Genomic DNA, 72,089 nt, shown 5'->3' with positions numbered 1-72,089 from the left:
GTGTGTGTTTCCTATGATATAGAGAAGAGGTAGGCAATCGTTTCTGTAAAGGTCTAGATAGTATTTTAGGCTTTGTGGGCCACATATGGTCTCTGCTGCACAGTCTTAAAAAAACACTCTTAGCAAATGCAAATAGCTCATGGGTTTTACAAGAATACAAAATTCAGGACAAGTCTGAATTTCGCCCTTGAACAATAGTTTACCAACCTTTGATACACGTGATATACGGGAACAAAGGAAGAGACACTAAAAGAAAACAGTTATCAGTGATAAAATGAAAGCTGTTCAAACCTAGGGATGGCACGGCCAGACGAACTAAATCTATACGGAACTGAACGAGTACTGTGAATCTTAAAAGCTTAAAGATTTAAAAGACGCTAACTAATACCTATTTCATAAAATCCAAACGTCCTAAGTGCTCATATTGTCTTTAGTGGATGTCTTCATACAGGGTCAGCTATGGCTGTGCACGTGGGTCCAAGCCCCCAACGCTGGAGATTCTTTCAGTGGGTCTAGGGGAGGAATTAATAAACTTTTCCTATAAAAGGTTGGAAAGTAAATATTTTAGGCTCTAGGCCACATAATAATTTGTCATGAAGGAAACTAGAATATGTCACTCCAAAACTGGTCTCTTTGACATAAAAAAAAAAAAATACTATGAGCTGAAGGCAACAAACAGAGGAAAAGTCTCCATACTCTCTCCCTTTTCTGCCTAAAAGCGAGTTATAAATTTTCCATTCACTGGAGACAGACGTCTTCAGCCCAGGATGGTACCAGAGGAGTCTGCAAACAAACCTTCTTTCACTAGTTTTCTCCCATATATTGACCTTACCTCAGTTTGCTGCCATTGGAGGCCTGAAACAGCTTTTCTGGGTCCTCGGTCAGGTACCCATGAATGCATCGTTCTGTGTTGAAGATGCCGGATAAGCTGGAAGACTAAGCTGCCATCGGAGTCACTCTTCGCTTAGCTTCCTCCCTCATGACACCTGCCCCATGTGTTCATAAGAGATTTGTCTTTCTCTTGTTAATCTGCCTTTCTGTTAATGAGTCCCAGCTGAAATCCTTAGATGGGGCAGAGGTGAAGTTTTCCTTATCAACAATCACAACTACTTAACGGGGCCATTCCCGTGCAAGACCAGCCGGAGACAGTATGTTAGAAAGTGAGCACTACTTCATTTACAGGGTGGATTGGATCCACACGCCTATTTTTTTGCCCATCTCTGATGCAGTCTTTGGCCCAAGTATACTGTATTCGGAAAAGCACGATGTTTTTTATACAGTGCTCATAAAAATTTGTAAAAAAAAAAAAAAAATACCCCCAACCCAATAGAAAACTGGCAAAAATTTAGAATAGGTAGTTAAAAAGGAGAAAAAGAAATAAAATGATTTTATAAAGAAAGGAAAAAAGCAATATAATTAAAGAAATGCAAAATGAAACAGAACACCACCTTTTCCCCTGCTAAATTAGCAAAGACTAAAAGATCAGAAAAGATGCACTTCTGTCAGGCTGTGGGAGAGCAGGAGGGTAAATTAGTCCGTCTTCACAAGGCAGCTGAACAATAGCTATCAAAATTATATATAAAGAAGTTTTACAATAGCAATAAATTGAGAACCATTTAAAAACCCACCAAGAAGGACATGGCTGAAAAATTCTGTTGTTTGTTCTTTTTTTTTTTTTTTAAGATTTTATTTATTAGAGAGAGAGCATGCACAGGAGTGGGGAGAGGGGCAGAGGGAGACAGAGAAGCAGACTCCCCACTGAGCAGGGAGCCCGAAACGGGGCTCCATCCCAGGACCCTGAGATCAGGACCTGAGCTGGAGGCAGACGCTTAAACAACCGAGCCACTCTTGTCTGTTCCGTCTTATACTATAAAAACATTATGAAGAATAAGGTACAGCAGTATGCTGGCCATGGCAGGCTGTTGATTATCCTTCCAATTCATTCTCTCCCTTTATACTGAAGGGGGCCACCCTCTTTGAGACATTCCTCCAACTCCCTTGCAACCGGGTGTAGCCATGTGCCTAATTCCTCACTAATGGGGACTTCAACTGATGTGTATAATTGCCAGTTCATTTTCTTAAAGATGTTTCTTCTGAATCACTCTTCCTTTTTCTATTTCTGTGGCAGCCTTAGAAAGCTTTATGTTAGAGGTTACCCATCCCCCTTCTTTCCAGTGGGTCCCTGATTTCATTCCAAAGATTCAAATCATTTCAATGATTTCCTGGAGCAGAACCCATTTTTCAACCCTGCCCTGTAATGTGAGAAAGAAATTAAGAGCTATCATACTTCAGTGAGGATGTTTTGGATTCTCTTTACAGCACTTTAGCCCTTGCCCTAACACAGAAATGGGAAATGGTGCTGTCATAGCTAAAACAAAAAACGTGGCATTGGTATAATGGGACAATGGCAGGGATTGTGTTCCTATGGCATTTCAGGCTCAAAGGCTGATGACTTTTGTTCCAGTTGACACATTCATTTAGAAAAATAATCATCTACAGTAATGGAGAAAGCAGACCCCTTCAGAGGAAGCTCTTAGAAAAAGCCAGGAAGCTCTTGGTGATTGCTGGCAATCCTAAGCATTCCTTGTATTGTGGCTTCATAACTCCAAACTCTGCTTCCAGCTTCACATGGCTGCCTTTCCTGTGTCTGTGTCTGAATTTCCCTAGTTTTATAAGAACATCAGTCACAAAGTTACTTCTGGATGAGTTAAGTTTTCTTGCAATTTTGTTACCTTTTGCTATGTTGATTTTTAAATGCTATCTGATCACTCTTACCAATAGGTAGCCAGAATACCTACTATGGTCATTTTCTGACCACTGATCACTAGCACTTACATGATGGAGCCAAGTGAGCTCCTTCTGTGTTAATTCTATTGGTTTTGTCTTTCCAAGGTCAGATCTTGGATGCATAAAAAGATTTTTTCAAGATTTTTACAAATAACCTATTACAAACTGCAGTTCCCTGGAGGTCCTCCAGGCAAAAGATGTTCAGTGTGTATGTATGTATGTATGTATGTATGTATGTATGTATTTAACTTTATTAAAAGAAGGATGCTAAAAATAATTAGCTTTGGTGTGGCCCATATTTTTTTAGTTAGTTCAACACTGTTATAAGAGCTGTGTGGGAAAAGTTGTCAAATAAAGGGAGGCTCAGCCTTTTTCGTAGGTTAATTCTGTATTGGTAAAATATTACTGATAGATGTGTTTCAGAGCATGGACAACATTACAGGATAGGTTGGAAGGTCCTGGAATGCCTTGGCTATTCACAGGCCATTCTTGCCTTCAGGGGAAATATGGATCAAATCCTCTTAAAGTAAATATGTACTATACCCTGATAGAAAATTTCAGTTTCCTCCATTCTGATATTGGTGGCAATTATAACAAATTAACTGCAGCTCATCTGTCTTCTCATAGACAAATGGTTTCAGTCTTCCTCCCATATTTGCCTGAGGTTCTGCCACAAGCTACAACTACAAAAATGGATCTTTAACAGAAAAAGATGGTTTCAGGGGTGCCTGGGTGGCTCAGTCATTGAGTGCCTGCCTTCAGCTCAGGTCATGATTCCAGGGTACTGGGATTGAGTCTTGCATCAGGCTCCCTGCTCAGCAGGAAGCCTGCTTCTCCCTCTCACACTCCCTGTGCTTGTGTTCCCTCTCTTGCTGTCTCTCTCTCTGTCAGATAAATAAATAAAATCTTTAAAAAAAGAAAGAAAGAAAAACATGGTTTCAGAGACTTAGTGGAAAGGACTCTACCAGATACATCTGCATCTATTGTTACTTGAAAGACCAGACTCAGAATAGCATAGTTTCTGAGTGAATAGTGTTTAGATGGCTGTCAGATTATACCATGGGTCTTTGTCAGGATTTCCAGAACTCTCTTCAGTCCAGAAACAGATGAACTCATGAGCACAGACTACCTACCCCCAAATCTAGGGATGCAAGAATTCATCAAATAAAACACAATGAACTGAGGAGAAATATCTAATTGATTTTTATTGAAATAATGTATAGTTGTAATATTGTATTTTGATAGATATGTGATAGATATTGCTACTTAATCTATCTCAACCTCTTCCATCTCTAATCTTAATTAAGTAGAACGTTTTTGAAAGGTTATCATTCCCACTGAGTCCTTGGAATTCAGAAACAATTATTATTATTTTTTTTAAGATTTTTTATTTATTTTTTTGAGAGAGAGAGAGAATGAGAGAGAGAGCATGAGAGGAGAGAGGTCAGCGGGAGAAACAGACTCCCCATGGAGCTGGGAACCTGATGTGGGACTCGATCCCGGGACTCCAGGATCATGACCTGAGCCGAAGGCAGTTGCCCAACCAACTGAGCCACCCAGGCGCCCCAGAAACAATTATTGCTAGTGAAGCTTTCCCCCTTTAGTGACAATGAGGTTACTTGTATAGAGTCAATAGTAGCCCTTTAAGCCAGAATATGATTTGAAGAACTCATTGCACAACCTAACTGATTTTTTAAAGAGTCAATAAATTTTAAAAAAGATTTTACTTACCTACTCAGAGAGAGAATGAGAATGAACACATGAGCAGGGAGAGGGGTAGGAGGAGAGGAAAAGAGAGAATCTCAAGCAGACACCACACTGAGCATGGAGCCCTACACAAGTCTTGATCCCATACCTCCCAGATCATGGTCCAAGCTGAAATCAAGAGTCAGACCCTCAACTGAGACACACAGGGACCCCAGAGTCAATAAATAAAAAAAAATAAATAAATTGACACACCCACCATTATGGAATAAGGGTTGTACTTTACATATGGAACCAATGGCTAAAAAGCCTCCTAGTAAAGGGTCTAGTACCTGCTTTGATTTGCAGAGATCCGTCCTTTCATACTAAGGAGGGTCAATTCCTCATGGGCTTAGTGTTTGTTTCCTTGTTTGTTTCAGTAGGCTTTACACCCAATGTGGGGCTTGAACTCACAATCCCAAATTCAAAAGTTGCATATTCTACCGCTGAGCCAGCCAGGAGCCCCAGGCTTGGTGTTTTAAAAGATTTTGAGGACTTTGAAGAGAGAGGAACTCACCCACACTTATAATGACTACAGGTAAAATCTGGTGGAATGAATTTCTTGGGTTTAGTTTTCTAAACTTGGAATAGAACAATTGAAAATACATCTTTGGAGAGATGGAGACTATTGAAAATACAATTTCTGCAAGATTTTGAGACGGAAGTTAATCTTCTGGTCTTAGCAAATGCTTAAGTAGGCACAGCTCTAGACCTGCTGATTATACAACTTGGCTTCTATATGTTAAGTAACAGTTCTTTGTTGTATCTATGTAAACGTACCAGGCTGAAATACAGTTATTGATGATAGCAATGAAAGAACCATTAATAAAGGATAAAAGGGATTTTATCTTACTTTTTCTTCCTTTAGAGATGTATGTGATTTTCAGAAGATAACCTTAAAGTTCATAGTTTCATTGACCTCTAGGACATTAACCAAGTTTGTGTCCAACATTCTTTCTTTCAATGACTATTAATACTTCTCTGTCTCTTACATTCCTTTGAATAAGATTTACCATTCTTCTGGTACTCTCATTCATGAGTGAAATCTCTAATACACACTCATTTAAAGACACACACACACACACACACACCACTGAAATATGACTAAACACCCACCAGTAGGACAAAAATTTAAAATATTAACAATACCAATTATTTACAAGGATATGAAACAACTCAGATTCTCATGTATTGCTGATGAGAATACAAATTAAAATACTTTGAAAAAATTGGTTTGTTAATATCCACTAAAGCTAAACATACTTACACTTAATGATATACTCCTGGGTATATATCCAACAGAAATCCGTGAGTATGTCTGCCAGAAACATACATAAGAAAATTTGTAGAAACTTTGTGATAACACCAAACTAGAAGCAACACAATGTCCAGGAATGGGAAAGATAAACTGTGTTTTAAATATACAATGGAAATTTACCTGTTAATTTAAAGAGATGAACAATTGATACATGCTACAACATGAATGGAGTTTACATAGCTGACATTAAATGAAAGCAGATGCAGAATACCACATACCGTATGATTTTATTTATATGAAGTGCAAAAACAGAAAAAGTTTTCCTCTGAGACAGAAATCAGGATGTGGTATCCCCTGGGCATACTAAGTGGGAGGGCTATGCAAAGAAGCCTTTGGTTGTTGGAAGTATTCTATATCTTGGTCTGAAATACATACAGAATATCTATGTAAGAATTACTGACCTATATCCTTAACACTTGTGGGGGTTTTTTGGCATATAAATTATAACTTAATTTTAGTAGAAAGAAATAAATGTACTTGGAATACCTCACAGGCTCTGGGGGGGTGGGAGTAGGCCGGGGAAGAGAATGTCATTTGGAGGCTGCACAGCCAGGAACAATGTCCAAGTTGTGTTGCAGACTGGCCCATTTAAATCTCCTGTGCTGCAGTGGGCATGCGGGTGCCATTTATACCACTTAAAGCTCAAACACCAGCATCAGGTGCTGCCACCAAACTGCAGCCACGGCTATCTCTATGCCACTCTCTCACCACTCTGGCCGACATGGCTTCTGCACAAGACTGCTCATTTGAAACCTGTTTTGGGATTCAAAGCCTGGGCAGGGCTGTCAGATTAGGAGAGCTGCGGTACGACGTGCAGGGGAAATATGGAGAGAAAGCACCTGCTGTTATTTCATAAACTGGGGGGTTGGGGGGAATTCCTGAACATAAGACAGTAGTTCCAATATGAAGCAGCCTGAAAAAATAACAAATGTCTGTACAGGGTATGTAATTCAATTAATCAACAAGCTCTTAAAGTGTGCCTTTGTTGTACAAGCTGTTGTGCTAGTGAAGGGAATTCTTAGGCTGCTTCCTGTTAGATTATTTTTCCTCACTTATTTGCAGAAAAGGACAGGAATTGGCACCCATTCAGGGTGAAGGTGCTGAGAGATTAAGTTCAGATCTTAATAGTAGATCTTTTCCTTCCAGAACAACGTGAGCTCACTTTCTTTTTATACGTTTATGAAAAAAGTAATGATCTCAACTACCTTTTCCTTAAAAGAATGAGATTTATTACTTTTAATAGTGAACTTGAATGATTGGAGCACTATATATTGATGGCAGTGGGTCCCAGCCTGTGGCTTGGCAGACTGTCGGTGTCTTTTTTTTTTTAAATTTATTTGACAGACAGAGATCACAAGTAGGCAGAGAGGGAGGCAGAGAGAGAGACTGAGGGAAGCAGGATCCCTGCTGAGCAGAGAGTCCAACACAGGGCTCAATCCCAGGATGGAGATCATGACCTGAGCCGAAGGCAGAGGCTTTAATCTACTGAGCCACCCAGGCGCCCCAGACTGTCAGTGTCCTATCTCCATAGGTCCATTCTTGCCACTGTGGCAAAACCATCAATACCTAGGATTGTGCCCTGGGGTGCCATACAACATCAAAACTAAGAACAAAAATACACTTGTAAGCTGGAGTTCTGTTAAGGAGTTGACAAACAATGTTTCCGGAAACATTCTTCTTTGCTAAAGTTATTTTGAGAAAACAAAAAATAGATTAATTTTAAATACCCCCAAATATTGTTCTCTATGTAAATATGGAAGATAGTGGTAAAGTCAGGTCTTGGCTAGAATTTAGACAGAGTAACAAAGCTCTGTTCTCAAACCAGTAGAGATGACATGCTATAATGGCAAGTGCTGTGTGTGTGTGTGTGTGTGTGTGTGTAAGACAGAGAGCAAGAGAACTGTAAGCATTTAAAACAAGTACTGAAGACATTGTAGGTGTGGTACATGGAACAGAGTCACTAGTACTGAGAGGGACATTTACTAAGACATCAACAAATACTTGTGGCCTGAATGTGGAGCATTCTAAAAGGACCTTTTGACCTTGAAGATTATATTAATAGATCAAGAGGGAAATATTGGCCCTTCGGTTATAGTATTCATACAGCCATATGATTTCTGAAGAATGTCACATGGGACCTTGCTTTGCTGTTATAAAAATGAGTAGAAATGAAAATCACTTGTATTGAGTGCCAAGGTAGTGGCAAATTGAACCGAGTGGTATAACCAAGTTAAGAATTTGCTGAACAATAAGGCTGTGGCTGACCCCATCTTCGATAAAGCCCTGACAAGAATAATACACATTTGTAGGGCTTCCCCAAGCCCAAGCTGCATTAATTTTATTATCTGTAGAAAGACACACTTTCTAGCAATGTTCCTCTCAGCATTTAAAGGTTAGAGCAGACACAGAGAAAGTTTACTGATAGCACACAATTCACGCCATACACAACTTGTTTTATTCTACTAGTCAAGGATCTCTGGGTTGAAAGAAATAGAAATTTAGTGAAAGTAAAGTAAGTGGGGGGAGAAAGCAAATTATTTGCTTCCTCAAGTCAAAGTTCAGCCAGATTTCCCTGAAGAGCATCAGGAGTCTTTCTCTCCATCTCTGCTCTGCTTTCCTTTGTGTTTGCTTCAGTCTCTAATGGGCTTATTGGGTGGGAAATTTGGCCGGTGGCAGCTCCACAATCAGCTGATCCTCACAGTGTGTGATCCCAGAGGAAAGAGCAGGGTTCTCTCCTCTGCTCTCAATATTTGAGAAGAACCCTAATTGACATACCTAAGTCAGATCCCAGCAGGTGAGGTGCTGTGGATGTAGGTGGTGAGGAAAACCCCTTGATAAGATGACAAACCAGAGCAAAAACGAAGAGCAGAGCTATGGGGGCCATTGTGTGGCAATCTTGGAGTTGGTGGATGACATGAGGGTGACTGGGAAGAAAGGATGAGCTCTGCAGTGATCGACCTAGCTGCTGTGCTGCCTTTTCCAACCATCTCCCACCTTCCTGGCCTCGAACAGGATTAAACAGACCCATCTCCAGGATCATCAGCCTTGGTATGATTTCAAAGGCAGGGAACAAGTCCTTTCTACCTAAAATACATATTTCTAGTTGCACAGTATGTCTAGAATTAGTTTTACTCAAGGCATAGTATATTGTTCCAGATTAATCTTTGATAGATAAAAGGCTCCAATGCAAATATCTGGCAGAACTGGCTCATGGTTGCTTTCTGTCACCAACTGGGGGTCAAAGAGGAGGAAGGCCTAGACAGGGGAAAGAATGCCCAAAGGACCAGCTCCTGCCCACAGCAGGCCCAGGAGGTAAGTGAAGAGAGGCTAGCTATCATTGAAGTGCTGAAAGGGATTGAGGTCTTAGCTTAAAAAAAAAAAAATTGAGATCTTTGGGGCATTGGAGTCAAGGTTCCTCTCTTAGGATCACTCCTCTTCTATAGAGATCAATTTTTGTTGTTCAGTCTGGACAACACCAAGCACTGGGCTTTGTAGTGAGTTTTATTATTGTTAAAACACAGAAGTCCACTTTTCTTTCTGGAGAATGTGGTCCCAAAAGTATGATAAAATAAACAAAAGAAAATCCACTGAAACAATAAAAAAAGTTCTATTCTCCAATTTCACTTTTGTCTCTGAGTAAATGGCATATAGTTAAAGGGAATCATACAGTTTGATGTAAGAATTTTTATGGTTATAATTTTAAAAGGCTTGTCTAGAGTTCATTCTAAATCAGCTTTTCAACTCATCAGGTTGTTTGGTTGCTATTGCTGTTGATTTTGGCTTTTGATTTTTTAGATTTGTTTTTTTTGCCTTGAAAACATTGAGTCTTCAGTTATAAAATAAATTTCTGAACTTCTTGAAAATCAAGATACCGTAGAAATTATTGGCACTAGCCTTCAAGGCAACTTGGAGATGGATTTTGCCAACTAGGGAACATTTGCTAATAACTGCATAGACTTAAGAGATCTTTCTAATACACACTTTCCAACCATTCAAGACAAACAGGAACTACTGGTGCTGCTCTGTTTGTCCCTGAAAGCAGATGGCTACCCACCAGCTGCCCAGCTGTCCCATCGGATCTTCCTGCCCCTACTGCTCTCTTGTCCTCAAAGTCAACACTGTCCTTTAAGATAGCAGCTAATATTAAAGAAAAAAATGAAACCAACATATAAAAAAGGAATTTTGAGGGCACCTAGGTGGCTCAATTGGCTAAGCATCCAACTGTTGGTTGAGGCTTAGGTCATGATCTCATGGGTCATGGGATCAAGCCCCAGTTTAGGCTAGGCACTCAGCAGGGAGTCTGCTTGAAGATTCTCTCCCTCTGCCCATTCCCCTGGAACTTTCTCTTTTTCTCAAATAACCTTTTTTTTTTTCTTTTTGTAAAGAAAAGGAATTTTAACTAGGAAATTAAGGGGATATCTGTATGTACAAAATCCCAGAGTAAGTTCTAGAGAGTCTGATAAAAGTGCTTAAGCTGTGGAGCGGATAGGTGTGGTCTTGGCCCTTGTCAAATCACAACCTCTCAGATGCTCCCCTGTAAAGTAAGTGACCATCTATTTCAGGATAATCATGACTGCCTTGTGGCAGATGTGAGGGTTAAAGATATAATGTATATGCAAATGGACACTTGTACAGACTGAAGCCTAGACCTGTTGAGAGATGTACCTGGAGAAATGGCCACCCCTTCCTCCATTTTTATGGTTAGTTCTCCATATTGGGTTGAGATTATCTCTGGAGTTACGCTCAAATTCATTTTTTCTGGTCATATCGGAAAGCAATGAAACTAATTCTCTAGCTCTTGCTTTGTTTCTTACTCTCTCCCTCCATGAAATTCTGGGTAATTTTTAGTCTATCTATTATCGTGTGTAGTTGTATATAACAAGAAGCATTTACTATATTTTTATTACATGTTGGAGCAGTTTTAATGAGGAACTATACAAATATTCTCTGATATATAGCTCTTCACAAGAAAGACAACCTTAAACACATATACAAGATTAAGCCCAAAGTGGAGAAAGCAGCTTTTTGTTCCCTCACTGAGCCTTAAACCACAGACCTTTGTTCAGGGGACAGCAGAGCTGTGGGAGGGTCTCTGGTGGGCTTTCTCTGGCTCTATAATCCCTGCTTACTCCAGTCCCTCTCCCAAATAAACCTACCACCCATTGTGTGCTTTCAGCTCCAAGCCTACTTCTGTACTGGTTCCCAGCCATCATCCACGTCCCCCAGTCAAAATGTCATTCATAACATCCTTGAATATAGAGAATATGAAAGTGCCACCAGCAAGATACCCTTTGCCCAGGATGATTGAGTAGTGAGTATGGTATAAATTGGAGTCAGATTTCTTTTTACTTTGCTGCTGAAAGATATTTACTCGATTTTGAGAATAAGGATAAGTTATTTTAGGGCAATATCAAGAAACAAAGCCAACACAGAAAAGAAAACCTTAATCTGAGTATATATTAAATGAAAGAAATTATATTGCATAGGATTCCTTTGGTGTTTAGATGTTATTGTCAATGTTAATCTAGGTATTAATCCAGAGATCATGAGAAGTTTTTAATTTCAAATACTGTTTTTATTTACATAGAATTTAAAAGAAAATATTCGTTCATTAAGGAGAAATATTTTATAATAGAAATGTATGAAAAAGAATATTCATATGAAATAGGAAATGTATGGGAAAATATTCATTCATGTAAAAGTTCCATTTATGTAAAAATTGGCCTATTTATGTCAAGTTAACCGTCTCAGTAGAGAGTGAAGAAGAATTGCTTCAGAATTGTTTTTGCCTGTAACGTTACCTTAAAAAAATTAGTCCAACAATATTTTATTAAATGTCTGCTCTTACTTTGGCCCTTGAGTGTTTATTTAGCTGTCTTAGAGTAATGCAGATTGTTGTTAGGATGTTACATTGAGAAATAAAGTTCTGTATTTCAGAGAGCCCTTTATTCCCTGTCTCCTCTTTTAATTCCAGTGTTTTGAGTGGTGTTGCCTAAATCAGTTTATAGTAAAATGTAAAGGAAGAAAAAATGGACAAGCAAAGCACTCCCCAAGGTGTAATGGTGAACACCGCATCAAGAAAATATAAACACAGCTTTCAGTGAGATGCTTCAGAATGAGCCATCCCACTCTCAGAGAGCTTTTGATTGCCATGTTGTGGAGCACTCCATACCCCTTCAAGGAAGTTCCACACATCTTTCTTCACTTCTCTGACTTCTTCGGTCTAGCATGGGTCGATAAATTTCAGCCACCACACAGTAAGCAGAGCCAGGTGCCAGAGCTCCAATTTCAACAACTCTGCCAGCTCCTTCATATACCTTTTGCTCCTATACATAAAGGGGCAAAATAAGATGACAAATAGTTTTTGGTTAGTCACTGATTCGCTCTATTTTTGATAAAATTAGTAAGTTGTCCATGGTCTTGGCAGCAGCTAGATTATAGGGTTTCTTCCCAGACACATACTCCTCCAGAGTCCTCATTCAGAGCCTGATAAAGGGACAGGTCATGGTTGTGTACATGCAACATGAGGGCTGCTGACTGGCTGACCCAGTGGCCAGGGTCTCTTCTCCAAGAATTTGGACTGTGAAGAGAATGGGGGAGACATGGAGACCACCGGAGACACACAACATGTGGCCAGAGGGATGAACTCAGATCCTTTAAGACCCACTTCTCCATTTGTCCTTCCCAGACTTCCAAGCGTGGAAGCACTTTCTTTTTTGCATCTGCCTGTCCCTAAGTTCACTTGTTACCTCCTAATAACTCCCCCGCCCCGAGCTGAACCAGTTCAAATAGGTTTCTGTTGCTTAGAACTAAAGGAACCCTGCCTTAAATGGGTACTGAAAAGGAACATTCAGTTAATCATCAAACAAGATAAAGGCACTGAAGGTGGATTAAAACATTATAGCAAAATTGGCATAAAGACATAATTCTATGATGCAAAAGTCACTTAAAACGTGTGCCCCGATGTTCATAGCAGCAATGTCCATGATAGCCAAACTGTGGAAGGAGTTTAGATGCCCTTCAATAGACGAATGGATAAAGAAGATGTGGTCCATATACACAATGGAATATTACTCAGCCATCAGAAAGGATGAATACCTACCATTTGCAACGACATGGATGGAACTGGAGGGGATTATGCTGAGTGAAATAAGTCAAGCAGAGAAGTACAAATATATGGTTTCACTGATATGTGGACCATAAGGAATAGCTTGGAGGACCACAGGGGAAAGGAGGGAAAACTGAATGGGAATAAATCAGAGAGGGAGGCAAACCATGAGAGACTCTGGACTTTGGGAAACAAACTGAGGGTTATAGAAGGGAGGGAGGTGGGAGGATGGGGTAACTGGGTCATAGGTATTAAGGAGGGCACGTGTTGGGATGAGCACTGTTATACACAACTAATGAATCATTGAGCATTAAAAATGAAAAAAAAAACCAGTTTGTGTAAAATCCATAAAAATGAGTATGTATGGTCATCAAATGAAATTAAATATAATTAACACTAATCATTAGATATGCAAGCAAGTTTAAGTGGACACAAGCTGAACAAAGGCACAAACACAGATAGACATACACAAGAGTTGTAAAGGTGATGCCAAGAGCTAATTATTTATCAGTGATGGTGGAAGTGAGAAGGAACTTAAAAAAAGGTTAAGAAAAGTAAGAGGGGAGGGGCGCCTGGGTGGCTCAGCGGGTTAAAGCCTCTGCCTTCGGCTCAGGTCATGATCCTAGGGTCTTGGGATCAAGCCCCGCATCGGGCTCTCTGCTCAGCAGGGAGCCTGCTTCCTCCTCTCTCTCTGCCTGCCTCTCTGCCTACTTGTGATTTCTGTCTGTCAAATAAATAAAAGAAAATAAAATCTTAAAAAAAAAAAAAAAAAAAGAAAAGTAAGAGGGGATTGAGTGGCAAAAGAGAAGACATACTTTAAAGCTAAAATGTTACTTAAGTGAACAAAAGAAAAATACCAAACTTATTTATTCACCTGAACTTACCTTTTCCAGTGAATTATTAATTATAAAAACTCGGTATACTAGCTCATAATAATCTTCTATTGATACATTTTTTCCTTTTTGGTCTCTATATGGTAAATCTGGAGCACGGAGAATCACCAACAAAGATCCATTAACTTGGGTTATATTCATGACTGGAGGATCTATTCTTGCTGGAGAAAGAATAGGAAAACTTGACAAATCATTCAAAAAATATAATATTTCACATGACACATTATAGATAATAAGTCACGATTAAATTCAGAGATCTGGCTGAAATAATTATGAAGAGATACTGCTGAAACCTAAAATAGGAATGTCTGAGAAGTTTCTTTAAAGATAATTTTTTCTTTGCAAAGACTCATACCTTCTGGTTCAGCTTTAAGGAGAAATTTATCAGTCATTTCCCCAGCCCACAGTGATTGTTTTAGGAAATGAAGTGTAAAAAGTTATTTGGGTGGAGATCTTAGAGTAGGGCAAATATTTTGTAGGTTCTTTTCTTTTTCTTTAACGATTTTATTTATTTATTTGACAGAGAGAGGCACAGCGAGAGAGGGAACACAAGCAGGGGGACTGGGAGAGGGAGAAGTCCCCGATGTGGGGCTCTATCCCAGGACCCTGGGATCATGACCTGAGCTGAAGGCAATTAACAACTGAGCCACCCAGGTGCCCTGATATTTTGTAGGTTCTTAAAAGATGCAAAATTTCATAGTAGCTTTAAAACTGTTTGAACATGTTGCTATAAAATTCATTCAACAGGATTATGTTATATGCTATGGAATAGCATGGGAATGATCCAGAGAGAGAATTTTTGGTCCTTTTATCTTGATATCATTAACTAGATCATTATGAATTAGGAAAGAATATTGGATAAATTAATGGTCACTTTAGTTTTCCTCAGATTAACTATAATAATCCTACATGGAATTAATTATTTGATGGATATTGTTGTTGTACTCTCCTTTGCTATTCATTACATATTTTTAGCTTATAGATTCATATCCTTTATAATTCTTAAAAATTAACCATTCTTGATAGATAAGAAAGATAATATTAGACAGATAGACAGGTGAATAGAGAGACATATATGCTCATCTTCTGGAATTTCAATTCAACTTCTGTTAGAATTTCTTATTTCCAGACCTGTTTTCCAGTCCACCAATTTACTATTCAGCCATGTCTAAACTGACTTTTAAATCCCCATATTACATTTTCTTTTAGTTCAATGATTTTTTTTTCATTTTAATGAGCTCTATTTGGGTCTTTTTCAATCTGGTCCTTAAAAAAAATTTTGTTCTTTGATTATGCTTTTATTTCCTCTGCTATGTCTTTATTTACTTTGCTATCTGCTTCCACTATTATATATACCTGAAAGGGTAGTCCACTAGGCGACTGTTTGTTCCAAATTTGCTTATACTGATACGCTCCCTTATGTTTTTATTGTGAGCACATATCTAAAGTTGATACTTTCTTTTTTGTTGCTTTTGTTTGAATTTTTTAAATTTAATTTAAAAAAATTTTTTTAAATCAGAGGAAAGCCTGAACACAGCCCCCTACCAACAGAAATTGTGCAGCCAAGTTCCCTATGCTTGGGGAAGTTGCAGGGGTCAGAATGACCTGGGTACATCCACCTTCATGATCATGCTATCTTCCCCAACCAGGAAGTATGAATTTTTAAAATTTTAAATAAACTTTTATTGACCTATAAGATAGATATTGACAAATAAATACATCCTATATAAGTAAATCATATGGCTCAACAAATCTTTACAAATAAACACTCCTGAATAGCTATTATCCAGATTAAAAACAGGACATTATTAGCACTCCAGAAACTTCCTTCATGTTCTCTCCCATTACTTAACCCCAGATGATGATCACAATAATCCTGACTTCTATCACCATATACATTAGTTGTTTCTTTCTTTCTTTTTTTTAAAATATTTTATTCATTCATTGAGAGAGAAAGAGAAAGCATGCATACCTGAGCAGGGGAGAGACAGAGAGAGAGAGAGAGAGAATCTCAAGGAGACTCCACACTGAGTATGGAGCTTTCTGTGGGGCTCAATCCCATGGCCCCAAGATGATGACCTGAGTCAAAATCTAGAGTTGGACCCTTAACAGACTGAGTCACCTAGGTGCCCCCATATACATTAGTTTTTGAAATCATGCAATACATACTATTTTTGTGTCTGGCTTCTTTCACTATACATATATACATGAAATTTCATATATACATATATGTATACATGAAATTATGCGCTGAATTTTATCCCCTGAGAATTCATAGGATGAAGCTCTAATCCCTCATACCTCAGAATATGACTGTATTTGGAGATAGGCCCTTTAAAGAGGTAATTAATGTAAAATGAAGTCAGACTGACTTCATGGGTGGTATGGGTGGGCTCTAATCCAATATGGCTGGTGTCCATAGAAGACATGGGCATGCATGAGCTCAGAGAGCTGGCTATGTGAGGACACAGAGAGAAAGCCAAGGAGAGAGGCCTTGAAAGAAACCAAACCTGCTGGCATTCTGGCCCTGGACTTCTAGCCTCAGAACTGTGGGAAAGTAAATTTCTGTTGTTTAAGCAGGCAGTCTGTGGCATTCTGTGCTATCCCGTGTCAGCCCTAGCAAACTAATATATATACATGAATATATATGATATATACATATTATACATATTATATATATAGGAATCTATATAGATGATATATATATAGGAATATATATAGATATTCATCCATGTTGCATGTATTAAGAGTTTGTTCTTTTGGTTGCTATGTAGTATTTAAATGTATGACTATTGCAATTTATTCACAGGCTTAGGTTGTTTTATATAGGTTTAGCTCGTATAGATATTTCCATGTTTCAGTGGACTCACCAATTTATATTCCCTTAAGTGGTATATGAAAGTTCCTATTTTTCACATTATAACACTTGACAATATTATTTTTTACAAGTTTTAATTTTGGCCATTCTGGTAAGTGTATAATACCAATTCATTGTGTTTCTGAGTTGCATTTTCCTGAGGACTAATGGAATTTCATGTGTCTATTGGCCATTTGGATGCCCTTTTTTGCAAAGAGCTATTCAAGTGTTTTGCTCATTTTTTAATTGGTTGTCTGGTCTTCTTCTTATTGATTCTTTGTACATTCCAAACATAATCCTTTATCAGGGACATCGTAAATATCTTCTGTGACTTGCATTTTCTTTATTTTAATGGTATATTTTGATAAATAGAAATTCTTAACTTTAGTGTAGTCCAATTTATCAGTCATTTCCTTCAGCATTAGTACTTTTGGGAATCTGCCTATCCCAAAGTCATGAAAATATTCTCCTATGTTGTCTTATGGAATAGTAGTCAGCAGACATTTTCTGTAAAAGGCCAGGTGATAAATACTTCAGGCTTTCGGGCAGTATATGTGTCTGTTGTAATTACTTCACTTTGCCATGGCTTTTGTAGCATGGAAGCAGTTACAGGCAAAATGTAAATGAATGGGTGTGATTATGCTACATCAGAATTTTCTTGACAAAAATAGAAGCAGGCACTTTGGCCTACATGCTACAGCTGCTGAGTTTTATAGTTTTTCAGCCAGCCAAACTTGATTTTGTAAATGGACAATGTAGGGGGACAAGATTTATTGTCTTATTTAGTCTCAATTAGACCATAGTTAACTTCACTGAACTACACTGTGGACACAGATCAAATGATCTGTTGCGTTCCCTCTGAACTCTGGCATTTGGATTTGTGTCTGCATGCTGTCTTGTGGCCACATCAACCTGGTTCAACCTCAAGTTGGTGTTTTCTGAATCACAAAGTTGGATTATATTTAAATCTCAAGGCTTTATGAATTTAGGAAATACCTAATTGGTAACAGAGTCAATACTGAAACATATGCCCTCCTTTGTTTCCTCTTTCTTGGACGGGCTTTTCCTAGTCTGCTCTTTTATTTATAGGAGCCCTCCAAGTGTCCAAGATTTTGTGAGGGTACTAGTTGTAACTCTCCACCTTGTGCTGACCTACAACCTGGTCCTCTGCCCCAGGGATTGGCTATGACCACTCAGGGTCTAGTTCCCCAAACTAGGAAAATACTCTCAGAACAATAAGGTTTCACTTTGTTTATCCTCTGGTTTTCCTTCTGGTTTCCAGCTACTTTGTTTTGGCCCCTGGAGATTTCCTTTCCTTTCTCTCATGTTCTTCTATAAGAGAATGTGTAATGTTTTATCCAGACTTTGAAAGCATTTTAGAAGAAGACAGTTTCTACCCACAAAAACTCCCACCCCATTTAATCTGAAACCAAAAGTTGTTAATCCACTTGTCAAATGTCAGAAATTTTGCCAAATTGCTTAGTGAAGGATTTCCCCTTTGTTTACACTTTGATTTTGTGAAGTGGTTGGTATTTAATCCTCTTTGTGATTTCCATGCTACAAATTCTAGTGACCACAGACCCTTTGTCTATTCCTTGCAAGCTGAGAAGGAGTTATTGCTTAGTTTTGTAGGCTAGTTTGATGTATGTTTAATTTTCTCCTAGATAAAAAACATATTTCTAACATTCTTGTCACATATCTAGCAACAAAAAACCAAAAACCAAAAATCCAGTCCTTTTTTGCTAACATGTCTCAGAGTTTAGACATACTTCAATTGGCAGTCATTTGTTAAAGATGAATACTGGTAAGATTATATTATCTTTTTTTCACTAAAATATTTTTGTGTAAGCTGACCAGTCTTTGCCCCTTCTGGCCCAAGTTATTATTACTGAAGAATTTTCTTTTAATCATATGCATGTAGAACCTGTCCTTTGAATGTATACCCTCATCATCTTAGATTTGGTTGCTCAATGTGATACTTCATCTTAAATACAGGTGAAGTATGTACTTTAAGTATTGACCTAGGATGCCAGTGAGCCTGGCTGCAGATATCACAGGAGCTCCTGGAGTGTCATCTAGGATGCTGAGCTTTGTAACTGAGTGACCATTCTTGACCTTTGCACTCAATTGTGATTGTGTTACAATGGACAGTTTAAGATTATTTGACCTTACAAGGCCATTTTACTCCAGTACTCTCTCCTTGAAACACTTCTTCCCAGAGGATATATCAGTCCTCTGGTTTCCTCCTACCTTGTTGGCTATTTCTCCTTGTGAGATATAGCTTCCCTACTCAGGCGTCCTTTGTTGAGATTCTTTCAATACCTGACCTTACCAACATTCCTTCTCAATACTTCTTCCTGCCTAGGCAGTCCTACCCATGCCCATTGTATTATATGCAAATGTGTGTCTTAGAGAGTTGGGGATCTGCATAGATATTTCCCTTGGATATCTGAAAAACATGTTAAACTCAACGTATTCAAAATTGACCTATGATCTCCAATACTTTGTACCCCATCAAACTGGTATTTTTCCATCAAACCTCACCAAAAAAAATCTCAGGGATTCATCCAATTATACAAGCCAGAAGCTTGGAAGTCATCTTTGACATGTCCTTCTTCCTTATTTCTACATGCAACCCATCACCAAGCCCTACCAATTTTTCCTACCAAATGTCTCTTCAATGATAAATTTTCTATAGTCCTTTCCATTATTCTAATTCAAGCCAAATCCTGACTCTTACAGTCTATTACAAGAACTCACTAACTCAATTGCTCTTCTTTTTCTGACCTGTACTTCCAAATATAGCTGAAGTCATCTTTTCAATACACAAATCTGATCATGTAATCCCTGATTAAAATTACCTTATATTTTTCCAGGGATGCCTGAGTGGCTCAGTCAATTAAGTGTCTGACTCTTGATTTTGGCTCAGGTCATGATCTCCAGGTGGTGAGATCCAGGCCCATGTCAGTCTCCATGCTCAGTGGGGAGTCTGCTTGAGAGTCTCTCCCTCAACCCCTCCCTGCCTCATGTATGCTCTCTCTCTCTCTAATATAAATAAATCTTTATTTTTTTAAATGATTTTATTTATTTATTTGATAGAGAGAGAGAGAGAGCAAGAGCTAGAGAGAGCACAAGTGGGGTGAAGGGCAGAGGGAGAATCAGACTCCCTGCTGATCAGGGAACCTGATGCGAGACTCAATCCTGGGACTTGGAGATCATGACCTGAGCCAAAGATGGATGATTAACTGACTGAGCCACTCAGGCACCCAAATAAATACATCTTAAAAAAAAATCACTTTACATTTTTATGGAAGAAGTCATAACTCCTTAATAGAAAATTTTCATTCTCGGTGTCTCTCTCCAGTCCCCTCTTTTTTCACATCCCTCCTGCCCGCTCTTCTTCACCATGTGTCTGTCTTTCAGACTCATACTTGGCCTGCTTCCTCCTGCCAGAGGAACTTTGCCAATGTTATTCCCTTGGCTTGGAAATCCTCCAACTTTTTTTTTTTTCTAGTTAACCTCTATTCATCTTTAGATATCAGTTCAAGTGTCATTTCTCCAGAGATGCTTTTTCTAACATCCCTGATCAGGTCCCTCCTCAACAAGGCTCTGATACGACTGCGGATCTCCTTTGTACCACCTGCCATTAGTATCATGTTATGTTTGTTTGTATTACTATTTTATTAAAGTCTGTCTTCTCCATTAAACAGAAATCTCTACGAAGAAAGAAACTTCTTTGTGTCTGCTGTGCTTGCTATTTTCTCCCCAAGACCTAGTATAATGCCCAGAACATAGTGAGTGCTTCATAAATACTTGCAGAATGAATGGAGCCAAGGTGATTATTTAATCTGACTTTAAGTCACTCCATTAGAAAATCAGGCCTATTCCAAAACTCCACAGCTCTTTCTAATTCAAGAAAATATGGTTTTAAAAAATACTGAAATCATACTGAGCCTCAAATGCTGCTATAACTTAAGAATTTTTTTAATGTTGCTTTGTCCCTAGATAGATACCAGGAGCCAGAACCCCTTAACCTAAAACCACACCCCAATGCTCAGAAACAGATCTCAGGTGAGTCAATGCAGCTAGTTGATTCATTAGGCCTGTATCACAGACTCTAGGAACATGCTGTCCTTATAGCCTAGCAACATGTTTTTCAAAACACTATTTTCAGAAAGTCTCAGGACCGGTGGCAAGAGAGGCAAAGCTGGAGGTAAGGAAACAGGCAAGTGAGCAAGGCTCTCATTATCTCTTCCACAAGAGTAGCTCCAGTTTTGACTGTGCTACACATTGCTTTCCTATTCTTCTTAAGAAGTCCTGAAAGAAGGCTTTTTTAGTTTTGGGGCTTTAATCCTTCATAGGAGATTCATATAGAAAGAACACAAACCCTTCTCAACGCAACACTATTTAAATTAAAAGATAATTGAGTTGATGCTCATCTCAGCCAATGTCTTTGGCTAATCTTATCAACTAACCTAATGGCTCACACTCAAGAAAGCTTTTTATGAGGAAAAAATTTGAACTTGACCCCTTTTCTAGGCTTGAATATAGCAATTAAACTATGTTGTAAACTCCCTCTTTGTCATATACCAGCTTGGTCATAAAGTCTCTTTTTCCTCAACCAAAGAATTGGTGGAGTGTATTGGGCTTGAATCTCGCGTTATTCCAAGAAATACTGTGCTGGATGCCATGGATAGTTTGCTCAAATTCCCATTCCACTCTTCTACTAGTTGAAAATTTGCCAAACTAAAGATGTCTTTTTTCTAAATTCCAATGCATCTAACATTCTGAACATGATCTAATTAGTTTGGATTTAATTGGACATTGCACTAGTTAGATCACTAGGGTGAGATTTGGAAGGCCGAAGAAGTAATAATGCTACCAGTTTTATGATAAATCTTTCATCTTTCCCTAGAGAATAATTGTGAATTGGAGAAAGGTAAGTACAGACTCTGGCCAGAAATGGGACCTGATTCTGAGTTGATGATTATCTCTGCAGACTCAGAATGCCTCTTATAGTGTGTTCTTATAGTGGTCAGGTAATAAAAGTAAATTTAATGAGATAATACACAACAACTGACAGATATAATTTCCATTCCGGTTCCCTGATCCATGGAAGTTATTATGGGATGGAAGGTCAAGTGAAAGTCAATGGAATTTCTCTTTTGAACAAAATTTGTGCATCAAAACACCTTGAAAAGTGCAGAGGTAATGACATGTATCACTTCCCCACTTGACTCATTTATTTTAATTATACCCTCTTCTTCCAAAAAAGATGGATCTTGAATGATAAAAGGGAAACTTGCAAACCTATTCAGGTGGTGACCATGGTGTAATTGCTATTCAGCTGCAGTATCTCTGTTCTGGAGCCAATCAATATAGCTGGAGAATTTTTTCCTGCATTTGTTCAATAATTAGAAAGCACCAGAACAATTTCCTTTCACTTGGCTTTCATTGTCATCTGGATCTCTCTCACATATAATCAATCTACAGGGTCTTTGATCTTTGTACCACAGGATATCATGTTGGTCCACTAAACTGCTCATACGATACTGATTGAACTTGGTATCCTAATGTCCTACGCACTATAGATGCTTAAGGAAGATACACTGAACTGGAGTGTTGGAGTTAAATTTCCTCTGGGGTTTGTTGAGACATTTCCTCTCCAGTGAAAGGCAAGTTGCTTCACTTTGCGCCCTCTACTGCAAAGAAAGTTTCACTGGGCTTGTTGGGCCTGTATGCATTTTGTAGGAGACACATACCACATTTAGTTGTGTTACCCATTTGCAAAGTAACCCATAAGATTTTCAGCTTTGAGAAGGACCCAGACTAAATGACAGACTTCTCAACTAGTTCATGTTACAAACAAGCAGCTCTGCTACTTTTATGATCCGGGAAATCTAACAATCTTCAAATTATCTGTGGCAGATCAGGATGCTATTTAGAGACTGTGGCAGTTCTGAGTCCTGAGATTTTTGGCACAAAGTCATTCCCTCTTTAGAAAATAACTATTTTCCTTTTGAGAAAAATTTCCAGACTTCCTGAGCTCTGATAAAAATGGAACACTTGAATCAAGTGATATCAAGGAAACATGTGACCTGAATTTCCTATCATGAACTGGGTGTCTTCTGATGTAGAACATCATAAAGTGCCAACATTAAGTGGAAATGGATTCTAGGAGTCCAGCTTTTAGCAGGTCTTACCATCAAATTAGTTTGTGAAAGTAGGTAGTTCAGTGCAACTACATCTACTGCTTTATTACTTTTTCTTCCTCTGTAGTTATGGCATCTTGAGGAGTCCTGCATGACCACTTAACTTAAGTAAGGGAGGAAAAAAGAGAAAACTGGTTCCGAGAAGGTTCTGCATGACATGAGGGTACTGGCCAGAAGTGGACTGCTATAGCACTATACACACTCAGTTGGTGGCAGGAGGTCTGGATAAGAAGTATGTGGATGGACCTCTGAGCAAATATTTCTGTGTCCATGTGAATGCAAAGCAAAATACACTTACCAAAAGGAAGTTTTCAAAAATCTAGGTGGATATAGAATTGCAAAAGACCAGAATAGCCAAAACCATCTTGGAAAAGAAGAACAAAGTAGGAGAGCTCACATTTTCCAATTTCAAAATCTGCCACAAAGCAGCAGTAATCAAGACAGTGTGGGGTTACCTGGGTGGCTCAGTCAGTTAAGTGTCTGCCTTCAGTTCAAGTCCTCATCCCAGGGTCCTGGGATCAAGCCCAGCATTGGACTCCCAGCTCAGAGGGAGTCTCTCCCTCTCCCTTTGCCACTCCCTCCCACTTGTTCTCTCTCACTCTCAAATGAATAGATAAAATCTTAAGAAAAAAAAAAAAAAGACAGTGTGGTACTGGCATGAGGAAAGACTTATTGATCATTGGAAACAAATTAAAAGTTTAGAAGTAAACACACAGGTCTGTGATTAACATATTTTCACCAAGAGCACCAAGATCATTCAAGGGTAAAAGAATAGCCTTTTCAACAAATGACACTAGACAACTGGATGGTCATTTATGAAAGAATGAAGGTATACACTTACCTCACACCATACACAAAAATGAACCAAAATGGATCAAAGACCTAAATATAAGAGCTAAAACTGTAAGCCTCATTTTAAGAAAACTTAAGATAAATCTCTATAGCCTTAGATTTGACAAAAGATTTTTGGATATACCAAAAGCATGAGCAACAGGGAAAAACAGATTGGATTTCATCAAAATTAAAAGCTTTTGTGCTTCAAATCACTCCATCAAGAAAATGAAAGGACAAACCAAACAATGGGAGAAAATGTTTGAAAATCATATATCTGACTAAGGTCTGGTATCATAATATATCAAGAACTCTTATAACTTAATAATAAAAAGACAAATAATCCAACTTAAAAATGGGCAAAGGAGTTAAATAGATAATTCTCCAAGAGAGATACACAAATGGCCAATAAACACATGAAAAGATATCCTTAATCAGGGAAATGAAAATCAAAACCATATGAGAGGGGTGCCTAGTTGGCCCACTCCATTAAGTGTCTGCCTTCAGCTCAGGTCATGATCCCGGAGTCCAGGGGTCCAGGCCTGTGTCAGGCTCCCTGCTCAGTGGAGAGTCTGCTTCTCATTCTCCCTCCCTCCCTGCTCTCATGCTCTCTCTCTCTCTCTCTCTCTTTTTCAAACAAACAAACAAACAAAACAAAAAACATGAGATACCTACCACTTCATACCAACTAAGATGCTATAATCAAAAAGTCAGGGAGGTATTGTTAAGGATGTGGAAAAATAGGAAACCTCATACACAGCTAAAGAGAATGTACAATGGTGCAGTGGCTTTGGAAAAGAGTCTGGCAGTTCCTCAAATGATTAAACATAGGGTTACCATGAGACCTAGGGATTTCACTTCTATGTATATACCTAAGAGAAATAAAAACATTTGTTTACACAAAACTTGTACATGAATGTTTATAGGAACACTATTTATAATAGCCAAAATGTAAAAACAATTCAAATGTCCCTCAACTGAGGAATGGATAAACAAAATCTGATACATTCATGTACTGAAATATTATTTAGTCACAGAAAGAAGTACTGATACATGCTGAGTGAACCTTGAAAACACTATGCTAAATGAAATGGCCAGTCACAAAAGACCACATATTACATGATTCCATTCATGTGAAATGTCAAGAATGTTCGAGTTCCCTAACTCTGTACATACAGAAAGTAGATTAGTGGTTGCTTTGGGCTAAGGGGCTGCAAAAACGAGAGAATAAGAAGGTGATAGTTGGGGCGTCTGGGTGGCTCAGTGGGTTAAGCCTCTGCCTTCGGCTCAGGTCATGATCTCAGGGTCCTGGGATCAAGCCCCGCATCAGGCTCTCTGCTCAGCAGAGCTGCTCAGCCTGCTTCCCCCGTTCTTTCTGCCTGCCCCTATGTCTACTTGTGATCTCTCTCTCTCTCACTGTCAAATAAATAAATAAATAAATAAATAAAGAAAGAAAGAAAGAAAGAAGGTGATAGTCAAGGAGTATGGTGTTTCTTTTTGAGGTAATGAAAATGTTCTAAAATTGACTGTAAGTGATGGTGGTAATATCTATTAATATACTAAAAACTGCATAATTGTACCCATTATACAGGTAATTGAAAAGGGTGTCAATTATATTTCAATAAAGTTGTTTTAAAAACTCTACATGGAGGCAGTGAAAGCTTATTTCTCCAGTGTCTCATACTTGCTTCTCAGGCCCAGGAACAAAATGGCAGTGTGAGAGGGATGGAGACTATATAGAGACTCAACATATGGACTTCCTTTGGGCAAAGTTAGGCTGACACTACTGAGAGTCTAACTTCCCTGTAAGGAGGACCAATGCTGAACCCCTAGTATAGTTCACTGTATAGAGTAGATTTTTTTTTATCCCTTCTAAAGGTGAAGGGACAAGAGACAGTGGAATGGACACTTTCCTGATGCTAGACTTGTCTTCTCTGCTTCAGGGCTTTTATCAGCATTCCTGCTGACCACCCTACAATGAATGTAGTGATATTTTATTCATGAGCATAATATTTGAGGATATATTGCTTATGAGAGAAGAACCAAGTTAACGTGGAAGAGGTGAAGTCAGTCTCATACCCAAAGGAATATTTGGCCTTCTGATATATCCCATCACTTAGAAACCCCCACTTCACAGAAAGATAAAGTGGCTAATTGAAAACTCGGTTTGAGAGACAGGACCTTGGGAGCTGGTATATGCTCGAATCTTGTGACCAATATAAGGCTCTCTTTCTTTCATAGACATTCACTGGCCTAGGATATAAGAAGTAGAAGTGGGAGGGCTGATTCTCACTATTAAATATGGTGAACGACTCATGAAGTGATTTGTTTCCCATACACTTGATTATAACAACAGTGGTTTCAAAGAATTGGAAGTCGAAGCTGCCTCCTGACTATGAGGAGCTTTTCATGCCATTTAACCAACAAGGAGAAAATGAGGTCCTTGTGTGTTGTCTGGGCCCCTGGTTCTGAGTATCAAGGAGAAGCAGAGTTGCTATTTATACAACAGGGGCCAGGTAGAAGTATGCTTGGTATCCTCTGTGGTGTGTCTTAGAGCTCCTATATTCAATGACAAAAATTAATGTAAGGTTATGTTAAACTAACACAGGAAAAGACCAACAGGACCCCAGCTCCATTAGAGTGAGGAGCTGAGGTACTGGTTGGAATGAAAATGAACACTGAGTTAATAGTGAGAAAAGTTGGGGCACGTGGGTGGCTCAGTTGGTTAAGCAACTGCCTTCAGCTCAGGTCACGATCCTGGAGTCTCGGGATCAATTTCTGCGTCAGGCTCCCTGCTTGGCAGGGAGTTTGCTTCCCCCTGTGACCCTCCTCCTTCTCATGCTCTCTCTCTCTCTCTTTCAAAAAAATAAATAAAATCTTTTAAAAAATTTTAAAAATACTGTAAAAAGTTATGAATATTAACTACCTTCATGGCTAATGGTGATTATGAGGACTGCAGTAAATACCCATATTTTCTTTCTTGCTTTGGTATGCATGCCTTTTTATATATATATACATTAAACACTTTTCTTTTTCTCTTGCCCTTTTGTCTACTCTTACATGGTAATGGTTTATTTTATAATTTACATTTTAGATTATATTATTCTAGGATTATGACTAAATTAGAAAAAGAATATATGTCATTGAGGAATGGATATAAGAGCAAACTTCTGGTCTCCCGTTTGGGGGGAATGGCAAGAAGTCTTAATTTCCTCAACAGAAAATCCTTCTGAATTTGAAAATCCTTCTGTACTTCACTCCCATGCTTGGGAAAAGACTCGATCATTAGGATTCCTTTTCCGCTGTGTGAAACTACTTCTCCTCATAGGAGCTGGCAGTCTGGCAGCAGACTAGACTGTGGCCCTGCAGTCAGATGCAGCGAAATGGGAATCCTGACTTGGGTGGTACAAGCCATGAGACCGGCCAACCACTGGACCCTCGGTGCCTTGATTTCATGGGCTATAAAATAAGGTTAGTCAAAGCCATCTTCTAGGGATGTTCTGAGAATTAGGTCAAATGACATGATGCATAGAGTTCAGCAAAGCACAGAGCCTGCTCCGTGGGGCTACTCGGGGGCAGGAAGAGCAAATGCAAAGAAACTCCACGGAACTCACTTTCCCACCAGGGAGTGAAGCGCTGTGTCATGGTCCAGCCCGAGTGGATCCCAGCCGAGGTGGTCCTCACCCGCCCGTAGTAAGGTTCCTGTATATCTGATGTTTCATTGGTAAGGTCGCAAAAGAATTCTAGAATACCCCAACAGTCCTCTTTATTTTTCCACTGTCTCTGTCCGTACCTACAGAAGGGAAAAGAGAAAGATCTGAGGGTTGATGTTGTTGTTGTTGTAGTTGTTTTTCCAACTGAAGGAGTTTTCTATTTTTTCAGTCTATTGATTTTTTAGACCGGTTGGAATTTGTCCTCCAAGGTCAGTACCCCTATGAAATCTTCCGGCTGTTCTCAAGTATCTTTAAAAAAGTTTTTATTCTTGTTAATCAAAGCGTTATCTTGCTGAAAGATAAACTCAAGCCTGACATCTTCTATATTGTAGCAAAAGGGTTTTGGGGTTTTTAAAACTTAGTGAAGTTTTTTTCTGGTATATGAACCAGCTTCCACTTTTGAGTACTAGCTTCCCACATCCTTAATGCTTCTGAGGTTTCAACCCTGTGGTTTTCTTCACTTCTCATCGGCCTGCTGTTGAGTAATGTGGCTGATTCTAAGAAGTTGCTACCAATTTTCATCTCAGGTATTGCTTACCCAACACATCTGGTCAATCTTTTCCTTGAAAATGGAGTGGGGGAGCCCTGAAATCAGGAACTAACTAGGAGTGAGGGAAGGGAGCCCATGAAAAAAGCCCAAAAGATACAGATAGGTTGACTCAGCCCAAGAGTATGAGATGGCATAACGGCAGAAGGGACGATGAATGGTTCCCTTCTTTTTCCATCACAAATCAGAGGACACAATAAATGACGGTGGGAACAGAGTGGAAATGAGAAGCTGGGGCAGAAGTCTTCCCAAAATATTTGTGGAAAGACCTGAAATCTAGCTTTCCAGCCATATAATGAGGAATACTTCCGGTGTCTGTACTTTGTAAATTCTATGGTGGCAGCAGCGGCATTTTATCAAAAGATACCGTGAGAGCAAAACCAGTTACATATATTGGGCACAATTTGATGTTTTTAATTGTTATTTATTGTTGAGATATGGTCTTTGCTAGCTGAATTTAACTATAGTGGCTGGTTTCTCTTGGTAATGTGATACCTCATTTTTTGTCCTATCCCAGGTGGGAGAGATATTAACAGTAGACCCCCATGAAAGGAATAGAATAAAGTGAAAGGTTTCAAAAATATAAATCCACATTGTGCTCTTGAAAATATCATATAGAGAGGAACAGATCCAAGTAATCTGAATCTCACAAAGTTTGGGAGCCCTCTTTAAGAAGAAGAATTACAAGTATAAAATTCTCCCACAGGGTCCTAAAGTTTAATCTTCATTAAACAACTTCTAATCCACTGTCAACACTGGACCACCAATAGACCCCCTATTTATACTACCTAAGGGGAAAAAGTATAAAAAAGACCCACCAAGCCTTACATTCTATATGCTGGAATAGCTCCCACTATGCACAGATCTATTTTTAGAACAGAGAAAGCTTTATTGTAAAGATGCATACATTTTACAGTTGCTATGCAAAATATGTTGAGAAAAGCAGCAACAGTTAAAGACTAAAAGACTTCTGGAAATGGTTCTTGTGACATTAACAGGAGGTTAATTAATGGGAAAATCTGACCTTGAACCTACTCCCGTCTAGAGAGACATGGATGAGGGTATGGAATAAAAACTATTTCGGTCCACAGCTACATCTGATTTCTGAGCTTTGAATGAAAAATCATGAATGTGGAACTGTAATATCTGCTGTCTCAGGATCTCTCAGCCAGCATCTCAAACTATGGAAGAGAAGGAGGAGCCCCAGTAACCCCCAGAAATGGATGAGTGGGAAAACCCGCCACTAGCAAATAAGGAGCTTCTATCTCCTGGCCTCAATCCTGGAAGGGAACTGATATCTGAGTTTTGGCAATGATCCCCCAGAAGCAGCCCACAGAGCACAGGGTGGAGCATGCCACAGCACGTTCTAGGAGCCACTTGTTTTTGAAAGGAATTTTCTAAGTTTTCAAAAGTGACTGTTGAATTAAAAATCTCTTTTGTATACTCATCCCCGTGTGTCCTGCAGCGGCTTCTTCAACTGTCAATAGCGTCAGCTTGGTTGAGTACCTACTATGTGCTAAGCACTTTGTGCCCAACATTCACTAGATAAATATGTAGAGAGCCCACCATGTTCCAGGCTCCACTGGGAAGTCAGAGGCACAGCTCGTAAGGTGTCAGTGCTACGTCTCTGAGGGGTGAAGCGCGTCCCCAACAGACTGCTCATCATCGAGACTTTTGTGTCCCAAGGCAGCCTTTAAGGAGACAAGACGCTCCTGTCCCTACCTCTGCTTCTTCTTAACCCCTCTGAAGCTGAAAAAAAGCTCCTAACACTCCACTGCCTTCTAGAGCGTATATTCCCCGTGGCCATCTTGATCCCAGCTGGAGGAAGCTCAAATTACTTACCTTTTATACTGCACAAAGTAGATACTGCCGTTGCTGGTGCAAGCCCTCCCAGGCTGCCAGCGCAAAATGTTGTGGAAATTTCGAGACTGGAAATGTACTCTCTGAGGTTTCAGAGACTCATGGGCTGACTGAGTTTCTAAAATAAAAGGAGAAAGAAAAACTTTGAACATGAACACGGGCACGGTTGTTCTTAGCAATACTTTGCAGTGTGATGCCTGCATCAGGATTTCCTAAAGGAGTTGCTGGAAGTGCAGATGGGAGAGGTGGAGCCCAGAAGTCAACTCCTGAATCTGGAGTGTGAGGATTTTGATGCACGCTCAAGTTCTAGAACAACTGTGTTCCCGACTGTAAAAACTCAAGCGATACCCTCCCATCCCATTGCCGAGCTCCAGAGGGAGCAAATGACAGTGAGAGAATAGCATCCTCAGTCCCTTCCATGATGGTGATGGAATGTAATGACCAAGATGAAAAGCCCACACCAAGGCCACTCACCCGCCTTCCCAGGAGCCATTATATGACTGCTACACTGAGATGAAATTTTGCCTGGGATCCATTTTGGTTCCAGGCCCTCAGCCCAGCCCTAGGTTTCTCCTTTCTCAGGATATGAAGCTTCTCGAGTGTCTTCCCTTTAGTAGCTACTTATTAAGTCCACCTGGAGTTACGCAGGCTGCAGAGAGAGACTGACTCCATGTCTGTTCTGACCATTTCATGCCAGAAGAAAGCTGAAAATTTGACAAAGCCAGGAAACGTAGAGCCATTTTCGACAGTCCCTTGAGCAGACTCGGATAACAAAGTCGTGAGTAGTTAAAAAGAAGTGAAGCACTTACCTACGACACCAGTCGGGAAGAAACAGATGAGGAAGCCTAGAAAGCACTGTTTGGGCGACATGGTTGGAGAGCGACCGGTCAGGCAACCAATGGCCCCTCACTGAGAGTGCAGCTCTGGACGGAAGAGGAAACTGAAGAATCCTCAGGCTGGACATCCCCTCGTGGGTTTAACCATGGTTCCTTGAAGCCACTATGATTTCACTTTGTTGAGACACTATGTTGTTTATTATTTTAGGGTTATTGTAAAAGTATAAAAATCACTTCAAAAACTATTTGCCGTAAGTCACTTCAACGTGGAAGCTTGTTTTTGTCGGGACTGGGACTTTGTTAGCTCTGAAAAGGCAGAACACAGAGGATTGGCAGACCGCAGGGCAAGGTAGGGCAGGAATTGTGCAAGGTACTAGAAGGCGAGGGAGTAAAACAGCTCCGGAGGCCCTCAGGGAATGTAGCCCTGGGAGGCCGAGGTGCTGGCTGGCAGAGTGATTCTGAGAGATGTACTGGAAGTTACAGCTACCCGGGCTCCTGGCTGTGGTTCAAGCTGGTAAGGTGTCTGATTGATTCTTCCTTTTCCTCCCTTCTTGGAAGCTCTCTGACTAACTTCCTGGGTATACCTCGTACCCTCCACACCCTCTGGCTCTCCACAGGGCTTCCGGGCCCTACTCATCCCTCTTCCCAGTCCATGGTGGCCCGGGGCCCCACTCAACCGATGTTCTTCCTTTCCCATTCCCCACCTTCGTTTCCAGCCATCTGAGACAGATTTTGAGCTGTCAAACTGCAGGAGTCCTTAAAACGTTGAATGGTGGAGGGCAATCATGTGGAGCTACATTCTCTCTTTTTCATATCTTCTTTGAAATCTGATCGAACTAGGTCATCTGTTCTTTGCCTATGATTCATTATATTCATTTTTCTTACCAAATTTTTTAACCACATGTTTGTAGAGGCACTCAAATTGTACATTAGAGCACAAGAAGAAAGTCATAATTCTTTTTAAAGATTTTATTTATTTATTTGACAGACAGAGATGACAAGTAGGCAGAGAGGCAGGCCCAGAGAGAGGGAGGAAGCAGGCTCCCCACTGAGCAGAGACATAATTTTTTTAAGTGAGGATTTTTAGGTCAAAAAGGGAAATACCTGCAGTCTCTTTTAAGTCCTTGGTAGAACGACCTCTGTATTAAGTACTAGGTAGGGCTGCTAAGCAGTTCTCATTCATTCCTTCATTCAGGAGCATGCACCAGACATTTGCTGCCTGGTTATTCTCAGTGGCAAGGGTCCAGCAGCGGTTGAGACAGACATTGCCCCTGCCCCCAAAGCCTACTTGTACGGGGAAGTAGCCATAACTGCCAGAGCAGTACGGAGGGGTCTGTGAAGATAATGCCAGGCTTTCCAGTGCCTCCGTGCTGTGTCCAGCTTCGGAACCAGACCCCGCATCTCCTCCAGGTGGGATTTCCACTGCTTAGAAGCAAACCAAGGCTTCCAAGGAAGAAACATGCAACAGATCTTAGGCTCCCTTTGTACCCTCTCGGTGCTCCTTGTCCTCTAGGCTTCTCAGCAGCACGTACTTACTCACTGATATTACCCGGGGAGCTGTAGACTTTGCATTCACCTTGGTTTTTTTGGTTTTGTTTATTTATTTATTCATTTATTTATTTATTTTTAAGTAGACTCCATGCCCAGCATGGAGCCCAATGCAGGGCCTGAATTCTCAACTCTGAGATCAAGATTTGAACTGAGATCAAGAGTCAGACACCCAACTGACTGAGCCACCCAGGTGCCCCACATCAACCTTGGCTTATAAGTGGGGGGAGGGAGTGATAACCTGTGCTTGAACTACTGATGTTCCCTATCTTCCACACAAATAGTTCTTGTTTCAAAGCAACCCAATTATCCCAAATTCCAGTTAAGAAAGAAAGAAAAATATTTTAATTCAAAGTTTAATAAGTAGTGCAGCAGAAAATGAAATCCATGTTTCCATTGGATTACTGATTTTTGTAGAGCAAATTGTTATGCCCGAGTTTTCACGCCTGAGAGACCACCAAGGAGCCAACACCGATGTAAACACATGAGGGTTTATTTGGCAAGCTTAAGCTTGGGCCCAAGTGTACCCGACGCAGAGAAGTAGGGACTTGGACCCCGAAGCAGATTACAGTCAGATTTTTTAAAGGCATAGTAGGGGTGGACTCGGTGGTGGGTGAGGACAAAGGGGATATTCAGAAGGGCTATCAGGGTAAAAGAAGACTGTCAGGATATTAGAGGCCTGGTTATTATCAAGCCAAGGCCGTTTTTCCCTTTAATGAGGCACTAACATGAAGACAGTTGGGAGTTTCCTGGTGGAATGCCACATTTCTCCTATCAAGCATCCTTGTTAGTTAGATTTAGCACTGGGACATCTGTAAACCGAGGGAGACTCCTGTCTTGCAGGATTGTGATTTCTACAAGTTAACTATTTGTTCACATATACTACCGAGGGGAGGGGAGTGGGTGGAGAGGGGGTGCAAGGTGCCAGCTTTTGCTTTGTCATGATGGCTGTACTTATTTCAGGGCTAGACTCGAGGTGGGTACAGCCTTGTTTTTCTTGGCCTCCACACAAATAAGGGACAATTAGAGGGGAAAGGAGATCACAGAATATACTAAGTACTGAATTCTCTCAAAGATGTGTGAACTTTTGTGCTATGTCAAATTGCAGAAAACAAACCAGTCCTGTAAGCATTCAATGAGCTCTCTAGTAGTGTGATATCATAATCTGCCTAAAAGCCAGTTCTGCCACAACATCTCAGGTAGATGAGAAGGTCAAGTTAAATTCAAAATCCTACTAATTTGAAGCAGAAGAATTTGTACAGAAATATTTCCAACGAAAAATACATTTGCTTTGGGAAGTAAGAAAATTACAGATAACAGGAGATGTCTGCTCTACCTTGCTTCAAGCATGGAATGTTGACTTCCAACTCCTTATTACCCATATTTCCCCTGTACCCTCCTCCCCTCTAACTCATGGGCAGGAAGAGTCCACCTTGACAGTGACAAGTGTACCTCCATTATGCCGGGTCTGGAGAGAACTTGCCTAAGCCCCTGCCTTGGACAGACCTAATTCTCTTCTTTTTCCCTGTCGCTTTCCACAAACCAAAAATTTACCTAATTAAGAAAATATTAATTATTTTTAAGTGTGATATGGGATTTTGGTTATCATTATTATTATTGTTAGAAATATATATTGAAGTATTACAGATAACATGACATGATGTCTGGGATTTGTTTCAAGATAATCCAAGAGATCAGGAAGAGGGTGACCAGCTGGCCACAAGCTGATAGTTATTGAAACTGGGTTTCAATATACTTTTCATTATACTTTTTACTTGTATATGTATTTGAACTTTTTCATAACAATAGGAAAATGACTTTAAAAGTTTATCTACAAGATGCCATCTTTATAAAACTTTTGGTAATTTGAGTGCCATTTTAGTGTCGGTAACAGGACCTAATAACTATGGAAGACTGTGTTAAATTCTTTTCATGCATTATTTTAGTTAATTTTCAGGACAAGCCCAGGAGGTATTACGATCCTGATATTACAGATGAAGAAAACAAGACATAAGCTCAAAGAACCTAATCAGCTTCATCACATGTAGTGACAAGGCAAGGAGTGAAGTCAGGTCTGGCTGACCTAAAGGGTCTATTACAAAATCACTCTGTGTTATTCTTCACCTGTAGCATTTATTCCATAAAGGGATAGAATGATGTCAATGAAGATTTGGCCATTCATTCCTTTAATTGTTGATTCACTCAACTGAATATTTACTGAGCATGTGCCGTTTCCCGAGGCGCTGTGCTAGGCATGCGGTGCTGAACAAGAGGGCAGAGCCAGTCCTGATGGCGCAGCTTCATTTTCTTCAGCCACATCTTATAGTAAAAGGCCACATATTCCTCATGCTCCTTCACAAAAGTGTTTAAAAACTGCCTCAGTGGTATATATCCAAGATGGACTGGGTTTCTGCTCCAGGTTCTTTTCCTCATTCTACGATTTGGTAAGCAGCAGGGCCTCTTTCTAAAGTTAATTTAACAGAGCACAATGGTAGCTTGCAATCCACTCTTCTCTTCCTCGGACCTAGAGAGAACCATATACTTGTAATATCGGTATCTGGGAAACGATTTGTTCTCTCTTTTGCACCCTGCCCTCAATAACTCTGAATAATCATGACCTTTAAGCACTTCTGCATTCTGGAAATAATTGGCATGCATTTCAAAACAGTTTATGGACTAGAATCCAGAAAAAAAAAAAAAAGAACTTCGTTGTTCAAGTACATGCAATCAACACATGACCAATCTGATTAAGTTTAGTTCTGACTAATTTTTGGACCACGAACACTGATACATTATTTAAAATCTCCATTCATACGACTAAGGGCTTCCTTAGGGTAACTTTCTGCTCTTCATGCCTGTTACTGATTTGGTTTTGACTATTCTTGACCAAGGTCTTTTACTGACCCTGAGCACCCTATTAGATATAACCAGTCATTATGCCAATTCCCCTAACATGTGCCTGGGCATTGTTCCAACTCTGGAAGGATTTCCATGGCATAACCAGAATCCACCCCGTTGCCACTCCTTCCACTGCAATCACTTGGGTCCCCCCCACTATCATCTGTTGCTCGGGTTGTGGCTGTTGCCTCCTGTCCATTCTCCCTGCTGTTGACACTGTCCTCTGAATCGGCAGGACTGTTTTCTTTAAAAATATTCGATCCGAGCCTTTGCGTAGAACCTTCTAATGTCTTCACGTCTCTTTCAAAATAAAAGTCAATATTTTTATACTCACCTATAAGACTGTGGGCAATCTGGCCCCATTACCTCTAACTTCACCTTCTACACTTCTCCTAACCCACAGTGCTCTGGCCCTAATGGGGGCATGCCAGTCTTATCCCCTCACAAAGGTCTTTAACTCACTGTCCTCTCTGCTTGGCACGCTTTCTGAGATGTTGAGACACGCCTGTCGCTTTCTTTCTGTGTCTACTCAGATATTACCTTACCAGTGAATTCTTCCATGACCACCCAACATGGGTGCACTTCTCCCCGCCCAGCCCACCATCTGTCTGCATCTCCTTTGTCTGCTTAATTTTCCTGCATAAATTTTATCATCATCTGATAGACTGTTTATCTTTTCTCTTGCTGTCTATCTTCCCCACTGGAACAGAAACTCTAGGAGTGACCTCCTGACGTTCATGTGTTGTTCGCTGTTTCACTACGGGCCATGCAGGGCACATAGTTAAGTACAAAGGCATAGCTAGTGAACCAGTGAAAAGGAATGTATATTAGCAGCTGAAAGGAATTTACAAGATTTAAGCCAGAAGAACATGAAGATGCTTCTCTGCTTCTTATAGTTGAGGGTGGGAGTCCTGATGAGATGGGACTGAGATTGTTGGATCTGCGAGGTCACTGTGTTTCCTTCAGACACATACAGACAACTCAGGCTCTGTAACACCAGGTGGCACCACTGACAACTCTCCAGCCGGACCACGTAATCTGTGTGACCTGAGATGTAGCTGCTTCTTGAGGGTTGGAGACATTTCCGTGAAGAATGGTTGTGTGTGTGTGTGTGTGTGTGTGCGCGCGCGCGCGCAATTCTTTGGCAATTTTCTAATTCGAATTCTCCTCATTAGTATGTTCAGATGTTTTATCTCTTTAAGGTTCGGTTTCAACAAATTATATTTTCTTTAGAAGAATGTTCATTTCATTCACGCTTTTGAATTTATTTGCATGGAGTTATACAAATTATTCGCTAATGATATCCATATTTGATTTCCCTCGTTTCTGCCATTTCTTTTATAATTTCCATTTTGAGAAATGATATTTTCTCCCTTTTCTAAAATTTTATTCTTAGTTAAGTCAGCTAGTTATTTATCTTTAAAAATTTTTCAAGGAACCAGATTTTGTGATTAGTTGTACCTCCTACTTTTTAAAAAAATTTCATGTTTCGTTTGTATCTCCTTTTGCCTTTTAAAATTCCTTCCTACTGTCTTCTACTTCATTTGTTGCTTATTTTTATAAGAACTCCTGGAGTCAGATGTTTGTTTCATTTGTTTTATTCTTTTTTTTTGAAAGACCCAAAACTTCAATAACAAAACACCTCACTTTTGAATGGGGTTATAAAGGTTTCAGGGAACAATTATGCATGCAATCACTTATTCTGCTTTAAAAGAAAATTTATTATTGAAGTACAATTATATTTGTTTCATTCTTTATTTTACATCAATACAAGTAATTTACACTAGAAATTTACTCTGAACTACATCCCAGGGGTTTTTTGCTGTGAAGTGGGATATTTTCCTCTTGAACAATTCTGCAATTCAGATCGCTTTTTCTGACTCATGGATAAAACTTTTTAATTCTCATTGTCTTTTCATGATTCCCAGAGAAGAAAATGTTGACTTACGCAACTATGTGCAGTTTGGAAATCCCCTCTTATTGTTTTGTTTTCTGGGAGTTGAAGGGCAGGAAGATGGATTAGTATTCATTCATTATTTACGAACAAAGATAAAATAGGCCACACAACTGCTTAGGTGTAATGTCCCTTCAACAAGATGCACACTGAGCTCCTAAACAAAATTTAGAAATCCTCCCGAACCTCAGAGTAAGTAAAGTAACTTTTGCATTTTAAAGTAATGACTTTTTGTCTTATTTTACTGTAGCACTGTAACCAACATAAGTAGCTTATTAGTTTTAGAGTGTATTTCCAGCTGCACCTAAGGCTATTTCTGGAGGGAGCCGCCTGGTTATCAAAGTTAAAGCAGGACTTATATTCAAAGACAAATGGAAGGAGCCTGCACTTTGGAGACAGATAAAGCTTGAGTTCGAATCCCTCAAAATAGATCTCTCTCAGTTTCATACACTTGCGATGGGTTTCCCATCCTGGTACTCAAAGGCCTGGGACTTATCCCCCCAAATGCCCAAACATAAAGGACAGACTAAGTTCATTTGATTTCTGGGATTTCTAGATTCTTTCCTGAACCCATTTAAACATCCCATATTCAAAAGATATAAACTTAGGGTTATAAGTCCGGGGGATGTCACCTGAAGCATGGTGACTAGAGTTCACGATACTATACTGTATAAGTGAAAGTTGCTAGGAGAATAGATCTTAAACGTCCTTAGGACAAGAAAAAAAAATATGTAACTATGTGCGGTGACGAATGTTAACTAGACTTTTGTAGTGATTATTATATAACATGAACAAACATTGAATCATTCTGTTGCATACTTGAAACTGATACAATGTTAAATGTCAATTACATTTCAATTTTCTAAAATCTTATATTCCCCCAAGGCAGGGGGCTCCTGCAGAGGGTGCTTACTTTCTCTTCACCTGTGCTCTTCTGTCAGCCAAACATGACTCGAGCAGAGGTTTCTGGGCAAGGTTGCAGACTCCAGATTCCCATGTCACAGCTCCTGGCTGACTCCTTAGCCTTGAGGTGCACCTTTTCCTGGGCTCTGTGGCGCCTCCCCCAACTTCCCTGGCTCCCCAATGCCCCAGTCCTGCCATCCTCCATGTTGTATGTACATTCTGAGTTCTTACTACGTTGTATTCCCAAGATACACCTCTTTGGTTTCTCGTTTACCAAAAAACAACTACTTTCCTGTGGCCTTGTTTCCTCACTTGGAAAAAATGTATAATATCTGTCTCACCAGACAGCAAGGAGGCTCAATTAGAGAAATTTGCCAAACATCTGCCTATAGTGGAGCCATGATAAATATTCATCTTCCTTCCAGGTTTGGTGAGTTGGGACAGCTGCCGTAATGTTCCCCAAACACTCAGGCAGGAGTCAAGCGGGAATCCTGCTATGCGAAAGAGAGGATTGGCCACAGGTCTAGAGAGGGAGGGGGTCAGATCGGTTTCCATGCTGGCCCTACCTGAGCGTTACAGAAATGATGGCAGCAAACAGTTCTATAGATGGTATAACATGGGTAGACTCATTGAGGTAAAAACAGTTCACTGAATTTGGGAAGCTGTTACAGGACAGGGAGGTTAATACCCTTCAAAATCAAAGAGCTGGGTTTGGGAGGATTTTGCAGCTTGTCGAATTTTTATCATCCGACTATAATCCCACACCTTTATTTCATTTACTCCATAGATTTGATTGAGTCAGTTCTGGTTTGCAAGAATTTCTGCAATTCTGTACAAGTTTTCAAATTTTCTGGAATGTCAGAAACAGACATATTCTCTATCTCTACACACACACTGTTGCAAAAAAGAATAACACTGATATGGGCATGACGATAAGCCAGATAGGAGTGGCTGCATAGAGAATTAGACAATTCTGTGAGTCAGCAAATGTTACTGAGAACTTGCTCCGCGTCAGGCACTGTCATAAATTCTGGAAATATACGATGGGTTAGGCAAGCTCTGGTTCACATACAGCCCACATTCCAGCATGTGTGTTGGGGGAGGCAGACAGTGAGTAGTTGCAGGACTATTTTGTCAGTGGCGATCAGTGCTGTGGAGACAACACAGGGTGCTGGGACCAAGAAAGCCAGGCGGATGTCTCTGCAGAGGGCGGGTGAGAGAAGGCTTCGCTGACCAGGTGCTGTGTAGACGGAGGTCCGGGTTGGGGAGGCAGGGAGCCATGCAGACCTCAGAGAAGCACAGTCAGAGAGGGAGCCACAAAGTCCAGATGAAAGAGTGAGAGGCCACATGGTTGGAGGGGAGGGAGCAAGGGGCAGAGTATTTGCGATGCGGTCAGGAACACCCAGCGGGGCCAAAGGCCTTAGGAGCCATGGCAAGGATTCTGGATGCTTTCTGAGAGAAGGGGAAGCCATTGGGACATTTTAGCACAAAACATCTGAAATGAGACTAACAATAAAATGTCAATGTTGAAGTAGTGGATCCGGAACACGAGATAAGGGAGCTCTGACACCCCTATTCTTGTTCCTTGTCAGGGTCAGTGCAACACAAAGCCATTTGTCTTTTGCCTCTGAGTGGCAACACTTCCTGGGGAGAGTCCTGGTTCTGCTAGACAGCACTGCTCAGCTATGAGAATGAGAGGACATTTTGAAATGGGCAAGAAGCTGAATTAAAATACTATCCTTATGTACGTTTAAATATGAAAAAAAAAATTTGCAACTCAGGATGCTATATTGTTTCTTAGATGTGGAAGATTCTTCTCAACTAGTTCCCTCTACATCCACCACCCAATTTATCCTTAAATGTCGCTTACTCAAGAGGCTCATTCCCAATGTCAACGAGGTCCGCCTGTTACGTGGCAACTGCACCCCAGACTTGTCCTTCACTATACTCCTCAGTTTGTTTGTAATTAAGAATGTGATGATCTGATCGGTTTCCTTCCCACACGTGGGGAGCCGATCTTTATGAAGTCTTGCATTCAGCCCTTGCAAGGACGGCACTAAGGGCTGCATGAGCTGATCTCCTAAGCACTGGTCATTCCCCTGCATGGTAAACCAAGGCAAAGAGAAGCCGAGTGACCTGCTCCAAACCACTTGATGAATAGCAGAGCGGGGGGCTCTACCGCAAGGGTCTGACTTCAGAGCCGCTGCTCTTAACCAACCTCTCCCCAGCACATACTTGAGATTAGGGGCTATAGGTGCGGGCGTGGCTCTCAGTAGGTGAAAAAACATTGACCAAAAGAAGACGTTTCTTAGACCAAATCCTCATTTGAAATTGATCTATCTTTGAGATTTGAATTTAGAGTGCCTTTCTAAGTCAGGCCGGGTTAGTGTCAGGGATGCCTGTTGCTTGGGCCCACACACTTCACCCTGCCCACTGTGGGTACCACGCCATTCGTGGCCTCTTCCCAGCAGGAGAGAAGGGCCATTCAACCCTCTCCTCAGTGGGGTTCTAGATTCCCTCTCCTTCCTGGAGACTCGTCTGGCAATCTCATGCTCATACTCCTTATTCTGAAAGAAATGGCTTTGTGTGGGGTTAGCTATGTGACACAGAGGTTCCTCTTCCTCTCCAAGCCTTAGTCTCTTCACTTATAAACACGGGTAACATGGGATTTTAGCAATGAGGTGTGCAAGTGAAGCCCTAGGCAGAGCGCCCAGCACACAGTGAGGACTCAGCCAATAGGAGTTGGTTATGCCTCAGCTCCTAGTTTCGGAGGCTTCTAGAGACTCTCAAAGCAGCCCCCACACTGAAGCATTAATCTTTCATGGGGAACTCCGTGCAAGCTGGCCACCCTTTTACAACCTCGTTGGCACACGTAAGTCATCAGATGTCTATTTCTGACTTGCTTTCCCCCTAGCTGCTTAATTCCTTCTCCACCCCTTTGGTTTTTAATGAGCCTTCTTTTATCGCCTCTGTTAACACAGCTTAAGCATCCCAGAAAACATTCCCAACTCTAAGATCTCTTTACCACCAAGCTTGCAACAACCACTAGCACGCAGCTGAGATTTACTGGAAAAAGCATGGGAGGCAGAATCTTTTATCCCACCAGTCACCGGGTGTATCACTAACCATGCTGTCATGCTTTCTCATTTTAAATGGGGACAGCAATTCCTCCTCACAAGGTGCTGTAAAATGAAACGAGGTGGGGTATTTTTACAAGCAGTTCAGTAATTACACATTTGTTCTTTTGTTCATTCATTCATACCTCCCTTCATTCTCAATTAGCAGTTCTAGTTGAAAGTGGGCAAGAGTCCAATTCCAGAATCTAAAGGCAGAGAAGGAGAAATGTAGAGCAAGTATCTCACCTCATAAATGAAGCTAACTAATCACCCTATAAAAGTGGAATTTATGATCTAAGAATCCTTTCATACGCTTCTCAGGTATAAATACCAGTATCTTAATGGGACACAGCCAGTAATCTTAGACACCTTAACTTGGCATGAAATGATGCAATGAGTGTTGGCTAACCAGTAATAATTTAGGAGAAAAATTAATTTAAGAAGCAGAACTGTGTCAGGAAGAAGATCCCTTTATGGGTTAACCTAAGTGGAAACTTACTCTTGGAGCCAAAAGGTGGAATTTAATTCAACTCTCACGAGGCTAAGTAATTTACTCACATTCAGCAGCAGCTTTTGACCTAAAATTTAGTAGGTATATTGCCCTAGGGAAATAGACCCTACCAATTCATCAAAGTTTGAAGACAAGGGAATAAAATACAAAGTACAATATTAGCAGCAAGGCAATATATCCTTGTTTATAGATGAGATAGTTGTATACTGGCACAGCCAACCAACTGAAAACTCGAAAGAAGTTTAGATGTTGGCTATATCAAAAATAATCTGTAAGAATAGCTTCTTGTTTTTGCTTTTTACAAACAGCCATTTAGAAACCGTAACGTCAAATATCAAGTAATAAACTTGGTAAGAAATGCCCTCCCCCTACCACTCTCATGAGGGATATAAGACTTGAAAACAGAAATATTTCCCATTCTTGTAGAACATTCAACTTCGTAAAATGTAAGATATTCCTAAACGTTGTACAGGGCCAATGCAATGCCAGTATAACTCTCAAAAGCCTTCGAAACATGGGGGGAAACTTGGTGAACATTCTTATAGTTCACCTCGAAGAACAATTGTTGAGGAGAAATATGACCAACAAGCAATGACCTAAAGAACTAAGAAGGGCCTCGGAAGTTAAAATATGCCAGTATAAAGCTCTAACAATTAAAACAGTGGACACAGGGCCAGCTGGCTGGCTCTCAGGACAGTATGCAACTGTTGATCTCAGGATTCTAGGTTCAAGCCCCCTGCTGGGTGTAGAGATTTCTTAAAAATAAAATCTTTAAAAAAGAAAGGGATTAAAAAAGAAAGATAGTTAGATAAATAAATAATAGACTGTAAATATAAGAAAAGACAAAACAATGAAAGTCGCAGAAGTACTGAGAATTTGGCATGATACATGTGATTTTTGAAATCAGCAAAGAATTTAGATGATTTATTTGTACTAGGGCAGCTAATTTGTCATGGTAAATATGAGTTGAATTGTATCCTCCAAGAAGATATAAAGTCCTCACCCCTGGTACCTAAGAATGTGATCTTATTTGGAAATAGTGTCTTTGCAGACCTAATTAAATTAAGATGAGGTCATACTGAATTAGAGTGGGCTCCAATCCAATGACTAGTGTCTTTATGGAGACAAAAGATTTGGACACAGAGACACACAGGAAAGAACTCATGTGACAAGAATCCGAGGCTGGAATGACACAGCTAAATTTCAAGGAAAGCTGAGGGTTGCCAGTTACCATCGGAGGCTAGGAATAGGCAAAGAAGGATCCACCTAGAGCTTTCCAATATAATCTGGCCCTGCCTCAGAATGGTGAGGGTATATATTTCCATTGTTTTAAGCCATCCGAGTTTGTGGTATTTTATTATGGCAGCTCTAGAAACCAAAATAATAAAGCTGGATTCCTACTTTCCCACTTGCACAAAAAGAAAAAATCTACAGGGATAAAAGAATTCAGTGTAGAAATGAAATAAACAATGATCCCCAAATAACGTAAGAAAATGTGGGTAGAAGTTTGTATTTTCTAGGGAGTTTCTTTAAAATGGAAGGAAAAGAGGAATAAATTGGACTTTACATACATTTTAAACACATTTAGGGTAAGAGATAAGAAATTATAAAATAAATGTGTAACTCACAGCAGACAAAGGATACAGTCAATAAAAAAAAAATAAACAGCCCCCAAAGAAATGCACAAAGAACAAGATTAGGCAATCTCTTAAGTCTAAATACCTAACACATAAAACATGCTCAACTTGACTAATTATTACAGAAATGCAAACAGAAGTATTAAAATGGCTACCTATACAGCTGGTAGAAATTAAAACGACTGTTATCCTAATTAGCTAGGGCATGAAAACAATGTACACATGTGGCTGGAATGTCTATTATTAGCGCAATCCTTTTGGAAAGCAGTAACTTGTCTATTTCAATTATTCTCATATTTTTGCTTTTTCCTTTTCTAACTTGTACACTTTTGTCTTAAAGATTTAGTTTTTACAATTTTGATACAATAGATTAAATTCTGAAAAGGATATGTATTTTTATGGAATATATGTACTCATATATTAGTTAAAAAAGTAAAAAAGCTGTAAAGACACTGCTCCCCAAATAAGTGAGTATACTAGTTTTACCAAAATCTCACTAGTATTTACTACAACATTTTTTCCCCACTAATAGAATAAAGTAGCACCTCATTTTAATCTGTACTTTTAAGTGAAGGGAAATGTTTCTTCCTAGTTAACTTACTCACAGAAGTTGTGTTTTAAAAAAAAAATTTTTGGTCAATTAATTCATTTGAATCTTTTAACTGTCCTCTTTGTAATTCCCAAGAATTCCTTGTATAATATAGAAATTAACTCTTGGCCTGCCTCTCTTTGGGGACTCTCTCTTCACACATGCTTCTCGGGGCTTCCACCTACTCCAACGGCTTTGACCACTGTCTTTATGCTAGAGGACGCCTCAATCCTCATGCTTTCCAGAAAAATCTGCTTTTTTCCCCTTTCCCAAGCAGCCTGGAACAGTGTTTTATACAGGGCTAAATATTAAAATACAGACATAAAAGGACCATTTTTAAACATTACATTATTTTTAGGACTGTTTTAAAGATTAGATTCGAATAACTAGAAAATAATTCTATAGTCTTCATGCACAGAAGTGAACAAATGGATAAAAAAAAATACTAGGTTAACTGCCTGAGTGCTTGAATAAATGAGTACAAAATGAATTTTAAAAATACTTTATTTATAAGTCTCCAAATGCAATGTTCCATAAAAAAAATATATGTTTCTATTTACATATTCTTTATTAAGTCTATTGATTTGAATTAGAACGTAAATTCAATCTGGGGAAGCTTTCAGGATTTCTTCTGAAAGTGAGCATTTAAAAATACTATATATAAAAAAAGATACTATATACATAGGGGCGCCTGGATGGCTCAGTCAGTTAAGCATCTGACTCTTGACTTCAGCTCAGGTTATGGCTTCAGGGTCATGAGATCAAGCCCCGCATCAGATTCTGTGCTGGGTGTGGACCCTGCCTAAGATTCTCTTGCTCTCCCTCTACCTCTCATCACCCCCTACTCATGCTCTCATGCTCTATTAAAAAAATATATATATATGTGTATATATATATATACACACACACACACACATACACTATATACATAGACTTTCAAAAACAAGTATCATGCTGAGGTACAGAAAAGAAAAAAAATCTATTCTAGGTCTTGGAAGTGACTGGAAAGGACCCTAGGCTATCTCACCTACTATCATAGGAAGCAGGGTTCTTAGAGTTTTCACTAACAGCCCACCTAGATGGAAAATTCCAACTGTGACAATGGTTTGTTTTTTTTTTTTTTTTCAAAGCCTCTGCAGTTTTCAGACCAAATATTAACAGTGCCAAAGAGGCTCTTGGCACTTTATGTAAACCCAGATACTCTTCTTTGGTTAATATTGACAAAGATACAATTTCTGAAAGGCGATCCTTTCAGGAAATCAAAGCAGAAAACCTGTATGGGAAAAGCCGATCCTTCAAAGTTGGCACATCTTCGTTGATTAGGAAAACTCTTTGGAATCTGCCGTCGGTCTATAACCAATCAAGGACTCCTTACCACCTTCATCCACAAGCAGATCCACTAACACATGCGGCTTGTCGTAACCAAAGGAGGTGGTAGTGTTTCTCAGCACTACGGACTCCTGTCCTTCAGTCTTTATTTCAGTTTTATTATTTGGGGGAAATTCTGAGTCAGATAAGAAGCTGTCGGATTCCACAACGCCACTATCGGAACCATTTCTGGAGTGATAGGAGTTTAAGGCGACAACACAGGGTTCAGACTGGTTACTATTTGAATGGACAGTACTCTCTCCCATTCCTGGGATCAGAGGGCTACCAGGAGCCGTGTCAGAAGTATTTTCTTCAGCAGTCACCACTTCGATTTCACTGGAAACGTCTTCTTGGTGTTCTGTTTTTCCTAGGCTGTCTTCAGTGGGCATACTTACAATTGTGGCTGGAGACAACTGCTCTTCCCAAACCATCTTCTCATTTTCTGGGACAACTGGCTGGTAGGTGATAGGTGATACACATTTTGGTTCAGACCTTGCCTCTGAAGAGGCATTTTTTACCACAGACAGCTAAGGGAAGAGAAACCAACGATTAAAAATAATAAATTATTAATCTTAAGTGCATATCCTTAAAAAGATACTGTCTAAAGGTAATTAATGGGCAATGAAATATACCACAAATGGCAGATTTACAGTAACAATGTAATACCATCCGGTGGTTGACTTTTCTTGCTTTTTAATGAAAATATTCTATATTAAGAGCAAGTTTTTTTTAGAATTTTTAAAAAGCCATCCACCATCTAACCAGTATGTGTTGCTTTTTCTCCATTACCTCCACATGTATGCATGTCACATTTGTAATGGGAGTACACTTACTTATATATTTCACCATTTGCCTTCATAATTATTTTTATTAGAATTTTCACTGCCTCATACAATTTTATAGTGATGATTAAAGTAATTTCTCTAACGGTGCATATTGAAGTGTTTCTCATTTTTACTATTTCTAGAACATGTTGAAGTGAGTATCTTTACATATCTTTTCACTTAGGAAGTTTTTTTTAAAGAATAAATTCTTAAAAGTAGGATTACTAAGTCAAAGGCTGTGGCACTATTTATGGCACTACTACATGCTAATACCCATTATATGTTTACCTTCCCACCAGGGCTGTATTACTTTTACCAATATACACCAATTTTACTACTACTGGATATTCAGGTTAATTTTTCCTTCTCTAGTGGGTATAAAGTTGCATACTGCAAGGTTGGTTTGTGTTTACTTACTTACTTATCCTTAATTAGTAAGGACAAATACTACAATTCTTACATGAGTTACCTACTATCGATAGTTCTTATTCACTTTACATAAAGATAGTGTTTTCAAAACAAATTGAAATGTGTCCTTTACATGTTATAGATATTATTCCTGTCTTATTTAATTCAAATAATTACCATTCTGTTAGCTGTAGATGCTCTTTTCATCATACAAAGGCTTTTAGATGTTAGACATTAAAAGGTCAAACTTCTGGGTGCCTTGGTGACTCAGTCAGTTAAGCATCGAACTCTTGATTTTGGCTCAGGTCATGATCTTGGGGTCTTGGGATTGAGCCCAGCATCAGGCTCCGCATTCAGTGGGGTATCTGCTTGAGGATTTCTCTCCCCCATCCTCTGCTCATGCTATCTCCCTCTCAAATACATAAATCTTTTTAAAAAACATCAACCTCTGGTCTCGCTTGTGGCCATCTTTCCTTCTACGCTCCAACCATAATGGGGTTTCTGTATTTTAGGATTTTCAAAAGCCACACTTTCTTGATACTGGGCTTTAGCACAGACTGTCCCTTAATACCTCGATAAATGTCTGTCCCTCAGGACGCTCCAGTATCACTGTCTCTGGAAGGGCCACAATGAAATCCCCAACCTCCAATGGCAGACAAAGGCCTCACTGGCACAGATGAAAACCTCTATGTTTGAACACCGTACACCCACTGAATACTGATCTTCTTCTCCCACTAAACTTTAAGCTCCTTAACAGACTTATCCAATTATGCTCTTGTTCATGATGTGTAGTAAAAATTATGTGGATTTGGATGTGTGGTAGATTGAGTGATCTATGACAGGTGCTGAACGTCATTCTACTTTAAAAAAATTAAGAAAATTATCAAAAGGGTCCAAATAAATACTTTCGTGTACATAATTAAAGAAAAATATTTAAATATGTTACCAAGGACTTGGGTAACATGATGCTTTCCTTCTTACATGGATTCATCTTCTTAGTGTAACAATATACAAATACCAGAATAAGTACTAGAAAAAGTAGGAGAATGGCAACAATTGGAATCCAAAGAGAATCTAAAAAAAGGGAAAAAACAGCAAGTTAGAATTAAGATGGAACACTGCTATATCCATGAAATAGTTATAAAGTCTTACTGCTGTTCTTTAATAGATTTGCTTATTGGGTAATTAATACGGTCAGAATTGCAAAGAACCCTTGCCACAGAAGTTGGGCAAGATGAAAAAAGCTTCTGTGCACCTGTCCTAGATACTAAAAGGGCTCTTCCCAGCTCTGTAATTTCCTACCTTCTGCACCTACATGACACGAAGTGGCTAACACAGACTTTCATAATGACTTCCCTAAAGCCTCCAACATAGGGTGTTTCCCTAGTTACACTTTTCTCTCCGTTAAAAAGCAGAAGAAAGTTTAAAAAAATCCATTCCTTCAGAAATAAATTCTGACAATGTTTGTAACTCTTAAAATCATTTAATCCCACTCCTCAGAATTTTGTTCCATTTTATATTTATTTCAAGACTGCAAATACTTGTAAAGAGAACCAGACATACACACAACACACACGGACAGGAAAGCTGCAGGAATTACATGCCTTTAAACGCAAGCCAGAGATTATAATTTAGAATAGGAAAGATCTGTTTCAGAGCACATACATCTATAATCACTACCGTGTGATTAATTACTATAGCTCTAATGTTGCTTTTTATTTTCAAAGCACAATCTTCAGTATTCTATTTTCACAGTCCTCTCTTCCAAATTAACACTACTCTATGTATCATGGTGGTGTTTAGCCTCCTTACTGGCATTTCATTACCTTTAATTTCTATTCCAAAGTTACTGTTTTGGAATAGTTACTCTGGAAATGATGACTAAATGAGCGCGTGTATAACAGCTATTACAGGATGTAGAAAAACTTGAAGTTACTGCGCGAAAGTAAAGATACAATCACTTCCTCCCTAAGGTCAGCACTGTGATGAGAAGCAGGGCACGCGGGGGTAGGGAATGCTGCTCCTGAGCCTCAGGATCGCCACCACGTGGCCACAGAACCAGCCCGGTTTGTAATTCAGACGTGGAAGAAAAAAAAAAAATCTGGGGCATCTGCATTATTTCAAATTTTACATATTAACTAGGATTTTATTTTTTCAAAATAACACAATAGCAAGTTGGCATAAAATGCACTGCATAATTTTAAGTCACAAACTATTTGAAACCCTCATGATAATAGCCTAAAAGTTATTAAGTTTTAGGCATTTGGTCTAATTCTTCAGCCTAGATTCCCATTCTTCCAGAAGATATTTGTAGGGACGCCTGGGTGGCTCAGTCAACAAAGCATCTGCCTTCAGCTCCGGTCACGGTCCCAGTGTCCTGGGACTGAGTCCCAATCCCTACTCAGCGGGGAGCCTGCTTCTCCCCCTGCTTGCACACTCTCTCTCTCTGGCAAATAAATAAAATCTTTTAAAACAAACAAACAAACATAACAAAAAAAAAGAAGATATCAGTATCATAAAGTTTTGGGAGGCATCTGGGGAGTCCAGTTGGTTAAGGATCCGACTCTTGGTTTTAGCTCAGGTCATGATCTCAGAGTTAGGAGATAGAGCCTGGCTTCAGGCTCCATGCTCAGTGTGGAGTCCACTTGAGATTCTCTCTCCCTCTCCCACTGCCCCTCCCATTCATGCTCTCATCTCTCTCTCTCTAAAATAAATAAATAAATAAATCTTCAAAATAGACAAAAATAAAATATATTATAAAAATAGCCTAATTGGAAAATATACCTATACACAGAGTTATCAAAGCATGCTATCACAGAGAAAATCATAAGTAATCTAGAAGTCCCAAATCGGGGAACATTAAATAGAGCACAAATTCTACACAATGAAATAGTCAGCAGAGATTAAAAAACAATATTAATAAAGTATATGAATTAAAATGGAAAAATATTTTTAAATATATACTTAAAGCAGTACATAAAATTTTATATACTATATAATACTATCATGGCTATGTAGAAAAAGAACAGAATGAGAAAAAAAAACACCAAATTATAACTAGATATTTGGATGGCAAGACTACAGAAAATTTTGTTTTCTTCTAGACTTTTATATTTTATAAATTATCTACAATGAACATTTAAATTTTGTTAAGTGCCGAGAATAGGCCAAATTTTTGTTAAGGTGCCTGCCACTTGAAAATATCAGTTCTAAAGTTCTATCATATGTACGCACCCCCCCACACACACAAAGATAATGAAATAAAAGTATTTTTAAGTGTTATAAAAATGACCCATAACCTATCAACATTTATTTTCAGATACTAATTTCCAGTGTTTGTCCAGTTCACATCACACATGCCAATGAATATTTCTGCTATTCAGTTTTAAACTCACCACCCCAACAGAGAACATTCTAATGGATACATAACATCTTGTTACACTGAAATAAGTTGCTTTATATCACTATGTGAAATCCTGAAATGCAGACATCTATGCACAGAATTTTAGATATTATGTTTCTTTCTTCTATGGGTCAAAAGGTCATCACACAGCTTTCCAAATTGGTTATTTTTGATCTCTTAATGCCTGAGAAATGAGCTTATTTTTGCTTTTGGAATTCTTTGAGAAATGCAACCACTGAATATTTTTTTAAAGAACAGAGATTTACTGAAACTCCCTCTTTTTTTAATTACTCTAGTTCTGTTATCCTTCCCTATATTTAGGAAAAAAACAGCAGAAACTTGCCTTCTATGTGGTTATCATCAGAAGTGGTAATACAAAGTTCATCAGACATCTCAGTTTCAATAGACCAATCTTTTGAGACCCCTTGTGCTGAAATACAGTAGTCCGAACTCAGAGAGGACACTGGGATAACGAGGTGGCACTGAGTTTCATTGCAATCATCTTCATTCTCTACTAACATTGGATACGGACTCTGTATGGGAGAAACAACAACAACAATGAAAATGTATGGCTTCTTTTATTCTGCAAAAACAAAACCAGACCCAAAAAAGCACCATTTTTATCCTGATCAAATACCTGAAGGAAACCTATTGGCCAAAGTTGAACATGTCTGCAAACAGTGTTGGTATCAAATAAGAAGTCAATTTGTTATTTTAACACAGCATTATGCTACATATCCATTAAGATGTGCTTTGTAGGGATTACAGATTTAAAAACTCAAATAGCAGGAATGTTCACTGATAGTTGTTAAAGCAACCAGTGGCCATTGGTCTTGTTCTAATAATGCTAGAAACTTAGCTGATGAGAGATAAAAGCACCCATAGGAAGAATATGAAAGGGATTTTGCCAAGATCGTGGCATCTCCTAGTAGTAGTACACTGAAGGGACAGAGGCAGTCTCTGACAGTTTGTCATTCATCCAACCAGCCAAAGGACGTGCATCCTCTGTGCCAGGGAGTGCCTAAACACGCCAAGGTAGGAGAGTGATGCCGGACCTCAAACAACATCCCCTAGAGCAGAAAGAAATGTGAGCCACGAGTCCAGCAAGGGGGCTATTACACGGAAGTAGGAATGATCAAACCACAGAGGTGCCAACAGTCTATGGTGTCAGAAGAGAATTCAAAGAGGAGATGAAATGCCAGCTCAATAGAAGAATGAGCAGAAATTTGCCCAAGTTGAGAAGGTGGAGAGGACATTCTGGAAAACAGCATGGTACCTGCAGGGAACAAAGAACCAAAAGCAGTTCACCACAGCACAAATAAAACTTAGGTTGGAAAAAATAGGGAGAGAGGAAACTGGAAAGGACACAAGCATCTAAATCACAACGGCCTGGTAGGCCGTGCCATGGAAGGGAATTTAGATATGATTTTGTAGCTCACAGGGATTTGCGAAAGGATTTTAAGGAGTGAAGGAAGGGTAGGTATGTACCTGACAAGGATGACTCCTTAGTCTGGATGACTAAGCATCCAGAGTGATGTTTTAAAATCTAAGTCAGATGTAGCTCTTCCTGCTAAAATCCTTCCAGAGACCTTACACCTACATCAGCATAATGTCAAATCTCTCCAGTGCCCCAAAAGATGTGGCCCTGGTGACCTCTGACCTCATCTGTGCCTGCACTCTGCCTACTGTGCTTCTGCCAGATTCTTTGCCTAAAACACTCTCCCATCTAGATCCATGAAGCTCACCTCCTAGCACCCTCCAGACCTGGTTCCAATAACACCTTCCTTGCTCTGACCATACTACTGAAGATCACTACTGGCCCAACCCCAATGCCCATCCCCCTTTCTGCTCTGTTTTTCTCCATCCCACGAAGCACTGGAGCAGGGTCTGTACTGCCCACTGCTATCAGCTGGTGCTAGGGACACACAGCACATGCGCCTGACAAGTACTATTCAATAAAGCAATGGCAGTGCTGCGGAGAAGGGACGGATTCGAGTCATTCCAATCCAAGTGTGGTCTGTACATCGGCGCCAGAAGGCAAGTATATCCCCACAGAAGAACCACTAACTTTCTCTTTCAAAAACAAGGATTCCAATTATAGCTTCCTATTATTTTACATCACTACCCACGAGGAAGAAAATATTAAAATGATCTTCGTCTTACCAGCGGAGAAATAGGAATGAACAGGTTTAAAATGCTAAAATGCCCATGCTGTTAAATGAGGCCAAGGCAAAACTTAAATGTATTCACCTGCCCAGCATTAGTGATTAACTCCAACAGCAGCTCCCCTCAACAACATTTATTTATGTGGTTTTTCTTACCAAAACCCGAGACGCGTAAGTCTTGCCTGAGAGTTCATAAGCATTTCACTTTAATTACACTACAGATAGAAACAACTTATGCTAGCAACAGAAAAATAGAACAGAATAAAGGAAATAGAAACACCTACCTCACTTCCATTTATTCTTAAATACACAGTATATGTAAATATGTGACAATTATTTTCATCATATATGGGTACTGGCTCGCTTTCACTTATATTAGTTAAAGGGTGAAATATGTCAATGATGACTTGGTTTTCCATCTTTCTGATACCCACTGCAGGTGGTCCAATGTTCCCTGTGGTGGCGGGGAGGGACACAAAAAAAGGAGAATCAGTACTGCCCTGGAACTTTATAGTATATTACACAAAACTGCCTAAATCAATCAGTTAACATACTCTTTCAGTTGTTCTAAAGCAGATCCATGTTTAAACCATTCCACAAAGATTCTAAATGTCCTTAATAAAGAAATATTAAGTTAATCTCAAGCAGGACTTCTAGTGCTAAAAGTCAACAGTAGGGTCATGAATCCTGTTAAAAAACCCTGACATAACAGAAGCTCTATTAAGCTTTTTTCCTTTCTCTGTGGGTCTGCATATTAAAAAGAAAACCTATTCTCTAAAAAATGTTTCAGAAAAGGCATTTCAGTTACCTTTCAACACTCAGTGAAACTCTCTGTATCACCAATGCTTATAGACGTCTGGCATGAAGGCTCTTAATGAAAGTTTGCTAAGTACATTGAATTTTTATGGTGAAAATCAAAACTAGATATTCATTCATTCAACAAATATTTATTATGTGTCACTCAAGCTTGAGACTTTGTTGGTGAACTGTTTCCCTATTCTTCTCGTTTTTACTGCCCACTATGTGCCAGGCAGGTCTATTTTTATTTGCTAATTTACCTTCAGGGCTGGGTGTACTTCCAAGCACACAGTATGCCCTTGATAAATCTGTATGGGGAAAATCTGACATACAGATGGTGCAGTTAACAGATGACAAAGGCATGGACTCGGGCATAAAACTATTTCAAGGGCAAGTAGAGGAAGGGCCTGGAGTAGGCACTATCTGTAGAGCAGGAGGAGAAGCCAGGCTCTGGTGGAAGAAACCACATGTGGAGGCTGAACAAGGAAGGAAGTGGAGGTGGATGGCAAGGCACAAGGCCTAGAACATGAGGGAGGAGTCAAGGGACTAACTGCTTCTTCACCCAGGAGTGAGGCTGTGAGAGCTACAAGGCAGGATTTCAGTCACAGAAGAACTGGCCATGACGATTTTGGAGCCTGAGGTGATAACTAAGATCAGGTAGACTGCAGGAATGCACTGCTGGCAGGAGAAAGGGCTAAAAAATCACCGGGGCTGAGGAGATTATAGAAATCTAAAATTAGTTAATGTATTAAGCTGAGGCCTTGGGGACCAGGCAGAGGGTGGAAGAGGGAGAGCTGTCCTCAGTGCGCATAGCTCAGCAGCGAGTGATGGAGCTGTGGGGGGGGGCGGAGGGGAAGGCCGGCACAGAGTCCACCCAGGCAGCACCAATCCATGCTTGTAGGGAGTGGGACTGTAATGGTTTAGAAGGGGCAAAAGTGATGGGCACCTCACAGCCCTACTTTGTGAGGCTCAGTGAAAGAGTAAGACACAGAGTCCCTAAATTCCTCCAAAGGTTTCTTGGGCATTGTGATCATTTTTAGCAAGTGCTAATAAAAGCAAACATATACAAAAGATATGTGTAAGTATTTTCAAACTTAAAATTTCAAATTTAAAAGTTCTACTCACCTTGTTTACACAGAATAAATTCTTTTGACTCTACATAGGCTGATTCTTTTTGTCCAAGCCTAGCTTTAATTCTGGCCCAGAGAGAAAGTGATGGATCATTAATCACGGAAAAGATATTACAAAAGTGCTGAGAGGTATTGCAGGCATCAATCCATATTGCTTTCCTAAAATGAAGAGGAATAAAGAAGCACAATGGCAACTTTTACTGTTAATATATAAACTTGAATCATCTCTGTCTCTGCTTCACTCTTTTCATTTATAGCATGGGACTGGTAGAAAGAGCTGAACAATAGGCTGGAGAAGCCAAAGTAGGAAGTCCTTACTCTCGTTAGAAGTACTAGAAATTCCTTTACAATAAAGAGGCTCAATTCAAAATACAACACTTGAACAAAGTACATTCCCCATACAATTTTTAAAAATCTGTTCTTTAAATAACTCTAGATTCTATTAACATAAATAATCATTACTCAACTGCAGAATCTAACACATTGCAAAGATTCCTGAAACTTGTCAGAAATATTTTGAAGATTTTATCTTTCTACTCAACAATACATTCACTATGGGAAGTAAGAGGACATCATTTTTTTTTTTTTAAGATTTTGTTTTGAGAGAGAGAGAGTGGGGGTAGGAACAGTGGAAAAAGGACAAGCAAACTCCATGCTGAGCGCAGAGCCCAACGTGTGGCTAGATCCCAGGACCCTGAGACCACGACCTGAGACGAAATTAAGAGTCAGACACCCAACCAACTGAACCATCCAGGCGCCTGGCATCATTACTTTTAATACAGAATTGTAAGTTTTATTTGTCATGCCTTTAAAAAAAAATCTCTAATTCCTGGGTCGCCTGGGTGGCTCAGTCAATTCAGTGTCTGACTCTTGATTTGGGCGCAGGTCAAGATCTCAGGGTCCTGGGATTGAGTTCCGTGTCGGGCTCCCGGCTTAGTGGGAAGTCCGCTGGAGAATTATTTTTCTATCCCCCTCCCTTGGATACCACCCTCCCCCCACCTGCTAGCATACACACATGCACTCTCTCAAATAAACAGATCTTTAATCTTTAGTGAGACTCCTCTACTTCAATTATGACAGGAAGAAGAACTAAGAGGCAGGAAGTGCTCTGAAAATAATTAATTTGCCTCCTCAGCACTTCTGGAAATCTACAAGCAGTTTAAGAAGTCCTGCCACATGGGAAAGGGAAGATGATGGGAAAAAACACAGTTATGGAAAGTAAAGAGACCTAGACAAAAACAGAATAAAAAAGATGAAAGAGTAGAACTTGGGGCGCCTGAGTGGCTCAGTGGGTTAAGCCTCTGCCTTCGGCTCAGGTCATGATCTCAGGGTCCTGGGATCGAGCCCCACATTGGGCTCTCCGCTCCATGGAGAGCCTGCTTTCTCCTGTCTCTCTGCCTGCCTCTCTGCCTACTTGTGATCTCTGTCTGTCAAATAAATAAACAGAATCTTAAAAAAAAAAAAAATTTTTTTAAAAGAAAGAGTAGAACTTACCCATAGTTCTTCACCTGTACAGTAAAAACAGGGGTCTGTGGCATGGTTGGGTAGTCCCAAAAAAGGACAGTATTAAAGTTATAGGCCTTAATGTTAATATTGGTTGGCACTGGCACTGTAAGAGATTCAAAAAGTAAAATGGACAATTGTAAGAAACTATCATTAACATTAGAAAACCTTATAAAGAGCTATGTTAGCCAAATATGTATTTTGAAGTAAAATTCACAGGACAAATAATATAATTATTTAAATTGAGATTTATAAAAGTTAATTTTATTGGAAAATGCATAGCATTCTTATTCATTTTAAATTCCTGAGACAACACTGCAGTATGAGGGAAATACAAATATAGTAGAGGCAATAAATCTCTTATTATGTTTTAGGAGTTTTTATAAATAAATGCACTGCCCATTGTAATAATAATCCTCAATTCATTTAATAAGCAGAATTTCCTATATTTGATATCACAGATTGCCTTACAAGGCTAGAGGAGAACTGGCTACTCCAGGGATGGTCAATTTCATTCTAAAATACCCTATAAACTCATAGCCCTTTGCCTGGTATCATCACACACCTTAGCACCTTTTCTGTAACACAGGAATAGAAACCTAACTTGCCTCCAGGAGCCATCCACCTTGTCAGTTTCATTAACATTTTGCTTTCTGGAGTGTGCAGGGCTTTTTACAAAACGTAGTCAATATTCTTACCTTTGCTCTTTTAAACCATTTCAGAAAACGCCTACTGAGATGTGAGTCACATGAGCGAATAGGCAGAAGTCACTTCAACATCTTGTAACTAGTTATTAAAAGTAGCCATTTACTCCCCTGCTCGGGGTAAAAGGTGGTTGTCCACCATCCCTTGGAAAACAGTCACACACATACATCTCCCTTTCTCTTTTTCTCTTTTTCTTCCTCCTGTCCTCCCTTCCTTCCCTTCTTTATCAATGAACACGAAGATAAAGAGTTGGCAATATGACTTCAATTTTAAGATGATTCAATCCTACCTGAAAACCATTACACATAATTTACAATTACAGTTAAGATAAATGAATGAATGGCAGTGCGGTCAGGTGCAATGGCTTCCAAACATATCATCAGCCTCAAAAACTCTGAGAGAGCCAAAAGTTTATTTATCTATTTTTTTAAAGTTCCCCAGCACAGGCCGCCTGGGTGGTTTAGCTGGTTAGGCTTCCGGCTCTTGATTTCAGGTTGGGTCATGATCTTAGTGTCCTGGGATAGAGCCCAACATTGGACTTCTGTGCTCAGCGGGGAGTCTGCTTGAGATTCTCTCTCTCCCTCTCAAATAAATGAATATTTTTAAAAATATATAAGTAAAAAAATAAAAATCAAAGTTCCCCAGCTGATAATCATGATTACTTGGGGGTTATATAAACTGGAACTCTAATAAGAAAAATAGTCCCTGGGTTGGACATTAAAAAATGTGGGTTCTTTCCTCATTATACAACTAGTCACTTCAGATTTCCTAATTGACATATGAGGTGTTAATTTCATATACCTAAGGTATTTGCTTACTGTTGAAGGAAACACCTACTATATTTTTTTCCAAAGCAAAAATTCCAATTTTCAAACCCAAACTGGTACATTCTTTTAATTTATAATTATTTTATACTTGTATGATCTTTTTAAGGCAGAACACAGATCCAGAATTACTTAGGTAAAAAATAGGGACTTAGGGACAATTATTCTACTGCCTTTTTCCTCCCCTTTCTAGTTACTTTTCTCCTTTGTATCAGTGGTTTTCAACAGGAGGTGATCTGTGCCTCAGAGGGGACATGTGGCACTGTCTGGAGACATTTTTGGTTCCCACAACTGGCTGGTAGTGGTAGGGTGCTGCTGGCCTCTCAGAAGAGAAGCAAAGGTTGCTAAGTATTCCATAAATGTCCAGGATAGCTCTCCACATTTTGGCCGTCCAAAGTTCCAATAGCACTAAAGCTGAGGAACCCTACTTCATACGTTCATAACTTTAGGAATGTTTTATTATTATTTAGGAGGAAAAACTAACTTAAAAACAGAATTTTTTTGATAAGCCAATATATTTCATGGTTTCCCCACAATGAATAGCTTTGGTTACTGCCCAACTATCTAACTTCTATAACCACCTACCAAAGAAATGTGATGATTCATGCCAAAAGGTTGAGATTATGAAGCTGGGATTACGTCTCACAGATTCAAACACTACACGTATATAATACTCTCTTTCTGCAGCCAGTGATCAGACACCTACAAGTCTTCTATTTATTCTTTCTGAAATAGCTGTTGGTACCTAGCATCTTTGGTTCTCTAAGCAATTTCCTTCCAGGTGAGCCAAAAAGCACTGGTCTGGGAAGATTTAGCCCTAATTCTTGTCTTTTGGTTTTGGTAGAGCTCCCATGGCCTTACTTAGCAAGGTATATTGGGGCCTCCTTTTTCTAGGTTTCTTTAGGTATGGTTTTGTATGGTTGCACCTCAAATTCATGAAATGACCTAGTCTCAAAGAGTTTATACCTGTGAGGAAGAAATGCAAGCCCCCCCGCCATTTCCCTAGCTTCAAGTCAACATTAATATCAAATAACATTCACACAGGGGCACCTGTGGCTCAGTCAGTAAAGTGTCTGCCTTTGGCTCAGGTCATGATATCAAAGTCCTGGGATCGAGCCCCATGGCCCCCCTGCCCCATCCCCTGCTCATATCTGCTTGTGCATGCATGTTTCTCTCTCAAATAAATAAACCTTTATTAAAAAAATAATAATAGTCACACAGATAAACATTATTTTTTACCAGGTAAGAGAGGAAACCAATGCTAAGAAAACTCACAATGAATGCGAACTTCTCTCAAAAGTCATCTCTTAACTTCAGCATCTTTTGCCTCTCTGGAGGGTGATTATTTTCAAACCTCCTGGTCCTGGTTCCTTTTTGTTAAACAGTCCTTCTCCTGGTTACTCTTTCTAGCTCAGGTCATGATCCCAGGGTCCAGGGATCGAGCCCTTAGTCGGGATCCCTGCTCAGTGGGGAGACTGTCTCCTCCTCTCTCTACCTGCTATTCCTCCTGCTTGTGTGCGCTCTCTAATAAATCTAAAAAAAAAAAAAAAGGCAAGAAGAAACCACATGGCACCTTCAGCACTGAGTGGCAACCTCCCTGGCTAGGTAGCTAAACTCACCAGGCACATTCCTACTCTTCCTGTTACCAAAGGCAACAGTGTTGCTAAACTTTCTGCCTCTGGTAACCAGGACCTGCCTTCCTCCAGTTTCCAATAATGAGGAGTTCAACAGTCTTTTAAGTCTCTTAAAAAAAAAAAAAAAATCATTCCCAACAGGAGTGATGTTTTTACTGTATAGACTCAGGCTGAGATTCCTATATTTGAGGAAAAGGCATATAGAATATTAAGTAAAGTGTATTTACATTTAAGAAGAGATTACTGAATCATGGTTCTAAAACCACAAAGTAGGCTTGCACATTAGATTTGTTTCTAATGTGAATCAAATGATGTTTCCCCTAGTTTAAGTTAAAACTTGACCTGGTTAGACTAGAACTAGGGCTTAAATCACAGCTTTCAAAGTAATCAGAACAGGTCGTGGGAGGAGAAGGTCTCAGTGGATACTTACAGACTTTACCATTCTATTAAAGGAGAAACTTTGAATATATACACCAAAGGATGTAACCTGTGGTTTTAATGTTACCAGAAGAGAAACCATGTGGTTATTACACATCTGCCTTTGTCATTATTTGCCAAACTCGCAGGATAGATAAATTTTCTACTGTTTTAGAATTTTGTGACCTGAAGTTTAATTTGTTTTGTATTCAAATTAAAATAATTAAGGCTTACAGCAAACTTCTATTCAAAATAAATTTACCTTATGTCAATAAAAATATATGTAGAAATAGCAAGAAAGGATTAGCTGTGGAGTTTAAGGAAAGATCCTACTAGAGTATCTCATCAAATAAAATAATCTTACAGATTTCTCTATCTCTTGAAAATGATAACAGATAGTTTTCTGTAACTCACATTGTTTCAGCAATGAGTTCCGTTATTTGGTGCATGCTACCTAAAATAAACATTCACTGTTTTCAAATTTGCTTCTCAGAATGTTTCTAGAACACAGCTGAGGTTTAACAAAACCAAACACAGTAAAGAACAATCAGTTTTTTGTAACACTCTACAATGCAGGCGGAGAGAAAGGAGAGTTCTGGTTACAACCAACTGTTTCCTCTTGATAAACTGGGAGAGACAGGATGTGAAAAAAAAAAAGAGCAAGGAAGAGGACAAAAAAACTGATGAAGATCAGTATGTGAGAAGAGGAAGCAGTGCCACAAGACAGGGCAATGGCGATGTCACAAAAGACCAGAAAACCTCAGCCAGAAAGAAGGGCTCTGCTGTAACTGCTGGGGAAGCAGGGAACCACGGACATCTCCAAATTTCCTCAGCGTGGATGATGACCAGAGTATGCGCTGCCGCATGTCCTCCATCCCATAACTACCAAAGGCACCTGTGCCTCTAAAGGAAAAGGGACAGCCACAGAACTCTTCCCTCAATTTTAATAAAATCACCTACAAAGACTGTAAGAAAGGGACAGCCACAGAACTCTTCCCTCAATTTTAATAAAATCACCTACAAAGACTGCGTACATCTACCGCGGAGCAGAGCTCTGGGGTCTGGAGACACCGTCCGACAATCCGCTTACCCACTTCTCTATGGGAAGGACAAGGTGAGAGGCATAAAGATGTTAACAATAAAGGGGCCAGCAATCGAACTGTTTTGGGGGACTCTAAGCCATCTGAGACTACAGCTCAAAAACAAATGCTCCAAATTAAAGCATCCAGACCCTTTTGGGAATGAACAACTCCGAGAAAAGCTCTAACACCTTTCCCCTAGTGAAAGATGCAGGCAGGGCCATGGGTGTTTTTACAAAGGTTTCTTCTTCCATTGTAAACTGAGAAATGGCATGAGAAGTCCAGGGAAGAAAAGGGGGAAATACCAAACCAAGACTTCTGCAATTTTTTTTTTCCAAATACATTTATGATCACAATCTATACCTCCTGAATGGTTTTACAGGATTGATAAAATGGCTATTTTTCTTAACGCCTTCTGAATTTTTCTCTTAGCAAGCTGCAGTGTCTTTTTTTCTTAACGCAGTGTTATTTTTCTTAACACTTTCTAAATTTTTCTCTTAGCAAGCTGCAGTGTCTTCTAGATTTAAGATGAATAAAGACATTTTGAGAATTCTTGCACATATTTCAAATGTTTCAAATGTTCATGAAAGTTTTTTCACCGAAACACTTCAATATTTTGGGGCTTTGAATCATCCATCACATTTTGTGAGATGATACAAAAAGTCTACTTTCTACTTCTATTCTTTTCTTTTTTTTTTTTTTTAAATCTCTTTAGCAGTCTTTGTCCACCTGTCGCTGTGTGCAGCGAATGGCTGAGTCCTACCAGTTGTTTCTTTCTTTTTTTTTTTTTTTTAAAGATTTTATTTATCAGATAGAGATCACAAGTAGGCAGACAGGCAGGCAGAGAGAGAGAGAGGAAGGGAAGCAGGCTCGCTGCTGAGCAGAAAGCACGATGCGGGGCTCGATCCCAGGACCCTGAGATCATGACCTGAGCTGAAGGCAGAGGCTTTAACCCACTGAGCCACCCAGGCGCCCCGACTTCTATTATTTTCTTACACCTTTACAAGAGATTCAGAGCTAAGGATTCAAATAATAAAATTACTATCATAAGTAATAAAATAATAAAATTATTACTCTCCATAAAATAGTTCCTTAGTTGGGTCAAAACTGTTAATATGTCTGCTGTCTTCAGAATCTATTTGGATTTTATCACTCACTCTCTCTCCTAAGTTGTGGAGCCCAGAATACAAGAATGAAGTATTACATGAATGAAGTATTTTCCTTCCTCTTTTTTTAAAAAGAGATGAACATATCAAATAGTGTCTTATGTGGAATTTGTAACTAACTAAAAGCCACCCAGATCTTTTACTCAAACCACCACCAAGTTAGAGCTTTTCCAATAAACATCTGCTTAGCCAATTTCTGACCTAAAATGTATGATTTTTATATGTGCTCCCATTAATTCATTTTATCTAGTTGGGTGTGCTTGGCATGCCAATAAACTCTAATTGGACCAGACCCACCTAGTCCCCAAGAGAAGTCCTTTCTCAAGACTAATTCCCATTTGGACTAAGTCACTGCAAGTTGAGAAATGGTTGAGAAATAGGAACTGAAAAACTAGAGTCTATTTTAGTCGATGAAGAACAGGGAAAAGGTAGAACAAATTAGTTGCTGAACCTATTTTAAAATTTTTCATGCTGATTTGGATGAGCTTTTTTTTTTTTTTTAAAGGCAACACTATCTCTTCTATACAACTACAACAATTTAATATTTTAAAATGTATTTGTTAAAATAAGTAACAGTAAATATTATTGAATGGTAATCATTAATGTGTAAATATTTACTACAAGACAAGCAATATGGTCCACATTGTTACGCAATGTCTCAGTGAACCAACACAAACCATTCTACGAGGGAGGTGGTATTATTATACATATCTTTACCAATGAAAGAACAAAGCCTTAGAGAAGCTATTTAAAAACCTGGCAATCTAAAAAGTTTTGTTGGTTTTTGTTAACCAACACAAAAAATGATACTTAGGCATCAGTTTTGTGATAGTTTAACAAATAAGAAAATGACCTCCACATATTAATAGGAATTGGAAATTATTATTTTTGGATGACTTCACAAGCATCTAATTCAAGTAGTTTTGCCTGATTTATTATACTATCACAATTATAGGATGACCACTGCAAAAATCTGAACAATGCATTAAAGGAAATCAGTTCTTTGGAATGGACATGACTGAAATGGATATCAGCATTCTGATTACTATGCCTTGGGATAATCTAAAATAAAGAGACTCCTTCAGTAAGAAAATTACAAATAAACTGATTCCCTCCTATCAGGAATTCATTTAATTCTGGTTCAATTCTCATTCTGTTTCTCTGTCCAATTACAATGGAATCATTAATTATTCATCCAGTTCATATAACAACTGCACTACTGCTGTATGCTGCCAAATTTTATGAGCGCTCTTTACAAGGGTTATATTTCTCTTTCTTGGGTTTTCCTCTATACAGAACTAAAATGAGGACCTTCCAAAGTCCATATGAATTATGGATCAGAATAAAATGGAAAAAAGAATAAAATGAAGAAGAAAATTATGATTAATAACCTGTTAAATAAATATAATTAAAATGCACTGTCTTAAGTATTTTGAATCTCTAAATATAGAATCCAAATAAAATAATGAAAAGTTTAAGAACACCCAGAGCATTTCCTTAAAGTCAGAAAAGAGACTTTCTCCACTTTATCAGTGGAGAAGGCAACTTAAGAGCCCCACGTCTATGTGAAAAAGTACAGTGTGCTCTTGGGTACTACTAACACCCAGAGTAGAAGAGCAAACAGCAGAAGGCAGACACTGCTTCACTTAAAAATACATATACTACTTTTTACAAATATATATATACTACTTTTATACTACTTTTATATATATACTATTTTTATAAAAATATATATACTACTTTTAAAAATATTTATACTACTTTTGTAATAGTAGTATAAAAGTAGTATATATATACTACTTTTCGTCCAGGTAAAACTGGATGAAAATCGAAATACCTGTTTATTAGACAGCACACATGAGTTTATTTTCCCTATCCATTCACCAAGAAATACTAACAAAAGCCTATCACTGTAGCACAATACATTCCCAACCACTTGGATTTTGCAGAGACTATGTTCTCTTGCCTGCTTCCCTGTTCCTACCAGGTTCCCTCATATAAGATGAACTATCAAGCATACGTGAAACCCAACATGGTGAGAGTGAACACACTGAGTGCCTTTTAAATGTCAGGCACTAGCGAGACAAGGAAGCTAGCAAAGAGCCAGGCATAGGTTGTCCTTGAGGGTTTTCAAACTAACTTTATATTTCAAACTAACTTTAAAAGCATAAGAAACACAACACAAACTAGAGAAATACACTGAAAAGCCTGGACAAATGTACTGAAAATAGAAGGCGGGGGTGGGGGGGGTCCCACTGGCACTTCTGTTTACAAAACGTCGGGAGTACAAGAGGCCATAGTAGATGTTCCCAGGAGAGCAGACAGACAATACACCCAGAGCTGGCTTCAAGTATGTGCACACTGTGTAATCACAAGGGGCCCGACATTGTTCCAGGTGCTGGGAATACAAAAATGGAAGGTACTGTTTCTGCTTTCAAGGAACATGATTATGTAGCTAACAGTTACTAAGTGCTAGGCACCACTGTTAACTTATCACATCTCATTTTCACAACTGATATCTCCATTAATGGATGAGAAATCGAGGCACAAGGATGTCTACCCAGTTTGTAGAGAGGTCAGTGCTACTCAATAGGGAGCCTGGCAGTTGGGCTCCAGAATCCAAGTTCTTAACCACTCTGCAGACTGACATTACCTAAAGCAAGTTAGTCATCTACAAGGGCAACTACGGTACAAGGGCAACTGTGATAAGAGCCTGGACTTTTGCACAGGCTTTTGCACAGGTAGGGGTACCTGGCTTAGGAGGACCCTGCCTGCACTTAGAAGGGCATGGCACATGGTTTAATGCTCTACCTAAACCAGGAACCGGAGCCATCCTCTTCTCACATCCAATCACTAACTCCTGCTGACTCTGCCTTTTTTTTTTTTTTTTAAGATTATTTATTTATTTATTTGACAGATAGAGATCACAAGCAGGCAGAGAGGCAGGCAGAAAGAAAGAGAGGAGGAAGCAGGCTCACCGCTGAGCAGAGAGCCCGATGTGGGGCTTGAGCCCAGGACCCTGAGACCATGACCTGAGCCGAAGGCAGAGGCTTTAATCCACTGAGCCACCCAGGCGCCCCTGACTCTGCTTTTAAAGGTTCTTCAAACTGTCCTCTCTTCTGCATTTAAACTGCCATTTCCATTGACTCATCCCAACTTAAGCAGGGGCCTAACTGGCCTCCTTCCTTCGAGTCTATCCCCAAAGTATTGTGTAAGATGAACGGGCTTTCTAAATGGCCTAACTGATTCTGCATAAAATCATTTCTTCTTCAAATAATCCATGACCGCCCACCAACTAGAGCAAGGTATAGTGAGCATATTTATTTTACTGGCCTAGCACCTGTACTTCCTTCAGGAATATTTCTCTTCTGGAAACTCCCCTACTGCCACCCCTGCAACATGGTCCTTCGCCTGCAAGCTGGTGCCTGACCCAAGCGAGCAAATCAGAGCCTTCTCCTGGGATTTTGTTAAGATGGAAGTAGCTGCAAGATGCAAAGCCCAAAAGCTGTCCACATCCATAATTCCTGCCAAGTAGGAAAAGCTGTCCGCACCCAGAGTCAGTAATAAGAAATAGTCTTTGCACTTTTGAATTACTGGTTCAGCTTTCTCAGGCCCAGGGGGCATCTCTACTCTAACTCTTGCTTGGATTCTCTAAGTTAATAAATCCCCCAATTTGCCTAAATTGGCCAATGCTATGTTGCTCTCCTTTGTTGTCTGTTACACATGACAAGCACTTCATTTACTGGGTTCCTACCTCTCTACCTATCTTATCTCCCCTTATAGCCTCACACATATTCTACAATGAAACCCTTAGTATTCCATTAATTCAACGTGCTGTTTCACACCTCTCTCTCTGTACACACAAGTCTGTACCTCCAGCCCCCACTCTGGGGGTATCATCTTTCTCTGTGAAGTCCTTCCTGATTCTCCGGTCATACCCAGGTACCCCCTATCTTGCTCTTCTAGTAGCCTGGGCAAAAGTCCAGGCTCTTATCACAATGTACTGTAACTGCCCTTGTAGATGACTAACTTGCTCTAGGTAATGGCAGTCTACAGAGTGGTTAAGAACTTGGACTCTGGAGCCCAAATGCCAGGCTTCCTACTGAATAGCTGTGACTTCTGTACAAACTGGACAGACCTCCTTGTGCCTAGATTTCTCATCCATAAATGGAGATACCGATTAGCACCTACTTTATATGGTTGTTGTGAAAATGAGATGTGATAAGGTAACAGCGGTGCCTAGCCCTTAGTAACTATTGGCAATAGAATCATGATCCTGGAAAGCAGAAACTGAGTAACTCCCATTTTTGTATTCCCAAATCTGGAACAACGTCTGTCCCAAGGAATGACTAATTATTTGTCTGCCTGCCTCTTAAGGAGCAAGCCAAAGGACAGGTGGATATGAATGCAGCACCCCTAACTGGAGCTCACAAAGGCCTAAAAGAGAGGTTCGGACCCAGATTTTGCCAAGGGTGCAGAAGGCGGGGCCTCTGGCAGCTGCTTACTGTGGATACTGAGCAGACACTCAAAAGACTGTGGGGTTTCCTAAGATTTAGGTTTAACCCTCTTGCAAAAGAGATTCGCTGATTTCACTAGAGCTCCTAATCACCAGGACAACCGAACTTTGGAAAACATACTCTCTGCATTTATTTCCGGGGAAATCTCAGTGAGCAGGCAGAAATAACAGGCTCCGAGGAACTAAGCTAAGAGACGCACAGCCTGACAAATCCGCTCCAGAATGCCCGCACCGCACGGCGGCCAGACTTAGACGTAAGATGACCAACCGCTGCCACTTAAGAATTCTCATAATGGGGGAAGAACAACTTCTCTCGTAAGGATTTGGGGTTTACTCTAAGAATATTTAAGTCACGAGGGCTGGCCACACTGTCCAAATCCTGACCGAGAAACTCAATTAAAAATGAATTAAAAGAACTGGAAGACCAAGAGGCTGTTTTGTTTCGGCAACAAAGGAAGGGGCGAGAGAAAGGGAACCGAAGTCCGCTGACCGCCGACGCCCGGAATGGCCTTCCCGGTGGCCGCCCACGCAGACGTCCCGGGGCGTCCGGGAACCCCGCGCGAGGTCCCCGGCCAAAGCGGACGCGACCCCGCAGGGCCGTGCTTCCAGACCCGGGCGACTCCCTCCCTAGTCCCATCCCCACCCGGCCGCCGCCCCGCCGCGAACGACGTACCCGAAGGCAGTTCCAGATCCGCGGGGCTCATCTCAGCCCAGCTCCCGGCCTGCAAGACGAGGAGGAGCAGAAGTTGCAGAGCCATGCTGCTCGACAGTGACTCCGGGAGCGGCCCTGAGAGAATGCGGCGTCCAGCCTACAGCCGGAGCCTCGCGTCACTTCCGGACCAGCGACCAGAGCTCCGAGGGGAGGTGGGCCAGAGCCGTGAGGCGGGGCCAGGCGGGGAGGCGGGGCCAGGCGGGGAGGCGGGGCCAGGCGGGGAGGCGGGGCCGGAGCCGCGACCAGGGCCTGATCTCGGGGCTGCGGGCTGGAGGCTGGGAACCCAGACGTCGTGAGCTGGAAGACAGGAGGCGGACTGCCAAACTGGATGTGGGCTGGAGGCGAGATCAGAACGGGAAGGCCAGGAGAGGCCAGATCCAAGGGCTCAGGGCGTTAAGGGCGTGAAAGTCTGTGGTCGTGACAAGGCTCACAGGTTTATGAGGAACTTGGATCCAAAGGTTAGGTGACACCACCTTCCGTGATGACTCTTCCTGTGTTCTGGGGTTGAAGAACTTTTCTTGAAGCCACAACCGAGCCAAGATCCTTACTTTAACCCTGTTCGACTTTATCATCAAGGCGTCTGGAAGCCTGAGAGATTAGAACAGGAAGAGACCTAAATGCCTTCTCTAATCCCTGCATTTGTATTTGCGGAAACTAAAGCTTCAGTGGTGAAATGGTTTGTGCAGCCTTCCACAGCCTACATCAAACTGGCTTGGCCAAGAAGTACTTCATCCTTGGAGGAAAAGCAACTTGTGTTATCTTTTTAGCAATTAAATATCACGAAGCGATTTATTAAGATCGTTCTCCTTCCTCCCTGACCATATTAACTCTACATTTCTCGCATTCCTCTTCAGCCAAATGGCCTCTGCCTTCTTCCTAGGGCATTCCAGGCTGTACTCAGATACGTATAGGGCTAACTACCTCAGCTGTTTCAAGTATCTTGTTATCATGGCTCTGCAGAAATTTAGAATCACAACCCAGCTTCTCACCTTAACTTACCCTGTTTTTTCATGGCACTTTCCTTCCCCCACATACTCTGTTACGGGCATATCAATGTTTATTTTCTCCTCCTTCTGGAATGTAAGCTCCATCACCCTGAAATCTTTGGCACCTGGTTGGCACTTGTTGAACAAAAGAATGCATGATTGCGCTAGCATTAAGCAAAATTTTAGAGGGAAAAATTTAAGATGCTATACATTCTAGAAAGGAATTATTAAAAGGGTCATTTTATTTATATTAATAAATCTCTTAGCTCAGTAATTCTGAAACTTCAATGAACATATGAACCACTTGAGGATCTTGTTAAAATGCTTAATTGGTCTGATACAGTTGGGCCTTGAGACTCTCTGCATTTGTAATGATATACAGAGAATGCCAGTGCCATTGGCTCTAAGACCACACTTTGAATAGGGATGCTTTACCTCTATGTAGATCAAGGTTGGGGGAATACGTTGGTATTTATGATGCCCACTGTCTTAGTCTGTTTAGGCTGCTTTAACAAAATACCACAGACTGAGTAGCTTATAAGCAACAGAATTGCATTTCTCGAAGTCTGGAGGCTTGATGTCAAAGATCAAAGTGCCAGCATTACCAGGTGAGGGCTGTCTCCTGGGTTGGAGACTTCTAGTTGTGCTCTCACATGATGGGAGAGGAAGTGAGCTCTCTGGAGCCTCTTTTATAAGCGCACTAATCCCATTCATGAGGTTTCCGTCAGTACTCAAGCATTTCCTAAAGGCCACATTTCCTAATACCATCCCCTTTGGGAGTTAGAATTTCAACATATGAATTTTGGGGGGACACAAATATTCAAACAATAGCACTCACTATATGAAAGACACCTAGTCATTGCAAGAATGTGAGGATGAATAAGAACTGATCTTTGCTGGAGTAGGACAGAACATGATATTCAATTCAGTTCAGTAAATATTTTTTAGTAGCTATCATGGGTTGGGTTACTCATGAAGTAGACTCTGCAGGGGAGATTAGCATGTAGGACATGCTGTTGTGTGCTCTTAGGATCAAACTCTGTGAAAGAAGGGTTGAGCAGAGGGAGACACTGATATGTGATGTCATCCTAACAAAGGCTTCAGCTGGTATGTGCTATGAAGTGTGTAACCCTGGCAATTCACAGACCTGTACCCCTGGGGCTAATAATACATTACATATTAATAAAAAAAAAAGGCTTCAGCTGTTCCCTTGGAATTGGGATAGTCTTTTAGAGGTATCATGAGATGATATAAGTGGCTGGCCCTTCCATTCCCAACACTGATTGGTTATTGGATACAAAAAACCCTTGTAAGGGGACATGATTTGGACTTGTCCATTTCTTTAATTGAGGCATTATCCAAATAATGCTGACAATAAGGGTTTTTTTTGTTTTTTGTTTTCCAGCAGTGCTCCTAACAACAAGGAGCGGATGGGGCTAAATCTTCTGTTCTTAAAGGGTATTATGGGCAGGACTTCACAATCAGCATTCACAATAGAGCCTGTCCTTCTGAGGCACATTGTTAGTCACTTGGAGACTGAGGATGTCTATTAATTTACTAAATATCATTGAGTGCCACTATGTGTATATAACCCTGTAATACATTGAGATAAAGAGCTAAGTAAGACAGATATGGCCCCTGCCTCCATGGTGCTTATAGTCTATAAGGGATTAAACAAGCCTTCATCAAACTATTACATAAATATATACTGAAATTGTGGTGATCCTCATCAAGGAGAACAATGGACTTCTAAGAGAATAAACTGAAATTTAGTCTAAGTTTTAAGGAAATTCTTTCTTAAGGCAGTTATAATTATGCCATGACCTGAAGGCAAAGAAGCAATTAGTCTAGACAAAACTGAGAGATTGGTGCTCACAAATTAGTAAGATTAGTAAGTAATTAGTAAGGTAGGAGGATGATCAATAAAATATATTTTAGACTCCAATATACAAATCTTATATAGCCACACAGAAGGCAAATGAGCCGTGACAGTTGCCTTGGTAAAAATCTTGTGCCTAAGGGCTGGAGGATATCCCAGTGTATGGTGGTTTCTTTATATCCTCTGGCGAGTTTTTAAAACCAAACCAAACCAAAGCAAACAGCAAACAATGTAGAGTAAGAGATGGATAATCCTGAAGCTAAGTAAAAGCTGAAGTGCCACTCGGAGCTACGGCTGCATTTTGTAGGCTATACTCAACACAGGAAACTAATAAGACAAAATGACTGAAGATATTAGACTATGATCTAATGAGAACAGAACACTGTGTGTGTAGTACACACTATGCACTTTTGACTCCTGGATCTGTATATTTCCTTCCCTTTTTCTCTAGAGCAAAAATGTCTGCTCATTTTCCTTTTAAGGCAGCAGGCTGAAAATTTTGTGGCTAAAGCATTTAGTTCTGAATTCTAATTATTCTATAAATTATAGCTAATGCTCCCCTACCCTCTCACAGTTTACCCATGCTTCTACATTACCTCTTACATTTTCACCATAGCACTTATTACCATCTAAATATATAAGTAGTGAAATTGTGCTAATCTTTACCAAAGATTAAAGCAATGGGGTTATTGGAGTATAAGTTCTCTCTCTCTTCCACTAGGAAGTAAGCTCCTTATATTCTTCTCCATCATATCCCCTGTACCTAGATAAGTACCTATCATTACACCAATATTTATTGAATAAATATATGAATGAACCAAGCAAGCTTATGAATAGATGGGGGATTGTGGCAGATACAGTTAAATTTATGGTTGATTAAGCTATAATTGGGTCACTGATGAGAATTGAGGCATTTGTATATCATCTTGAGGACCAGAGGACAGTTAGTTCTCGCCCTTCATACAACCCTCTTCCAAGGAAAGCCGTCATGCTGACATCTGATCATATAATATCATCATATCATCTGATCATATACCTCTGACTCAAAGACAGTTATCCATCAACTGCAAAGTCTTTTAGCAGATAGCTTCTCTCGGAGCATTGCCTAAGGTAGATGCCACATGCAAGATGTTGACTGTGGCAGACTGTTCACTAGCTGACTGCTAATAACCTTGCTCAATATCCTTCTGCCTTGCTGCCTTCCCACGATAGAGACTGTCAAGGCTCAATACTCACTTTCCCAACCTTCCTGGCAGCTACAAGTCATCAGATGACACAGTTCTGGTCAATAAGACTTAAGCAGAAGTGTGTGTGTGTGTGTGTGTGTGTGTGTGTGTGTGTGTGTGTGTGTGCATGTGCGCATGCACATGCGCGCATGTGATAGACGCAATGGAAAAACTTGCTAGATTTGACCCTCCCCCAATCTTCTTGCCTTGAATGTAGACACACGATTCAGCAGTCACCTTGCAACCATGAGGCAATATGACTGAAGATAAAAAGCCAACAGCTAAAAACGAAGAATAGAAAGATAGAAAGCTTGAGGAGTCTATGTAAGCATTGAGCAGCTGAACCAATGTCTGCAACCACCTACCTCTGGACTCTTGTTATAAGAGAAAATCGAAGTCCTATTGATTTAAGCTACTGCCAGTCTGGCTTTCTGTTAATTGACATGAAATTTTCTCTCAATCTCTTTCAGGCCAACCTGAATCTCTCTCAGAGAGCTGGAATGTATACCACAATGGCAAGGAGAATGGCTGGGGGTAAGGAGAAATTTAAAAAAAAAAAAGAAAAGCAACAAACTCAAGGACAGAAAGTCGAACTTCAGACTACTAAGCAAAGAGGATCCCTCACTGAGGGGAGAACAAGAGGCCGCAGTCTGAGAGCAGCGGCAGCAGCCAGAAGTTTGCTATCAAGGCTATGTACCCTGAACACTGCTCCCTCACTGTGGCCCCTGAGGACTGGCTCACAGCTGACTATTTCCTCTTCTGACTTTGCAGCACATCTTCACCAAAATCCGTGTCTCTGTCCCAGTCATCTACAAAAGGTCACTTAAGATAATTCCAAGCCATGTGTTGTCAGCTTCTTAAAGGACAGATACCATTTTCTTTTGGAAAACGTTTCTCCAGATCATACAAAACACTAGCCTCATAACTGCTGTTGGAAAAACAAAACAAAAGAAAAAAAAACCCAGTGACTTAAAGAAGCATGGAGTTTGTCCCCAGGGCCTCCCCCAGCTTCCTCTTTCAGTGCTTCTTCCTCTTGAAGTGCTTTCCCTCACCTCACTAATGCCCAGGGTCCTCTTGCTGCTCTTTCCATACTAAGAGAACTCCCATGCTGAGAAATCACTAAAACTGCCCTGGTTCATAAAACTGGGGCTCAAGACTTCTATCTACCTTGATCTTGGACCAACATTTAGGTAGACCATTTGATAATGCACAGACAGAGGTTCTTAGCTCTTTGGGGTAAAGATGAACGAACAGCTTACTTTAGATGTATTAACATTTGGTATTTCTTTTTAGGGTTAGCACCTTTAGATGTTTTAGCATTATAACAGTTCCTAAGTAGCAAAACAATACATTTGCAACAGTGATGTTGGAGGTCTTGAGGTCTTGGCAAGTACATAGAGACCACAATATTTGTTCTGGGAAAAGAAATCTTTTGAGTACCTTTCAAATTATGATATAACATAATAAAATAGTTATTTTACTAGC

General features: G+C 39.9%; 2 protein-coding genes across 2 annotated transcripts; both read right to left on the bottom strand.

The window, feature by feature from the left end:
- Positions 1–12,024: 12,024 nt before the first annotated feature.
- IL22RA2 (interleukin 22 receptor subunit alpha 2) lies at positions 12,025–30,739 on the bottom strand (the record flags this gene model as incomplete). The annotated part of the gene is made up of 5 exons (XM_080805138.1): positions 12,025–12,174; positions 13,841–14,010; positions 27,364–27,542; positions 29,852–29,987; positions 30,679–30,739. 5 exons carry the CDS (start codon positions 30,737–30,739, stop codon positions 12,025–12,027), a joined length of 696 nt encoding a protein of 231 aa, XP_080661264.1.
- A 13,608-nt stretch (positions 30,740–44,347) lies between these two features.
- On the bottom strand, positions 44,348–66,628 carry IFNGR1 (interferon gamma receptor 1). Its single transcript, XM_080805563.1, has 7 exons — positions 66,475–66,628; positions 55,452–55,566; positions 53,953–54,116; positions 52,314–52,483; positions 50,208–50,397; positions 47,408–47,535; positions 44,348–45,756 (listed from the first exon to the last, which is right to left on the bottom strand). The coding sequence occupies exons 1-7, from the start codon at positions 66,557–66,559 to the stop codon at positions 45,181–45,183; spliced, it is 1,428 nt and encodes a 475-aa protein (XP_080661689.1). The 5' UTR covers positions 66,560–66,628; the 3' UTR covers positions 44,348–45,180.
- Positions 66,629–72,089: the final 5,461 nt, after the last annotated feature.

Source organism: Martes martes (genome assembly GCF_963455335.1).
Source record: "Martes martes genome assembly, chromosome: 6".
Classification (NCBI taxonomy): domain Eukaryota; kingdom Metazoa; phylum Chordata; class Mammalia; order Carnivora; family Mustelidae; genus Martes; species Martes martes.
Note: the sequence above shows the minus strand (reverse complement) of the source record. Positions and strands in the feature narration are given on the sequence as shown.

Coding starts and splice junctions, on each gene's coding strand:
- IFNGR1 (XM_080805563.1), bottom strand. CDS start 66,559: ATGGCTCTGCAACTTCTGCTCCTCCTCGTCTTGCAGGCCGGGAGCTGG. Junction 55,567..66,474: donor GGATCTGGAACTGCCTTCGG/GTACGTCGTTCG, acceptor AATCTCTTACAG/TGCCAGTGCCAACCAATATT. Junction 45,757..47,407: donor TCATGTTACCCAAGTCCTTG/GTAACATATTTA, acceptor CTCTTCCCTTAG/CTGTCTGTGGTAAAAAATGC.